The sequence below is a fragment of the Patella vulgata genome, chromosome 7 (genome assembly GCF_932274485.2).
Source record: "Patella vulgata chromosome 7, xgPatVulg1.2, whole genome shotgun sequence".
Lineage (NCBI taxonomy): Eukaryota > Metazoa > Mollusca > Gastropoda > Patellidae > Patella > Patella vulgata.
In genome coordinates this window covers 23,042,211-23,114,299 of record NC_065885.2, presented here as the reverse complement: position 1 = coordinate 23,114,299, position 72,089 = coordinate 23,042,211, and the positions used below count along the sequence as shown (strand labels likewise).

Genomic DNA, 72,089 nt, shown 5'->3' with positions numbered 1-72,089 from the left:
GTTATTTCTAATAAAAGTATGGCTTCGTTTAATAAAGTAGAAACACTCAATCTTACTAGAAAATTACTGGATTCACTGAAAAGCACCGTGGGACTAAAATGTAAGGTGTGACTAACTGGCAGTCAGTCTGCTCGAGCGGCATAAGGGCTGCTTTGTATATGTTGATCTAATGGCTAGCGATTGTGAGAACAGTGAGATACTTAAACGTCCAGTTGACTCTGCGATTAACAATGAGAAAGAAAGTTGGCAGATTATAATCCAAGAATTTACTTCGACTACGAGATTTATGGTGAAGGAACAAGAAAAATACCATAAAGTCACGTGGCAAACAAGGCTGCTTAAAATATATTGTTGCGGCATATTGTAGTTTTGTTGCGATTAAAATGTTCTGAGAGTGATCTGTAGCACACTTTTGATGTATAAATTAGATTGAATTTTCTTTTAGCCTTAATAGATTATCAAATCACACAGTTTGTTTGCGGGTAGGCATCTTTAATAAAACATTTTTTGAACTAAAATTGTTAGAAAAAGAATAATTCCGAAGAAAAAAGAATGGAAACAAATATATTTGAAAAAATGGAAAAGATTTTCTTGTCTTGCTATATAAGTTTAAAATAAAATAGCATTCAAAAGTTTTTGAAATGATTTGAAAATATTTTTAAGACTCTCTTAAAATAAAATAGCATTCAGAAGTTTTTGAAATGATTTGAAAATATTTTTAAGACGCGATAAAACTCTCATAGAATTGGAATCTTGAAAGACAACTAATAAGAAGTAAAATTACTGATCGGTGTTTATATGGTCTATCAGTTCTCTTATATTCTTTAACTTTACCTATTAAATGAATAGACTATTTAAATCAATTTGGGATTTTTAAAGGCAAGTATGGAGTTACATATTAGTAGGTCTGTCGAAACAGATCAACGTCAATAAAACAAACTTGATATCAGACCAGTGGCGGATTACCCGAATTTGTAAGCAACTGCAATCATTATATAAACTTGAGTAGAAAATAAATTTAATTAAAATATATTTAAGTAAATTTATTTATAGTATATTTTGATTTGATAATTGTATTTGTGCTTGTACGATATTATATCATTTGAAATGAATTAAATCAGCTCGGCAGGGTTGGGCATTGTTGAACATTGAAGGTGGACTGAAGTTTATTATTTGACATAAATTACTAACCATTAAGCATTCACTGATTTGAGATAGTGCTGTTCTATTATATAACGTCTATATTCAAATCAATAAATAATCAATAATATTTTCTATATGATTGAAATTCAATATAGTCTCAACTGACTTTTGGGAGAGGGTCGGTGGGCATGCAGTTGCCCCATGCGTCTTAATCCGGCACTATACAGACTATAACTCAGTTACAAATACTTCTATTTGTTTATAGGTTTATTTTATATACAAATAATTCTTCCATTCTTAATTTACATTAAATTATTGTTTCAAAACGAATTATTAAAGGAAAAATGCCCCTACATTTCTTTCATCCTGATATTTTTCTTATTATTTATCATATTTGTATTTAATGAAAATGTATAATATATTCTATATTTGTATATTATATTTGTAGATATTGGCCTATATTATTTAAAGAGTCTTGCTTGTATTATAGTGTAAATTATTACCCGCGAATGTAAATAAACCTATTCATTATAATATAATTTGTCTTGAATTTTGTGTTTTTTTTGCTCCAGAAAGGAAATGTTGTTGTAAAGCTTATGGGTATATGTACTCGGTGCCACTAATATATGTTTCAGAACACTCTCTCCCATCTCTTCTTAGTTGTATTCATAAGTAGCAAAAAGTTTTATTGATATTTTTAAAAGAGGATCAATTTACCTTAACGGTGTTCCTTGACGATCCTCGTCCTTCAAAAAAGTGGGAGCATCAAATGACACTATCTCATTAGAGGGATCCAAAATTGGTGTTTATTTGCATTCTAAATCTGCAAGTTATCGTACATATTTAATAAACCTGGAAATTTTCAACACATCTTAATTCCTGATGATCAGTTTAATAAAGAGTCTAGCTTAAAGATAATGAGCGACATGGTGTTACATGATCTGATCTGTAAGAGCCCTGCTGGTTGGTAGAATTACCGATATATCCAGAAGAAAGATCCAGCTGATTGGCTAAACCTGATTACAGTAAGAGTATCTAAATGATGTGTTAAAATGAACCCCTACTCTGTTTTAACAAAGCGATAAGAGGATTATAGATCTTGAATTAACTTCTGATGTCTAAATCAATACTTTATCTGAATATAGAATGTCATAATATCATGAATTTCTGGAACGACACCTAACAAAATGCAACTCTTTAAAGCTACAATTTCATATTTTTAAAATTTATTAAAATAAAGCCTTAAAATAGATGGTATCCATAAACCGTCCTACCTTGTTAAAGAATAATCCTATTAATCCTATAATTCACTATTGCCAGCTGAGAAATTGGCAAAAACATCATTTTCAACTTCAAATTCCAACGTTTGAAGGTAGCTAATGCATGGAGACAATAGGAAAACATGGGAGGTAATTGTGTTATTATTTCCTGTGTCGATGATTTTTAAGGGTGGGAAATAGTGCCCATGGTCGTATAATAGTGAGTTGATAACCTATTGAGCAAAAGACATAGAAATAATTATGTTTTGACTTTCTTACAAAATATGAAATTCTCGCTTTAAGTATATCATTTTCAAGCATATGGAATTGTGCGTGGTTAAATAGTTCCAAATAACAACTTTCAATTATTCGAAACGTCATAATAACCTTTTCTGGTTTGGAACTATAAGATATCAATCCAGATCAGTGACGTATAGTGAACTGCGGACTCCTGGAATTGGCATATGTAGCTTTCCCCTCTTCTTCTTAGTTATTTAACGTCTATTTCCATAAAAGTAATATCCCATTAAGATCGAAAGTTTGAATGATTTCTTTTAAATCATTTTAATAGAGAACCTAAACACAGTTGTCAAATTTGGATTATTTTATTTTTTTTATAGATTAAACAATTGTCATGAAAAGTAACCAAAATTGCTCGGATCAAAATGGCCAAACCAAGGCATCAATGGGGTATGAACTTATAGGCTTTTGTTTACCTTCATTAAAATGAACCAGATTTATATAACTTTCTCTCCGGTAATTTAAATTTTACGATTTTGGGATCATCTATGATAATTCATTATAATCATAGTTGTGAATGTTGCATGAGTCTTGCTAGCATTATAGTTGACCTTCAGATGAGATGAAATATTCCATATCAAGTTAGGTTATACTATTTATTATTCACATACCAAACGGTTTAATCAATAAACTAAATGATCTTTCTGAACACTAAAATTATTACGCTACAGTAGTTTGGTTATGACAAATCTCCTAAATACTGCTAAACAATCACGACATTACAACTGTATGATTATTATAGTATACATATATAACGTATTAATAATTACAAATATCATAGTCTGTAATAACACTTGATTAATCTCTGTTAACAATACATGTTTATCTTGATTAAAGATAATCTATAATCTTTTGTATACTTTTATTTAGGATAATATAAAATAGACAATCACAGATAAATCTAATTTTTATTATAGATAATAAGGACACGTCATTTACTTACAATTCTTGAATGCATGATTAGGAATGTTGAATCACGGGGATAAAATTTAGAAATATGTTATAATTCAGAGGACGAACCTCTGGAGCCCAACTTGGGACATGTTTAGTGGACCCTATACATTTGTCTGTCAAGTCTGTTTCAGTGAAATGAAGACTGCAGTAGATTATCTAAACCCAAGCCCTTTTGGACGCCGGACTCAATTCGGGGCAATTGGTCCATTTTGCTTACAGTGGACCCTGCTTCAAGGAGGAGCAGACATTTCAAAAGACTGTCTTTTAATGGAGCTAAACCTCTACCTCAATATTTTCCATAATATTCCAAATTAAAAACACAAATTAGGATTAAATATTGGTCCATTTAATCCATATGGATGTTGTTATGTTGGGATGCAATGTAGAATCCTAATATCCAATATTTAAGACACAATGAACATTTTAAAATCCGTACACGATTCGTGTAGTCTATCGTTTCGGGCGCAAAGGAATGAACAAAGTAAAACATATCCTACATGACAACGCGGGAGTAAATAGTAATGGCTGATTTACAAACGATAAAATAATAATAAAAAGGTGTGAAGAATGGGCAAATAGGTGTAAACGATTGGCGTTCAATTTGGACTGTTCGCGTATTTCACCGAACATAATTGATTAGAAATTACAATAATTTATTTAAAAATTGTATATAAATCACTTTATATGCACTCATATTACATTTATATGGGCTTTTAGAACCATTTATGGTTCCAAAGAATAGAGCCATACGCCCTTTAATAATTCGTTTCGTTTTAAATTCGTTTAATTTTTAATGATTTCTTCTCCCACAGTTCAGAATTTGAATAAAGACCTCGACAAACCACATAAGTGCATTAATGACTTGTCTTTTCCACACACTAGACCTAAATCCACCGACTAAATTGAGGCATTAAGCCATTTCGATCTGCTTTTGGCTGAAGATTTTGCTGAGTGACTTCCTGGTTGTCTTTGAGATTCGTTGGAGTAAGTTTCAAACATTCTAAAATTATTTTTTTACTTGTCATTCAGTTCATAATATCAACCACTGGTTTATGATACCACCATGTCAAATTTACCACTGAAACTGGCCATACCATGACATATTTCCGTTCAGGACATGGAAAGTTGCGACATTTTGTTTTCTTGTTTCCTTTTGTAGAGATTTATGATAATAATCTCACTTAATATATTATGCTCGTATTCATTTTTAATTGATCTGTTACCTCAAAATAAAACTGATAGACTCAACAAACTGTGACCTAGGGAAAAAAACAGTAAACAAAACTAAATGAAAATCACGTTTATGAATTCGATTAAAATAAACCAACACAAGGAATGTCTAAACAGCGTACGTTAATTTTGTTATTTTGTTGTTGTTGATTTGTCTTGGATCGAGGGGTGGGAGTAAATAAATAGGAAAATCGACATTATATGACACACCAATTTCAAAATTTCTGAAAACAAAACTTCAAAAACTACCGTTTCCTACTTGAACTATGTAACTTTCGAAAACATGCTAATGTTTTACAATATATCATTATTATATAATTTCTCTGTTCAAAAGAAAGAAACCCAACGATTACAGAAATTAATTGATCTCGGCTTTAACGATCCGATTTCATCATGTGTGAACATTATCTTTTAAATAAACCATTTTTCGAGGTTAAAAAAAATATCTTGTTGTGTCGATATTCTATACACAGAGACAATTTCTGGATAAAAGGGACTAAGGATCACCAAATTAAGCCGATCACAAGAGGGTCTCGCGCCAGGGAGCATCACTAACACACCTGAGAGTGAAACCGGCTAATTATTGGAGCTGGATCACCCCCGTCGCGCGGGGTCTTGCTTTATTGGCCAACAGAAAGCGCTACCTGGGGAGTAAGATCAAATACTAGGTTTTTACACCTCATAGCTTAAATACAATCAATTCATAGAGATTAGTTAAAGATCTTCTCTTATTTGTAATGAAGAAGAATTAGGAAGGGGTTGTTTCTTTTATTAATATCTGCGACTACAAGATTTGATCAGTCGAAACTTAGGAAGCGTAGGGAACAGTGTCTGTGGTGCCGACTGCTGTCAACAGTTTTAAAACAATATTCTGTTTGTGAAATTAATTGGTGTCAGGGGACTTTGCAACTTATATCAAGTGTTACACTTTTTGTCAAGACAAACTTTCTGGGTCATCGACAGTTCAGACGTTAACTAAAAGTGTTCCAAAGATTCTATGCATGATTGTCTTTTAAATATATATTTACAAACCAGTGTTGAGAACCGCGAATTACAAGAAAACATATAATTTGTTTGAGAAAAATTGTCAGAAAACAACAAAATGGGAATTTCAAACAGTTAAACTGGACAAAAATTGGAAAATACAAAGCTGTTCAATTTTGTACTAAAATTGTTGAAAAACAATTGTAATTTAATAAGAAAATGACGGAATCAAATTTAGTTATATCACGCCTGCCATCTACGTCTGATCTGGAAGCATCGAGACATTCTGATTCAGAAGAAGAAGAATTAATTGTTGATGATATCGACGAGGAGGAGGAGGAAGTCGACGGCGAGGATTACGAATCAAAATCAGAAGGTAACATTTTAAATCGAATAAAAGCACTAACTGATTAAATACGCAAAAGACCTGGGCTAATTGAACGTACATGAAAAGTTTTAAATTCATCCAAATATTGGAATTCTTTGATAGTTTTAAAATTACACTGAAGCTTTTAATAAAGAATCTAAACTAAACAATTTTAATCATTTTTAAAGTTGTTCATAATTATGATAAATAATGTAAATTAATTTCTAATAAACTTATAATAAACAATATATAAATAATGAATTATATATATTAAACAGAAGCAAAAACAATCATGTTTAAAGTTTTTCATAATAAGAATCCGATATAAGAGTAGGCCGTAGTGCCGCTGTCCGGGCAAAATTTCCCCCATGGCACACTGTATGGCGTATGCCCGTCTTCATTAGCCCAGGACGTTAAACCCCATTTCATTTCATTTCTTTTTTTCTTTTCGATTTCTCAAGATTAAAAATATTTAATTCCATTTTGTTGGTTTTGTTTGTTTATTGGGGATTATATTGATTTATCTTGGGTAATGGATGTGTGGTTATCCTATAAAGGATGAAAAGTACAATCGATAAATATTTTTGCAATTTATACATACCTCAAATTATTAATAAACATAACGGTTGTTCTTTTAGGAGCGCTGGGGAGGGTGGGGTTTAAGGATAAAATATTAAAAAATATAACTGATAAACACATAATTTGGAATTAAACATTATGCATTGTTTGTAAATATTTAAATATATTTTATTTCAGATAGTATCGGTGATTTAAGTACAAGTTTTGACAGAAATAGTAAAAAACAGAGAAGAAATCGAACGACATTTTCTGCGGATCAATTAAGAGAATTGGAGACAGTATTTCAACATACGCATTATCCAGATTGTACATTACGAGAACATATTGCAGATAAAGTTGATTTAACAGAAGCCCGAGTTCAGGTATTTTCAATTACACATTCCCTTTTTAATAATTGATAAAGAACTTAATTATTTACTAACAAATATTTAATTTTGTGACATCCATGCGTTTCCTAAAAGAACCAACGCTTTCCCCCAAAATAAAATCCATGTTAAAGAATAGTATATAAAAAAAATAATTAGTAAAATATAGTAAGTGTATATGTTTTGGAGGCATATGGTTTCTAATTCTTTCAGAAACCAATTTCCATTAGCCCAATCGGCGCAAAACAGTAGGACCTTAACCCCATTTCTTATTTCATTTTTCCAGAAATCGATATCCGTTTATGTCAACGTTTCCAAATGATTTAATACCATTACACCAATTTAGAAGATTCAGTGTAAATAAATCAATTTTAAGAAAAGAAAACATGAATTCATGATTTTTTTTTTATAAATATAGAAAAGTTCAAAAAATATCTAGAAATGTTTAAAAAATTATCCGGAAATATTTAGAAATGTTTTAGATATTTCACGAAAATTCCAATAAATATCACGAGTACTTTTTTAAAAAATCAAGAATTTTAAAGTTTAAGAATATTACTCGAATTTTGAGAAAATATAAGGAATATGAAACGGATTTGATTTGGTTCAAATGTAAATTCTTTGTATATCGAATATTCAAAATACCCCTACAAAATTCTCTTATTTGACGAGGTTTAACCCATCTGAATGAATCAACATATATTTTAATAACAGTTTTCTGTAAAATAACGCGCTTTGAATACTCCAGAAGATAAACTCAACAAAATTATAACAAATGTGTGCTCCAAATTAATTCATATCTAAATTGTTTTAGATGTATTGATAGAGCATCTCGTATGGGTCCTACTAATCACCGACAAGAGCGTTTCTTTTTTAATATCGCTCCAAGTAATACAAAAAGTGACCGACAAGGAAATATACTTTATATATGTGCATATCATATCCAAAATTTAAATGATTTTAATCATTGACGAACGAAACCCTCTTGTCGGTTCTTGGCGGTGATGAAAGTTTTCGCATCGAGACACCATTATTATCAGTATTTCAATTGCGTTTTGAAGATATACATATTTTATGGAACGCATTGTAAGTTGTTGCCAATTTTAAACTAGAACCAAATTGTTATCAGGAAAATATTGTTAGATCTCATGACCTTGAGAAATTTCAGGATCTACAGAACAATGACACTCTTGACAAATAATGTATATCCCCCTACTCTCGTTTAAAATGTTAACTTTTTAAAGAAATGAAATGAAATGGGGTTTAACGTCCTACTGTTCTGCTGACTTTTTAAAGAGAACAAGGTTATCTCGATTAAATACCGGCACATGTACGCTTTAAGAACATTTCTAATTTCATTGTAACGGAAATAAGGTGGAAACCGTATTATGTTTTGGTAGAATAATATTATTATTGTCTTCATAATAAATCGCATGCATTAAGGTCTCATAATAACTTTGGTAACGCCAACAAAGTCAAAATGTTACTCATCAACAAAGCTGATATTAAAAATGTTATTTTATCATTTGGATTTAAAACTGATCTGATAATTTTCGGGTCCCCCCAAAAAATCGATCTTCACCCACTGTGATAAACCAAAACCTGTCTATTGGGAGAGACCTGGGAGAGACCAATAGAAAAGACACTACCAGATATTAGGATATACCATAAACTACAAAATGTCTTATTATTAAATACGAATAACAAATATTAGGTAGATATGACTAGCCGTAGAAATATAGTTAATTGCTCATGGGAACATTCTATCTTAATTATAACGTGAATACCATATAAATCTAAAACATTATTATGATTTCTGTGGGTCTAATTCGTTATTATAACGGATTCCGTGGTTTCCTTATAACCAGAAGGGAACCATGGTGACTCAGCAACGAGGAGGTCCCGGGTTTGATCCCATGTCGGCTGAGAAAGTTCCTCGGGGTTTTTCTGCCCCCCCCCCCCCTTGTCAGAAGTTGTGCAGGACGGAGAGTCTTACAATGGAAAACGTCTTGTCGTTCTGACAGGAAGATAAATTAAGGTTAGATAATTAATAATCACCATTGGCAGTACGTTAAAGATCCACTGGTAGTACGAAATCCAATAAAGTAAAGCCCGTAAAGTTTAGTGTGCCATTCATTAGCCCAGTGGCGTAAAAAAAAACTGAAGAAATCAGAAATACTACAATATTGATTTTTTAATTTCAAATTTTCTATCTTTCTACTCCATCTTTTTGTAAAAGAAGAGGTCTCCCTGGATCACATATTTTAAAAATAAATGCAATATATCGTACAGAGTGACTTTATGGTCGCCGACCTTGACTCAGTAAAGAATGACATACATGATGACGGGCAACCCTACTTACAAATATACATCATTTATCGATGATGGTATTGATGACTCATTTTTAAACAATTCGAAAAATATCAACAAACAGTCTAAGATGTGCGGCGTAAAAAAGGCGGGTCGGATGTTTTGTAGATTCCTCGAATAGTTTTCTGCCCAATAAGTATACGGTGATAAATAAATTAATTGATTATAATGAGTAGGTAGACTATGAAGTAGATGATGGGTGGTAAAACTTGTTAATATACAGTCAATGTCGTAACTAGCTCATCATTAACATCAATCCCTTCAATTCATCCATCAAACAAGGTTATTTGTGAAGCTTTCTAAAACACGTTAGACTTCATTGAAGGATTAATACTCGAGTGTTCGTCTAATCCCTAATAATTAGAGAGAGAATGAGAGAGATACTTTAACCCGACAATGAACCGGGGTTTGATCTCCGCGTAGGGGTTCCGCGCTTTATAAAGGCGATCTCTTGTCAGGGGTCGCGCCAGATTAAACGCTAGGGCAATAATTACACTGAGTAATCTCTTCAAAACGAAGAAAACTTTCTAACAATTTCAACGACGCTTGAAGAGCAAATCCGCTTATTGGGGACTTTGGTTGTTGAGGGTGGATTTTCTGTGTAACACCCATTGCTAAGACCATTGATACCTCTCTTTATTATATGGCTAATAAAATAAAGAGATCGCTGTACAACAAAATGCTACATTGTCCAAATCTTGTTCTCTCTTTGTTAGTCTATTGTCTACCTCGTTCACTTGTTTGTATTTCAAAGCAATTCCGAATTTCGATAATATTGTTTGTGACCAGCCCTGAACCCATGCCTTAATGAATACGGTAATACCCTTATCTTTGGGCGGTTTTGGTCATATGGAAGTTAGAGACCAATCTCATTGAGAAGTTTGGCGGATAAAATCAAATTCTGATCCGTCGATCTCTTGAACAGGTGCGAAATTTAATTGCTGTTTAAATACAGAGAAAATCTTTAATTACTGTAGCCAATAAATCTGAACTCAGGTGGAAGAGAGTAGCAACAATTATTGTAAAAACATATGTCACGTGTACCGGTCATTCTGACATTTGAAATCTGCCATTTTGAAATGACACTCTCTTTGACAAGCCTCTTCAACTGGTTACCTAGACATGGTAATTTGAAATCGAAATGCGATTAAATAAACATGGAATTTAATTTAGTTTATGTAGTGTATGCATTGTTAAATATTCATTGGGGGGGGTGCTTTTTAACATCTATCTATATGACAACCTCTTTGACAATTCATCAATTTGACCATATTTTTTTTATCGTTGTCAACAGACATTAGCCAAAGCCCAAAGTATTAATAATACGAAAATAAAAGGCTTCGTCTTATTTTCTCGCTTAACATGAGCAGATTGAGCCATTCATATTGTGAGATGAAATTAAATTCGTGTTCGCTTCCAGATTTACCAACATGATATGATTTTTCATTTCAAATTCATTCTTAAACTCTTAACTGATTTAATTTCCAATTACAGGTCTGGTTTCAAAACAGAAGAGCCAAATGGAGAAAACAAGAAAAGCACACAGCTCGTGCTTTTGATGTAATCCGACATCGTTTCGAATATCCTGCAATGGTTCCACCCATGTATGGCATATTTCCACCACCGATGACATCACTACGATCGCCATTATTTCCATTTATACCCAGATACCCATTGCCTTTAACACCCATGTTTCCATTCCCACCTTTTCCCAGTGATTCCAGTCAACCTGCATTTAAAGGTAACTATGTTATATTTAGGATTCGAAAAATATCACTGTCCGATAAAAATCCACAAGGGACAAGTATAGTCGTTCAAGAGTGACGAAAAAGGTCCCGTGTACAAATTGGCGTGCACGTAAAAGAACCCTTGACAGCTGGAATTCGATATAAGAGTAGGCAGTAGCGCCGCTGTCCGAGCAAAATTTCCCTCGCAGCATTTTTAACTGCAATTATTGGAAAAGAATAATCTCAACAAGGGTGTGTCTACAATTGATATTAACCAAAGTTTTTGCAAGGTAGTCAAGAGTTATTTAGAGGACACAATCACACTTAAAATATTACACGTATAATATACAAAAGTATGATGCAAAATAAGATTATATCGATTGGTAATTGTGAATTATTTACAAATATATGTTCTCTTTGTTTAATTCTAATTATCTACTATTTAATATTTTTCAGTGGATCTTCAATTAACGCCAGCACGAGTTCCAATCCCAATCCAAGGAGAACAGTGTTCTAGCTTTGCTCGACAATATCTCAGCCAATTCGCTTCACAGTCCAAACACAAACTAGAAAAAGAAAGAAAATCGGAAAGTTCAGACAATTCAGATAATGAAAAATCACCGAAAAAACCTTGAAGACCTGTGTTAGTTTCAATAAATATTTAAATATGATTAATAAGTTAGTGTATATAAAATGATTTTACAGTGAACATGCATGAAAAAAAACCCGTGCAATGATTTATATTATTATTATTTTGAATATGTTTTATTTAAATGGTTTCCTGTGAATTTGCGGTCATAAAAAGTATATGACATTCCTATAGTGTAAGTGTAACACTTATGTGGAATTGTGAGAAAGAACAATACATTTTGAAAGTGACATCGTCTAGGTCGAATAATGGGTGCTGAACAATTTATTTATATGCCAACATCAAATTTGATGGGAAAAAGAAAAGACTTCAATAGAACTAATTCTAAAGAATATATTTGTTCGTGTATAGAATGTGTTTTTAAAGACAATGTAATGCGTATACAGTACAATATATTAAGTACATTGGCATACATTATGTAAATAAATTTTGTCTTACAGACCTATTGTCTCTTACAATATAATACGGTTATCACAAAGTTGTTCTTTATTTAGGAGTTCAGTTCTAAGTTCCCAGTTTCCACATGATATAATTAATAAACTATAAAACTTCTCTATTGGTTGTCCACATGGAAGCTTCTGGAGGTTGTCCACATGGAAGCTTCTGGTAAGCTGTTGGTCCCATCCCTGTTTATCATCTTGGTGTTTACCAGATTACTTTAGTGCATTTATCTTTTATGTTGCATATAATACATATGTTGCCTGGTGTTCTGAAGACAAAATGGCCAGAGGATCTGTCCAACATCACACGACAAACCGAACAATCTGTCTTGTTTATTAGATTAATATGCGGTTGACATACAAGATACGCCCACATTTTGCAAGAGATGGGTGGAGGACAGGGAAAACCAATAGAGCATATATTTTTTTATTGCCCAGTGCTTCACTTCGATTTTGAAATAAAAATCCGTTAAAAACTGTTTCAAAATTTACCTTTATAATTCGGTATGTCATATACAAGCTACTGACAAAGGCTCGGTTTTAAAAATTGTGTCCTTATTCGTCAAGATTAGTGCATATTCTTATGGAACTTGCTTATATTGTTTAATATCTTGATTATAACATCAATATTCTCAAGTCTGCTGTATATTACTAAATACATTCACAAATAACTCATATTGAATATACATGATATAAGCATCATGTTGTAACAGGCGATATTCAACAAGAAGTTGAGTTTTGATCCTTAACATATATGTTAATTTTCATCTGAATCTGACGCGGGTCCACAAACTTTGTACAAATTTCACATTTTGGATAAAAAGCAGGGGTTATAACTCTAGAATGGGAGTTCCGATGCGTACCAAAGTCAAACATGTAAATGTTAAGTCTCATCTAAATCTAACAAAAATTGTGGACTCTGCCATACTCCTCGCATTGTTTCGTTTGATTAGAGCTAATCCCACTTAACACTGCTGTAGTGGAAGCAAATGCCTGTTTCAAGTTATGACTGGTCAATAGTCCGATTAACAACCAATAGTTAACTGCGTAACAATATCACTACGCTTTAAACAGAGCTCCAAATTGGACCAAATGTTTACATAACGTTACGTCATGACTCACGATTTTACTATGCCCAATAATTAACCAGTGCATAGCAGAATATTGCAGAAAAACTAATTGCGTGACAAACGAGGCTATCAACATGGATACAACGTGAACAATACTGTTTGGAGACGAACAATACTTTCACCGTTTTTAATACCTTAAATCACTGTCCAAAGTTTTAGGGAAGACACGCGATTAAACGAAGGGCTGTCATTGGGATAGATTTGATTGAACGGGAAGAATAGACATACTCGCTCAAAAGCTCAAGTATCAGAAGCCAATCCAGCAATGGCCAGCAAGATAATGAAAATTTTAATGTCATGGGCTTTTCTGAAACGTTTTTACATTCTGAAATTGACGATAAATTTATTAATATCTTTGGTTATGATCTGATCAGAAAAGATCGACTGAGCAAAAGTGGCGGAGGCCTTATCTTATATGTAAATTCAGATCTAAAATATTCAAGAAAACTTGATTATGAACATCAAAATATCGAATCCATTTGGATTGAACTCCATCCAGAATATGAAAAATCATTTTTATTATGTCTTGTATATAGACCACCTTCTTCGTGTACAGGTTGGTTTGATGATTTTGAAACTAGTTTAAATTCCATAAATACTGGTCAATCTATTTATGTAATAGGAAATTTTAATATAGATTATTCAACTACTGTTCCAAAACGTTGGGAAAACATAATCAATATGCAGGGATTACATCAATTAATTACTGCCCCTACACGCTGTTTTAAAAATTCTTCTACTGTCATTGACCATCTATATACAAACACACCGGATAATATTGTTGAAATTAAAGTTCCTCAATATGGTATTAGTGACCATTTTCCGATTATTTTTATCATTGGAAACTGCAAGAGAAAAATCACAAAACACAACCACTTGGAAATTCTATACAGAAATTACAAAAACTTTGATGATTCTAATTTTATTAATGATCTTGCTAAAATTCCATTTGAACTAGTCGAGTCAATTGATGACCCAAATTCTGCCCTTGATACTTGGTATAACCTTTTTATAGGTGTTTTAGACTGCCATGCTCCGCAAAAGCGAAAAAGAGTAAAAAGATACTATCAACCGAAGTGGTTTAATGAGGAAATAAATAAAGCCCGAAAGTTCAGGGACTTCTTTAAAGCCTCCAAGAGGTGTGACGACTATAGAATATGGAGAAATAAAACCAAAAATCTCATTAATAAAGCCAAAAAAAACTTTATCAAGGACTCTATCGAAAATGAAGAGCAATCTAAAAACATATGGAGATATTTTAGTGACATACAAAATAAACCCAATAATTGCCCTTATCCCAATAGTATTAAATATGGAAAAACAACAGTTAATGATCTAAATGCTATTGCTAATGTGATGAATGATTACTTCACTAATTTAACTGATGACATTAAGCCCCCCTATACACCACTTTCTCAAGAGTGCAAACGAAAGATATCAGATTACGTAAATGATAAGATTCCCCCAAATAACAACTTTTCTATTAATTGTATTACTACCACAGAGGTATTAAAACATTTATTGAGTTTAAATAGTAACAAAGCCATTGGGTGTGATGGTATTGGACCCAAAATTTTAAAATTGTCTGCGTATACAATTTGTAGCAGTTTGACATATATCATTAATCTTTGTATTTCTCAAAACATGTTCCCCAGTGCCCTTAAACTGGCTAAAATTATTCCTATACATAAGAAGGGAGCTAAAGATGATCCGGACAATTATAGGCCAATCTCAATTCTCCCCACAATTTCAAAAATATTCGAAAGGCACTTGAGCACTCAAATTCAAACTTATTTGGAAACCTTCAATGTTCTTTATGCTTACCAATCTGGATTTAGATCAAATCATTCATGTGCTACTGCACTGATCCGAATGACAGATAATTGGCTTGATGCTATCGATAATGGTGCGATGAGTGGTATAGTGTATCTTGATTTTAGCAAAGCATTTGATCTCATTGATCATAAGCTTATTATTGAAAAACTACATCTTTATCGATTTGATAATAATTCACAAATTTTGATTGAATCATATCTTGACTCACGGAAGCAAAAAGTATGTTTAGGATCAATTACCTCCTCAATTACTACAGTCAAATGCGGGGTTCCACAAGGTTCGATCCTGGGTCCTCTCCTATTCCTAATTTTTATAAATGATCTCCCACTCAATATTGAATCAAGTCAGATAGATTTGTTTGCTGATGACAGTACCCTGCATTGTTCACACAAAGATATTTTATCGATCGCCAAAAATCTCCAAAATGATCTCTATTTGGTTGCTGAATGGTGTGAAAACAATGGGATGGTAATCAATCCTTCGAAAACAAAATCAATGCTGATTTCAACAAAACACAAAAGAAATCAGAAAAACCTAACTTTATCACTCCATGGTGAGAAAATTGAGACGGTTACTACCGCAAAATTACTTGGAATTCAAATTGACCAAGACCTTAATTGGGAAGCACAGATAGCAGATATGTCTAAAAAACTTGCATCAAAAATATTTCTCCTAAATAAGATAAAAGATTATTTACCTTACGAGACAAGAATTTTGTTTTATAACAGTTACATACTACCAATATTTGATTATTGCTCTATTATTTGGGGAAATGCTACCAAAAGTAGATTAGACATTCTTTTAAAATTACAAAAGAGGGCAGCAAGAGCTATTCTTGATGCACCGATTGAAACTCCGTCCACCTCTTTATTTACTAAACTCGGTTGGCTTACCCTTACACAGAGGATTCTTTACAATAAAATTGTCTTATCATTCAAAATTATTACATTTAATACTCCACTTTATCTAAATTTCCATTTTATTGAAAAATCTCTTGTTTCCAAAACGGATATCTTGCTCCGTTCACAGACCAGTAAATCTCTTTTTCTTCAAAAATGCAAAACGGAATCCATGAAACGTACTTTTCATTATTCTGCATGTCTTTTATGGAACAATCTGCCTTTTGATATAAAGATGTGTAAAAATGTTGAAAATTTTAAGATTAAACTGAAAACTCATCTATTTTGCACACTGTAGGAACCATAATATTCAACTGATGACATACTTATTATTTTTAACTTGCAACTGCATTCTATTTTATTTTGTGCGTAATTATAGTGTTCTTCCTATATTCTACTTGTATAATGTATATGTTTTGTAGTTTGGGAGTGACTTATCAAACTTCCCACTTTAAAATGCTATTGCATTTCTAATGATTTTAAATTTATCCTGATATTACATGTATATATGTCTTTGTAGTTTAGGAGGGACCTATGGAAGATTAGTTTTTTTTTGCAAACTAAATACGTTGCCTCATTAAATAAAGTTTTTATTATTATTATTATTATTATTATTTCTAGGGCCATTGCTTCAGGAATGTGGGCCTCTGCAAGTTCCAGAAACTTGCGTAAAAGTCAAGTGGCATAACTCCCGAGCGGAGGTCCGATGTGCACCAAAATCGAACTCTTCCAAGATATTTTGATCCTTAACATATATATTTAAAATATTGGTATATTATGCCTTGCTACGTTTGCGTAAAGGGGAACGGTCATTTTCACGAAATGCGAACCCAACCATGATTGTGGTTTCACGAACATATATTGCGACATCGCGATGTTTCGTACAATCAGCTGCAATAATTTAAGGTTCAACATGTGCCAACATTGAAAGGAATCGAGATCGTTGGCGTCAAAATCGGAGAAAATTGTGACCTCTAATGTGAACGGCCGTCCGGACAGGACAGGGGCGACGACATAAAATGTGCTACTGTGGGAAATTTTGTTTAGACGCGGCGCGAAGGTCTGTTCTTATTCCAAATTCCCACTGTCAACTGTCTACATTTCAGGAAAATTACTGGATCCAAACGAGTGGAATTACATTCCATTTTAGCTATGATCAAAAATCACGTCCCCCACTTCTCGACCAGTGGGTGGATGGCCGAATGGTTAGCACGTCCGCGCTGTATCATAAGGCCATTGCTTCAAATGGCGTGGTTTCAATTCCCCTGTTGTACGTGACAAGGAGTAGGGTTGAATGTCCAACCTCGTGGGGTTTTTTTTCGGGTCCTCCGGTTTCCTCCCACTGCTAAAGACCCCCCCCCCGCCTCTCTCCCTCTCTCTCTCTCACTTCTCGACCCCCGCGGTCCCAGAAAATTTAAACTTTATTTTTTGTATAAATGTGCATAATGTATAATAAACTACTATTTATATAACGGTAGACCTATTACCCCGGGTAATTAATGAATTAATTAATCATTTAGCGCGTCATTGATATACCAATCAAGTGAAACGCCCTGAAGTTATTTGTATTCTCTGTGGACTGTACATCACACCTAGTGGATGTTCTTTGCTATAATATCTTAATAACATTTTATCTATAAAAAAAATGAACAACGTTTCGTGCTGTATATTAGGTAAGTTTGAATAGAGTTTTGTTATATTTCATTTATCTATAGTTTATACAATGACAATGTCCCAACACCATCGCGGATTTTTTAATAGCTTGACCGGTATTCTATTGCGCGGATTGAATATTTAATGTCCTCTCCCGCCCTGCTGCGCGGATTGAATATTTACTGTCGGCCCCGCCCTCCTAATTTTAAATTTCACCATACTCTATTGAGTTTATACTTTGTCTCGTATCCATCAAGTTGCTATGATATTTTATGGACTATTATATTATGTATAGCTAACACAATGATGTAATTGATGTCATAATGTAATTGATTTAAGTATCATAATATATTGAATTTGGTTTGAAAGCGAAATTCTGAACATAAAAAGTATGCTAGTACCTGTATATAAAATATTTGAATTTAGATTGTCTTTGGATAATCACAATACTTTTTTTTCCATCGATTTACCCTAATGGTCTTCCATAATTATCTTCTTTGTCTAATTTATTTTTCTTAAACGCCATCGTTTTCAAAAGGGAAAAGGTTAAGCCCAAATAAAAGGAAACTAACGTTAATCACTTTGTGTGGTCATACATCAACTATAAAAAACTATAGGTATGAAATGTGATGTTGAAGCTAAACAGTATATTCCAATACCCCATAAAATGTTTACCATAATTATACGTACAGAAAATACCTTCAAATTAAGAATCTTTATTAAAGCCCTAACATGCCAGAAAAAAGGTAAAATATAAAGATTATGGCAATCAACGTACTTTTCTTACATAAAAATCAAATCGGTCGATTCTTCACAAACCAAGATAAAGGTAAATATTGCCTTGGTAGTGGCACTCTTATTTTGATTTACTACTGTCAGGTAAATGTTAATGTGCTGAATGGTTGGTTATACACCTTTGCGTCGTGTAACACTGACAACGGCGAATGAGGCTTGAAAATCCCGAGGATCATTGTAGGGCCGCTTTAAGGAGAAACACCAAATGCCCATAATGTAAAGAATACGATGGTTACCCCTTTTTCTCTCTAAAATAACGTCGTTTAGACAGTAATTATCTTCTCGTCAACATTAAAAATTCTCGTTACCACTACTTAAAGAAAATGGAGAAACAGAAATAAACTTTTATATTTTCTCTAAAAAAAAAGAAAAAAAAATCTTTTTAAATTGTCATCGGTAAAAATGACAGTATGATTGATGAGTATATAAGTAATACGATTTATATTAAACATCTATATACAGCCTTAAGATATAATTGACTACGTTAAGATTTATATATATATATAATGAGAATGCACACCACTCATCGGTTAAAAATATTGATTTAAAACAAGTTTGTGTAAGCGTGAAGGCTGTGTAATATACAAAAGATACCAATACCTCACATCTATTTAATAATAAATAAGTATTGTGAATAAATATTGAAGGATTTGCCAAGAATAAATAAATATTAAGAAAATAAATATTTAAGAATTTACCAAGAATAATTAACTAGATCAAGCTAATATAGTTTGTTTTCTGTATTTTACCAATGGTTAATTTACAAAACATGCAATTAATCATAAGGTCGTATTCTGCATGGGCTGGATGATTTATACCATAACCACTTTACTCACACTTTACTCAAAAATAGTACTTTCAAATAATCATGTTTTTAATGTTTCAAGTTTTAGCCTGTTTATTGTGCATCAAATACACAAGCTGTCAATCAACTGCCACACAATGTCAGTCAAAATTCCTGACAAACCTGTACCAATGTATGCAGAATAATGGCATCAATCCAACAAATCTCTTCTGGTTGACAAGAAATGGAACCATGGGTGTTAAACCCGACAACATCACAGCCTTTTCCATTCAAGCCTGCAGGTAAAACGGACTTTATATACGGTCCACGCTTCTATGTAGATCAATTGACTGTATACTTTTTCAGCAGTCTTGACAAGTTCGTAAATGACCACCAAACTGTTTATCACAGAGCGCCCGTCTCAAATATTTCACCGAGTCGTTTGATAAACGTGAGTCGCGTATTCCATAACTTTTTTAAAAGTTTGCCAATTCTGATAATCGAGATAATCGATGATTCAATTTTTGTTTAAGTACTTATTTAGTACCATTTGATTGACGATGGGTCAAATAAGAAATTATTGTACAGTAATAGTCGTGTATTTCTTTAAAGGGGCATTATGAAAGATTACATAAAGGGGTGACAGTTCTCACTATTATAGTTAAAAACTAAATAATGTAAAGGGGATATGATGAAATTTTTTGTCAAATTGCTCCACTCTGAACCGAGATATTAGCGATTGAATTTTAGGCCAAGTCATTATCCATTTTTGCATTTAATCATCAATAAGCGTTGAGCAGCAGACCGCATTTAAATCCAGTGAAAATCGAACACATAAGATGGCATCGAGAGTTGGTTGCGGTCTTTCCATGTTAATAAATGTCTAATTAATAGTTTATATAACATTTCAGGCCCAAAGAAAGAAATGCATTAGGCAGATTTAGCTCTTGCATAAATGTATGTTTAATAAAAATATGTATAAAAAATCAAACAGTATATTTAATGATATTATAACTAAATTGTATTCAGTCAATGGGTGATAAGGGGAGATAACAACATTCTGACCAATTGAGTTTTCGACGTCGACGCTGTTTTTATTAGTGTTCTGTTTATGTTTATGTACAGAGCCTATTTTAACGTGTCTGCAAAAAAATCCGTGCTTTGAAAATCTAAAATCCGTCGTGAATGTAGCCTTGTGAATTTGGCAAGATTATATGGGCAAACTTAGTTATGATTATTATCATCGACCACTTTCGATTTCTGTCTCAAAAGTTTTGTATTATTGACATATTCCCACCACCACCTAAAGCAGAAAATTACATCGCAAAACATCGTCAGGGGCAGGTGACAGTGAAGGTTCGTTTGCCTTTGGAATATGTATGATACTGACACACGGTTATAAATATAAATAGGTTAATTCTGTTATATTTTGGGTATAAAAGTGTAAGCGTCATATTGTGTTAAATTCTGGACATTTTCACGGAACACCAAAACACCAATAAAACCTTAAAATAGGCTATGTTTATGTATATTTGTGTATTTATGTGTTCTTGTTTCAGTGTAGAGAATGCTATGTTTAACTGTAGTTTGACCTTCATGAAAACCTTAGAAAACGACGCTACATGTCCTGACGTAGAAAAAACCGCCATTGAACAATTTTTCCGTAGCATGTTTATAAGTTATGATAATCAATGTGCTCATCGTAAGTGTATTTATGTAACATTTAATTAAAGAATTCATTAGGGGTTTTCATTATGTAGCGTTGCATAAACTTGAATCTTCCTTTAAAATAAGGAAGCCAGGGTGACTCAGTGAGTAAGATGTTGGCTCGCTAACCAGTTCGATCCAAGTATTGACCGAGAAAGTTCATTTGGATTTTCCGGCGTGGTTGCAACTTGCAAAGGACACAGTGTAGTAGCTCAGGTGGGACGAAAAACCGAGGGCCCGTGTACACATTGGCATGTGCGTAAAAGAACCCTTGACAGTTGGAATTCGACATAAGAGTAGGTCGTAGCGCCAATGTCCGGGCAAAATAACCCTTACAGCACACTTAATGGCGTATGCACGTATTCATTAGCCCAGTGGGTGCAGAAAAGTAATACGTTAAACCCCATTTCATTTCATTTTCCTTTACCATAAATTATTGAAATGGGTTAATCTTATGTGTTATATATATCATTTCATTTTCCTTTACAATAAATTATTGAGTTGGGTTAATGCTATGTGTTATATCGATTACTGATAGGGCAATCTCCCACGATTAGATTACATTTCTTTTAATCTCGAAAGATAGAAAGAAATTTAATATATAAAATCCAATAGAATAGATATCTTAAACAAAGTCTAGTCTTTTTATGGTAGCTGATTACATTTTCTATAAGGATGTGGTATGTATTTGGCAACACGACAGGCCCTTTGGAAATATGTTACCAATATCAAATTCGACATCAGGAGATCGTAATTATTTGATTTTATTTCGAATTCAATTTGACGACTTGAAATGTATGAGTACTGGGTTTAATTACAGCATGCCGAGAATATTTAATGACTAATCTTAGAAAGTGCTACACAGATTCTGGACTCGATGCAAAACTTTTCCTGTCCAACGCAACCATGGAAAGGGGAACGATCATTGGAACAACTGTTTCAGAAGTCAAACTGTTCTGTGAGTAAGTATTAACTATGGTTTGCTAGTATATATCAATTCCCGTTGTTGTTGGGGTTTGGGGTTTTTTTAAAAAAAAAAGAAACAACACTAAAATATAGCAGCTATTGCCGCTTTGGAGATCTCCGCCCATCATATAATGTTAAGTGCTTTTTACGGATATTAGTGGCGCCCAAGTGCTCGGTTACTTTACATATGATATTCATCAATAGTAATTAAATTTATTTTCTTGGCAAGAGAGTTAGCCCTTCTTTAAATTTAATCCGATAAATAATCAGTATACATCTAATTTGAATATATTTCCTGTCTCAAAATTTCCAGACTATTAATTTTTCATTTTCAATAAAAATTAGTGCTCACTCTTTAACTTAAGCTTTGTATATTTCAGTAATCGTCAACCGTTAGTGAGGTGTATGAGAAAAGAAAGAGATTTGTGTCCAGAAGCTCCTTTATTAATGAGTAAAATAGGCTTAGATATAGAATCTCTGGAAAGTACTGTTGATGTACTTTGTGAACATCCTAAAGGTATGTTTAATATACTGTATAGTCCGAGAACCGCGGTGGCTAAGTGAGTAAGACCTTGGCTCACTATATGGCGTATGTCCGTCTTCATTAGCCCTGTCGGAGCAGAACAGTAGGGCGTTAAACTTCATTTTATTTCATTTATGTTTCTATATTCTGTATAGTCCACTTCAGAAACATATACCCGATTCGCCATTTCGAAGGATTGGGAAGATGAATTAGCCCGTAAAACGTCATGGCCATTAAATGGATGTCACGTCATGTTTTCTGGATTTCAAACGTCGATATCAAACGTCCACTGTCGTAGATTATTCAGTGATTAGCCAGGTTATAGGAAAATATTATCCAATCCTGAAGTGTTCTAGATTAACCTTCAAAAATTAAAAGGGATTGCGGAACATGTATGCCATAATTGACCTCTCTTGAATGAGTTCTGTGACTATCTAAATGATCAAAATAATATAAGGAATGCTGAATGATAGGAAGCTTTTAACACAAACTTCCCTGGTAAATCAAACCGCGAGTAATATTTACAGTTCACTATCAGGTGTTGGGGCTGCTGTTTTATAATAGTCTATTCGTATTCGCACTATGTCGAAAAAGCCCAATAAAAATCCCTATGACGAACTTATCCCGAATATTTATTTTAACCATAAGTAACTCCTCTCCCGAATGACCAATTCCCGTTTACAATGGCGTTGAACAGGGCTGTGTGTTATACCCAACCTGTTTCGCCACTTTCAGCATGATATACACTGTGGAGTATTGGCGATTGTTAAATTAGCGTTAAGGGAATAAAGGTTGTGCATCACCGCTATGTCGATCTCTAGGATATGTTTGATGTTTAGCAATAAATTTGTAAATTACAGTGTATCTGGATGCTACAGAGTGTTTCTCACATCCTAGTATAGGTGTTATAGAATGTCAAAATAATCAATCTACGGAACTTATACAACTTGGTGTGGAAACTAAAGAACAAAACTTACAAGAGGACATCTTTATAGACAAGTTTTGCCAGTAAGTATGCATAATCCATGCAATTTTTATAAACCCGTTGAAAATATTTATTTTATTATTCACAATATTTGTTAGCATAATAAGAAGTGGGGCAACTTCCACAGAAAACAATGGCCCACCGATGTGCCAACAAAAATATAAAAGCAGTGGGATAGTACAAATTAAGTCAAGTGAAGATCAAAGCACATGACGCTCACATCCCAAAACTCAGCAAAGGTAGGTCGAAATTCAAAAATGTTCTCGTGTCCCGGGAGACACCCTCCCTACACCACACCCACCCCACTCCTCCTCTATGCACCAGTGATTCAGATTCTGGAATAAATGTATTAATTATGGCGAAAAACCGAGGTCCCGTGTACACATTGGCGTGCACGTAAAAGATCCCTTGGCAGTTGGAATTCGATATAAGAGTAGGCCGTAGTGCCGCTGTCCGGGCAAAATTTCCCTCATAGCACACTGTATGGCGTATGCCCGTCTTCATTAGCCCAGTTCGGAGCAAAACAGTAGGACGTTAAACCCCATTTCATTTCATTTTTTTTATTAATTATGGGAATGAATTTTGGAATATTGCGCGTTGATTTGCATCGGGACCATAATCAGTTCTTGATAAATCAGCCCTGATCTTTTTCCATTTACAGCAAATTAATTATGTATTATAAATCTTATCTTCCATAGAATACGTATAAAGCACGTTGATTGTGATTTGAAGGCGTGGTCAAAAATAGATACACAGTCATGCGGAACGTCGGTGATAGGATTAAGAACAGAATTAGAATGTAAACTCTTACCGGATTATTGTACTTCAAATTACCAAAAACAGGTTGATGTCATATGTCACACTGAAAACTTCAACAAGAAGGAAGACATAAAGAATGATGACAGTGGTGCAGCTTTCGTTACTGGTTCCATTACTTCAAGATTTGTTCTTTGCTTTTGTATTTTATCTATTTTCTGGATGGACTAATGTCCACTGTATTAAGAGCTAGTTCACCCTTAATTAGTAAATTTAACTTATAATTCTTTATATATTTTTGTATATTTATATTCTCATGTTTAACAATTATCATTTATTGTCCCCCACCTTTCGACTATTAAGCTGGATCTGTCTGTCTGTCTGTCATTGTCTGCGATATCACCTCGGTGGAAGCGGACGTAAAATACAACTAACTCACACACACTCTGTCTGTCTGTCCGTCACACTTTTTGGGACACAATAACTCTGCTTCTAATTGAGCTAGAATGTCCAAACTGGGTGTAGGTGTTTATTAGGTGAATACCTTGATGGAGTTAAAAGATGAACACTTTCTACTTAGGGTAAGCAGTTTCACTACCACGTACCACGTGCTTACATAGACTAAGTATAATCAGTTTGATTGCTTAATACTTTTGAATAAGATAAATGTTCAATTAATCAATATGTGTCATCTATTTATTTATGGATTTTCGCGGGGGACATCAGCCACACTGTTGGCTTATCTTATCTCCTTTTTTTATGTTGTTTGATATTCACAGATCATTTATTGTTACAATTTTTTCATTCAAATTTTGTATGTGTTAATTCTAATATAATCGAGTGTTTCCATAATCCCATAAACTGTATTCTTGTATATATATGTACCATTAGAATAATAAAATCCTTGAATAGACAATTATTATATTTTAAGAGCCATAGCCATACACTGTATAATCATGAGGGTTCTCCCTTCTTAGTAAATATTGGCAAGGGGGGAATGGGGGGGGGGGGGTGTAACCTTTGAATGGAAGGTCGCGGAACTCTGAATATCAATAGGGTTCGTCCTCCTATGACCCCAAGACTTAATCACATCCAATTTTTACTAAATTTGATAAGGGTTTGTAACTCTGAAGGTTGCGCAACGCTGAATATCATAGGGTCCGTCCAATAATTCACAACAAATCGGTTAAGAACATTATCCTCTTTCGCGAACAGGTTTTCTTCTGAAAGCGAGTTAGGGTGGGGCCAACAGATCGGTTAAAGTCTGGTCTCTATCGTGCTGTCAAGCATTACAAGGGGTGAAATTAAATGGGGTTTAACGTCCTACTGTTTTGCTCCGAACTGGGCTAATGAAGACGGGCATTACAAGGGGTGTGCGCGATGTATCATAAGGCCTGTCATTGAGTCAACTAGCGTGGTTTCGATTCCCAGGTTCACGTGACAAGGTGTAGGGTTGGCTGTCCAACCTCGTGTTCTTTCTCTGGGTCCTCCGCCCCCCCCCCCCCTCCGCTGCTAAAGACCCCTACGAGCAAGCGATTTATAGAAATAAAATTGAAATATGTTAGTCCCGAAATGACCTAGTTTGTGTCGAGTAGACGTTAAACCCCATCTCTCTCCTTCTCTCTGTTGTACCTGAATTCTCAGGTTTATACGTGACCAGGTTTAGGGTTACCAGTCCAACCACGTACGTGTTCTTTCTCTGAGTCCCCGGGTTTCTTCCCACTGCTAAAGACCCCTACAGGCAAGCGATTTAAAGAAATAAAATTGAAATATGTTAGTCCCGAAATGACCTAGTTTGTGTCGAGTGGACGTTAAACCCCATCTCTCTCCTTCTCTCTGTTGTACCTGTGGCTGGGTACGCTCTCTCTCTCTCTCTCTCTCTCTCGTTAAACGCATCACCATTTAGACAATATGTATTTTGAAAAGTTACATGTTTAGTCAGCTGGAGATTAAAAAATTTCGAGGCTCTAGGCCAGACACTCTCTCTCTTTCTCTCTTTCTAGCCCCAATTCCCCATTGTCACTCGATTGCCACTATTTTTGGGTTTGACAGAATTCAGTTCCGGAACGCTCCATTGATTTGAAAGGGGGATTGCAGGCAACCGCATATGCGTCGTCGAATGCATAAGAAAATATCTCACCCAACCATTACAGCTAAAACATATTCGTTAGGTTTAATTACGTCATGATTCTACTCATACCACCTACGTTGTCGGGACTGATAGAACTGAGACAGGAATGAATTCCGCGCCACTCGATTTCAATTCTGTCAGTTCGAAACGTTCTGGACTGACAATCGAGAATCCCCGCAGAGTGGGCAGATTTCGGCCAAAAAGGGGCATAACTCCAAAGAATTTAATCCGATTTTGACGAAAACAAATAGTGATCCTCGTCTTGTCATAATACAAGCTTCCCAAAAGCCTCTATTACGCTGACAAGATAGTGTGGGTGAACAGACGGACAAGGCGGGCGATTACAATATATGTCCACTTAAAAACTCAAAGGGCAATAACTCTTCAAGTGAATACTACACGACTGGTTTGAAAATCTGGAACGTAGAATGGTTACATAATGACAAGGCAAAAAATCGATGCATGACAAAACACATTCCAATGTTACTTCCGTATTACTAGTTAATTTTTTTTTTCAAATTTGAAAAGTCAATCTCAAAAGTCAATCTTCATCACACTGATCAGCTATGAATATTCGCTAGCCGCTATACAGTCACTGATAAGGATGACATCGATGCAACTCAATGAGCCCCAAATATCAAAGATACATTCCCGTGTACAAACTGGGAGATTTGATGATATATTTGGCCTAAAAACATATTTAAACTAATTAATTTATCATAAATTTGCTTCAAATCCTTAACAAAACATTGTAATTGTCAAGGAATACCCTTGCTGTAAAAAATTAATCAAAAGAGGTCATGTTTGTGTCACGTGACTTACGAGTGCGAAGTCGGGGGAGAATTCATTGCATACACAAGACGATGTTGTCTTTAATCGCTGACTATTTATTACAAGTATGGAATCCTAATTAAATTCTCGAATTATCCACTGCCCGCGTCTTTTTCCGTGATTTTTTTTATCTTTTCATAAAGTTTATCAACATGTACATCAAGCGCTCAATCTCCGCGTGCATCCTTTGATGTCACGCGTGCAGATATTCCTAATCGTCGGGCTGTCGATTAGGGGAACCCTGACATTTTTGTCCTGTATACACTCCATGGGTGTTTTTCAGGGAATCCAGTATTTTTCTAGTAAGATTGGATATCTCTACTTTCCATATATACCAAATTTGCCATACTTTTATTGGAAATAACCACTAGATAAATACTTTTCTGGGAACCTATCTTTAACTTTTTTCCTACTGCAAATTAAATTCTAGAACATCCTTTTAAAGCATTAGAAAAATAAATAAAGATGTTTGAAGTATATGCAGGAAAACAATATTTCCTATTTAGTGTAGATGGGTATGTAAAATGAGTAAAAGGCACTTTTCTGTCCGAGCTAGTAGCGTCTTATGTAAATAATGCACGCGCCATTAAGCAAATGATTGACGCCGCCTGATGTGACGTCACATGATAAAGCAGTCATCTTTTACAGAGTTATTAGCCTTCGCAATCAGGACCGTAACTAGCTCAGAGCAACGAGGGGGCGGGAAGTGTTCTCAGGGGTACTGTAAAATTGACGGACATGGTATATCTATTTTTTTATGGTCGAAAATTCTTTCACGGGGGGGGCGGGGGGAGGGGTCTTTGTCCATCTCTGCGCCTAGTTACGGGCCTGTTCGCAATACCTCTATGAAACAGATTGGGTCATTATTATCACCAGGGGCGGATCGAGGGAGCCGCCCCACCCCACTGCGAAGCTACATTAAAAATAAAATTGTAATTTGGAGACGATGATGGCATCATTTAGGGGCCCCCCACAATTCTGAGTCATACTAATATTTTATCCCGGACGGAGCCAACCAGTACTTGAGCTGAGGGGGTGAGGATTGGGGCTCTAGGCAGTAAGGGATATTGGGGGCCCCGGGACTGGTAGGTACCAACAGATTTTCGGGGACCCAGAGATTGGTTAGGCCCCAAAATTAACTAAATTACATAACTTAGAGGTTCTACCAATCAATAGGTCCTAACCAGTTCCGGGACCCCATCCCGCGATGTGATTGCTGGGGCCCAACTAGTCCAGGGAAAATAACGTTATCATAGTATAGTAGTTCAATAAAATGTATAATCTGAACATGTCTCCAGCTTTACTGACATTCATTGCTGATCGGAGTTTAACGTTTTATGTCACCTAAAATAATTTCACTAAAATAAAGTAAATGAAATCATCACAAGAGAAAGAGTCTGTTTAAAATATACTATTCAAAAAAAGTAGGGGATATTTGATTTTAAAGTGTTATTAAAGTCACCTAATGAAACTGACGAAGAAACAAATGACAAAATGAAATGAAGTTCACATTTATCGATTTATTCCAAATGATCGTTAGACTAAGTAAGGCACAGACTGACCATTATAAGGGTAAAATGATACCCGGGGTCAAACAGCAAAGTTACCACAGCATCACAACCAAGTCAGTAACGGGTAAATCCTCCTCTGTTTGCCAAACAAGCATTGATCCGACGTGGCATACTCCTAATGGTCCAGATTGTCCCATTCCTGTTGCAACGCAGCAGCAAGTTCTTGGACATTGGCAGGACGTTGTTGACGTTGACGTAACCTCTGTCCAAGCATGTCCCAGACATGCTCGATGGGGGAGAGGTCGGGACTCAGTGCTGGCCAAGGTAATGTGGTGATGTTCTGTTGTTGGAGGTAACCTGTAACGATCCTGGCCCTGTGACATCTTGCGTTGTCATCCTGGAAGATGAAACGGCGGCCATGACGTCGTGCGAACGGCACAACATGGACTGCCAAGATGTTGTCCCGGTAGTACTGGCCTGTAACACGCCCTGCAACAACATGTAAAGCCGTTCTTCCAGCAACAGTGATGCCTCCCACACCATAACAGAACCACCAACAAATCGATCATGTCTGATGACGTTAACGTCTTGGAAGCGCTCGTTTCGACGACGCCACACCCTCCTACGTCTGTCCAAAAAATCAACAGTGAACCTTGACTCATCTGAAAACATCACATTGCTCCAGCGTCGATTATCCCAGTGTTGACGATCCCTACACCAACGACGTCTTACCTGAATGTGATGATCTCTCAAACAAGGGATCACGCGAGGACGTCGGGCGCGAAGGTGACCCCTATGCAGTCGATTCCGAATCGTCTGGCCACTCACTCTCACACCAGTGTCTGTTTGAAGACGAGCGCTGATCTGATTTGCTGTGATGACACGATTTCTCAAGGCCAAGGTACGGATAAATCGATCCTGGGCTTGAGTTGTCGCCCTTGGTCGACCTGAGCGTGGTCTGTCCTGTACAGATTGTGTATCACGGTATCTGGACCATAGCCTGCTTATGACAGACTGAGAAACATTCATCGTCCGCGCCACAACCGCCTGTGTTGTGCCGATCTGTAGCATGCCAAGAGCACGTAACCTTTCATTTTGGGTAAGCCGACGCATATCAAAATTTGTTTTCTGGTCACTAAAACAATTAAACTGATGTTTCCACCCTGGAATTCAATGCCACAATGACTGTAACATTCAAAGTCAGAGTCGTGCAAATCTTGGGTTGGACCCCCATGATGATCCCAAGCATCACCTGCATTCCATGCGGTAGCTATTGGTGCGTTTGGGCGTCACATGTAACTGGAAATGTTTCTTCTGTTAGGTTCTATAGTGACTTTTTTTCGTAGTCATTTGCATATTTTAGTATTATGCCCCCAAAATCAAATATCCCCTACCTTTTTTGAATAGTATACTAATTCTAAACGTCAATGAAATCGGTGCCTTAATTGTCTCAGATGCACTGAAATTAATCCTACTCAAGGGGGCGGAGTACATACTAGTATGATCCGCGGTCAGTACGAACAATTTGAACAAACAACAATGGGACCCCCGCACAGTTGGTATGACCCGGGCCCCCACAAGGTTAATCCGGCACTGATTACTGAGAAAGGGATAAAATCGGTGCGAGTGAATTAGCTTACAATATTAACTTTTTTCCTTCTGCAAATTAAATTCTAAACATTTTTTTAAGTATTAGAAAAATAAATAAAGATGTTTGAGGTATATATGGATTTAAAATATTTCCTATTTAGTGTAAATGGGTACATAAAATAGTATTCTGCCCGGACCACTTTACGTTACTGATCGACGCCGTCTGAGGTGATGTCAGACGTAGAATGCATTGGAACTTATAAAGGTCCGTCTTCTGGCACATAGTTAGAAGAAGGCTTTCACATTAACTCTACAGAAACAGATTGGGACAGCGTGTGTGTAAACACCGACTAATTTGAGAACGTGGTCCAAAGCGTTGATCATAGAAATCTTGACTCCCAATATGATCGGCGAAAGGGGCATCATTGAAATATTCACTGCATAAACTATTTCTATCTTGAAATGAAATGGGGTTTAACGTCCTACTCTTCTGCACCTAACCTGGGCTAATTGAAGACGGGCATACGCCATACAGTGTGCTATGAGGGAAATTTTGCCCGGGCAGCGGCGCTACGCCCTACTCTTATATCGAATTCCAACTGCCAAGGGATCTTTTACGTGCACGCCAATGTGTACACGGGACCTCGGTTTTTCGTCCCATCCGAACGACTAGGCAGCTGTCCTTGTCAGGCCCTCCGTTCTGCATCACTGACAAGGGGAAACCACGCCGGAAAATCGAGATGAACTTTCTCGGCCAATGCAGGGATTACCCACTTAGCCACGTGATCCCCCTATTTCTATCTTGAACAATTTGCACCGTAAAAGATCGGATCGCGGACACACTGTATTATTTTAGAGAATGTTTCACTTTTTTTCTTACAACTCGATCAATCAAAGCTAATTGATATGGGATCTAAATATACTTATATAATTCAAGACATCAAATCCACCAAAATATGAGAACGTTTACTCCAGAGTTTAACATCAAACGATTAATCAAAATTAATGAATTTATCGGCGTTTTTAATTGAATTATATAACTTACTATGTATATACAGATCTTATCCTTTGTACCCGAGGCGTCCTTCCCGGTTGCTGCCCCTCCTTAGCAACTTTTATATCATCAATCAATCATAACTAATCGAATGCCATCAAGATTTACTCACGACTCGGTCAAATATACTGATCATGTGACTACTTTATGTTGACAACGTCATCATACTTGTGTTAAACGTATACAGGTGATAAATAAAGCCCGGGCCAAATAATATCCTATTCATTATTCTAAAATTTACGGAAAAGAGAGTTCTCGCTGCAACGGATACATTAATTTGGTGACAATAAATACACCAACAATGAAGGGGATGTTAATAGGTTAGTATCTTTTATATCTTATTTTGATATAAAAATTAAAACAAATCATTCTAGTTAGTCAAATCAATTTAAAGTAGCTAAGTATATAAATCAATATCATCCGAAATCTTCGTCATTGAAAACGCGAATTATTTGTCAATTTAAATCAACATTGATGTTGTGATCTTACCTGGAAAAGATGGCCTTCTGGTATCCAATATTTAAGACAAAATAAACATTTTACCATTGGTACGCGAATCGTGTACCATAACGCGTTTCAACGCCATTTGTAACAAGGGACTCGAAGAACAAGGCTAGACATATTCCACAAGTTATGTCAAACGGTGACTCATATTCTTATCTAGAGAGCATGCTCAAAAAGTACTATCGATGTAGACTGGAATAACCAGACGCTAGAGATTGCCATTCGATTGAGACTTCTGGCGTATTTCGCCGAACATAACTTAATAGAAATTATAATAAAAACAGAAACGATTGAATGTAAATCAGTTTATATACATTCATATTACATTATTATATGCGTTGCGACCCATTTGTGTTAATTTTCAGGTCTCAAATATTAGCGATTTAGCTCCTTTAATCTAATATCCTTCCATACATTTTGTTTTTGTGTCTGTGTAATTTATTTGGTTTACTCCAAATAATAAAGCAGTGATGATAATGACAATGTAAGCGTGAGCCTTGTAGGAGAGTACCTCAAACTTCTACTGAAATTGCTTTTGACAGTAAAGGGGATTTAATGTTTATAAAATGGTTTTTCATAAGTACACATTTAAAGATACATTATGGGAGATTAGATAACGAGTTGGCAGCTTTCACTATATTAGTTAAAAACTACGTAATGTAAAGGCAATTTGCTGAAAATTTCATTCAAATTGATCCACTATGAACCGAGAATTAAGCGATTGAAATTTCCGCCTAGCCTCGATCATCATTACTGAAGTCGGTATGATAAACAGCATAATCTCGATTATCCACTTTATCGTTAAATCGTGAAGGAAAGTTCACTAAAGATCGCAGGCTAGGGATGCCATCGAGAGTTGATTATGATCTGGATAGGTTAATTAATGTCTAATTAATAATTTAGATAACATTTCAGGCCTAAAGAAAGACTTGCAATAGACAGATTTAGCTCTTGCATAATGTATGTTTAACTGCCAGTTATCTCCCCAATTTACCGTTAAGTTAAACATAAATTTAAATTCAAGTGACGAGTCTGGACTACTTTTGTTTTTGAACGCAATTGAAGATTAAACTTCGAGTGTTGTCTTTTAGTTATAATAATACGTATCTCGGGTTTGGATTGATAGATGAACCTCAGTGATGCATTATGTAAGATTTTAACAAAGAGCTAGACACTGAGAAATAATAATATTATTAAAATTTCAGTCAAATCACTTTATTCTAAGCGAAGTTATGAGTGTTTTGACAATACAGTATCGATTTCAAGTACCATTGCTGTGATAATAAACAAAATCTCGATTATGGCAAGAGGGTTCTAATCTCTTTAATATTTAAGCCATCCGATGGTCTAACTTGTTTTGTGAATAAATGTCTAAATAATGATTTATATAGCATTTAAAGCTAGAAAAAGACCTGCAATGTATAGATTTAGCTCTCACATAATCCGTCTTTAAGTTTTTAAAATTATTATTTTTTTATTTTTTTTAAAGGCTGTTATATTTGTCTAGTGATGGTTATATATTTAGGATGGCGACTGTTGAGGAAATAAATTATCTTTAAATTATAGAAAAATAAGTAATGAAAGAGCAATGTGTTACATAATGTCATCACGTGGATATAAGTCAAATACATTCCAAACCAAAGAAATATCAAAAACATGATGACGTGAAATCGATAGAAGCTAATGTAAACTTCAAGTGGTCGTAATGTACGTTAGGAAGGATGACCACCATATCGGGGATGGGGAGTTAACGGGCGCTCGTTAGATCATAAGCTCTCGCATTGAGTCAAGTGGTGTTGTTTCCACCCCCTTTGTTTGATAAGGGTTACCTGTCCAACCTCGTGGGGTTTTTCTGGATCCTCTTATTTTATTGAAATAAAATTGAACTGAATTGACCTAGTTTGTGTCGAGGGGACGTTAAACCCAACTTCTCTCCCTTCCTAACACATCTGACTTTAGTACTACGTTGTATCCCATGAATTAATGAGATTTATAATCAATACAATCGTTATAATATTGAGTACTTGACTAACATATTTGATAATTTTTTTATATGCAATATATCAAGGTGAGTATAAAAAAAACCGATTTCACTTGTATTTACTGACCTGTGACCCGAGGCAATCGGATATTAAAACTTGGTGAAACGAAGTGATTACTTCTATAGCCAATAAGTGTCATCAACGTCACGTAAAATGTGTAATTAGTTATTAATTAATAACTAATCGTGTTAAAATAAACCCCGGGAAATATACACATCCTTTTTCCTGGGTACATTTTGACGTTTATGACTTTGGTAATCAATGCTCCTAGATGAATTTGAATAAATTTGAATTTAATTGATAATGAATCGCGTAAATCTCCTACGAGAATTATCTGTACCAAGTATATATTTAGATATTTAAAAAAAACAACTAATGTGATAATAATATTAGTAAATTTTTTCCATCAGGGATTTTGCTTCAACAGGGATAACGAAGATTAACATACGTGCGCAGTCCCCGGCTCGAACTGCGCTTATGTACTCCAAATTTCAGCCGGGGCAGTCTCAGACAGACAAACAACAGGCAAACGGCAATCATTTATACACATACTTGACTTCGGAAATGTACGTGAACGATTTGGTTTGTTATAATATTTTTGTAAAACATTATACCTTTCGTCTTACAGCAGTGGTGGCGATTGCCGTAATAGGAATTACTGTAGCCCAGTTGCAAACAGGGACCGGTCAACAACTACCGGCAGGGACCGGTCAACAACAGGAACAAGTTTGTATGTCCCAGTTCGATACAAATTTGGGTCCAAGATGTTTTGAATCATTTAATGTCAGCTTTGAAGGTGTGCTCTTCATAATTAGCCAGGGTCAGAATGGTCAGTTGCCAGCTGGTACCACCGCTGAAGCATTAAGAGATCTTACTTGCCAGTGAGTATTATCAAACGTGTGAACTTCTAAACACAGAAGTGGTATCAGTTGTTCTGTAGGGAAAGTCTGTCTTTATTACGAAGACAATTTTATGTAGACGGTGTTTATATTATCAACGTATCAGTGGGCTCATGGCACGGTTATATTAGAATGACTTTTCATATGCCCATATTTTCATGTGGACATATATTGTCAACGCCCCTGTCCGCCCGGACGTCCATCCTAGCATGTCTGTGGAAACTCTACAGGTCACAATTTTTATTAGATTTTAACGAAACTTGTAATATCAGTTTTTTTTTCTTTTTCCAAAAGATCTCGGTTCACTTCGATATTGCCAGGTATCGGACCGTAACTTCATGGATTATGGCCCCTGATTGTACGAAAAATCACGTTTTTAGTTTGTGGACACTCTAGAGCTTACAATTTTTATCCGATTTTAATGAAACTTGAAATGTTTGTTTATATCCCAAAGAGCTCGGTTTCTGTCGATATTCGCGCATATCGGACCGTAACTTCCAGGATTATACCCCCTGATTGTACGAAAAATGGCGTTTTTAACTATTTAAAAATACGTTACAGTACACCATAATAATGGTTTTGTTCGAATTTCGTAAAAATCGAACCGAAACTGCCAGACAAAATGGCCGCTTCCTGTACGCAAATAGTGTTAAAGTATGTAATATCAAGGTTGTGGACTCTCTAAAGGTCACAATATTGAGCCGCTTTTGATGAAACGTGGCACATTTGCTTATATCCCAATGATCTCGGTTCAGGTTTTTTTTATAGCTTGTTCTCTGTCTATCTCTCGCAAATGTGGGCGTATCTTGCATGGCACCCGCTTGTTAACTTTAAAAACCAGAAAGGGTCAGTGGCTTGGGTGGTTGTCAGTATTATTTATTTTTCGATTTACAGTGTATTACTACCTGTATCAGTATAGACCAAAGGTACTTGATATAACTAACTGCCCTCTTCTTTTTCAAAATTAAAGACAAATTGGATTTGCATAAATAGTGTTCACGATATACGAAATGCATACCATTTCCATAATATTGTAATGATTTATTATTGCAGGCATGCCAGACTAGATTTAATTATTCCCTGCGTTCTTCAGCTCATGAATTTTTTTACAAACCAAACATCGTGTGCTCAACAGGAACGGGAAATGATTGATGGTAGCGCCAAACGACTTCTCACCATCATGGATCAACTCTGTATCCAACGTAAGTAAATGTACCCTCGATACGCTCTGTTGTTTTCTTGGCAATAAAATGAAGTTATAGTATAAAAATCTGTAATGCAGACACTTGCATGCACCCTGTGGAGATCAGGGAGTGTAAAAAGCGAGCCATTCGGTTTCTGGTTTGCTGGAGCCACGGTGGGTAAGACTAGAGATCGCGTGTTCGATCCCTGTAGTGGCCGAGAAAGTTCATTGGGATTTTCCGACGTGGGTTTTCCTTTTCAGTGGTGCAGGAATTAGGGCCTGACAAGGACAGTTGTCTAGTCGTTCCAATGGGACGAAATACCGAGGTCCCGTGTATACATTGGCGTGCATGTAAAAGATCCCTTGGCAGTTGGAATTCGATATAAGAGTAGGCGTATGCCCGTCTTCATTATCCCAGTCGGAGCAGAACAGTAGGACGTTAAACCCCATTTCATTTCATTTCTGGTTAGCTATCTGAGGCCAGGGTGCCTTAGTTGCGGCTCCATCATATTGCCAGTTGCGATTTTATCCAAGGTGCGATCCCGATTTCTGCGATTGTACTGATTTACTATATTTGACTCACCAGGGCAAGTGTATTAGTTATTATATCCTCGCTAATCCTTTTTCTAGTCTTAGTTGAATAGGGTATGTGTATATGTAGCAATAACATGTTTACTGGGGTTTGACAGGTCGCCCATATATTTGTATTATATGAAACCAATGATTATACTTAAAAAACAATCGCACTCCGAACCCTTTTCCCAAACTTTAAATCCTCTTTTATTTGCAGCCTGTGAGATTGAGACTAGCCAGAGAGCCATGCAATGTTTTGCTTCAGCCCAAATTGACCCTAACAGAGCTATGAATTCATCCATGGTTGCTGATAAATTCGCTATTCTAGGTAATACAACAGCTGAAATACAACGATTTTGCAGGTTAGTGCTGGCGATTTTATTCTGTCACAGTTAAAGTAGGACCACTTAATTCTTGAAATATTTTATTCTTTTAAAGACTACACTGGGGCTTCGCTACTAACACAGTTTCATATATAGAAACTGTCCGACGTGACTATCAGATAAGCATCTTGTTAAAAGAAAAAGTAAGAGTCTTAATATTCTGTTTATGAGTAATCATAATATGGACATAGAAATTCAATAGTGGAATCCGAATTTTATTTCTTTAAAATGTATTATTTTATCTCTTCAGTAACCATAATACACTGTTTACCTGTTTGGACACGGAAAAAGCGAAATGTCCTGCCTTTGAGAACAGAATGTATGAAATGGGTATAGATTTTACATCAATGAAGCTAGCTACTGCTGTTCTTTGTCAGCGACAACAAGGTAAGCTTGACTTATAAATATCTTAATGTAACGATGAAAGATAGTTACAGAATATCTTGTCCGTAGCGAAGTACGCACATTATGTTGTCTGGATTTTTTTTGTCAAGATTCAATTTACTGACCTTCAGGTTTTTTTTCTGGACATTTTTATGCTTCCGATAAAAGAATCGATGTAACAGTGGGACAGGGATGATTCGTAACTCGATTAGGAATAGAACGCGAGAAATTAGTAAAGGGTAGACATTGTGTTGAGTTTTCACCATAGATCTTCTAACGTCGCCATTAATTTCCCCATTGATTTTAATGTTAGATCTCGTCTTTCTGACCGGGTCTAACTTATAACTCAAAAGCATGTATGAGGTTCACCATGGAAATCTTGGGATACACAGGGCAGACGGCCTGACAAGGGACAATGTATAGTCGCTCGGATGGGACAAAAAAACTCGGGTCACGTGTACACAATGGTGTGCATGTAAACATCCCTTGGCAGTTGGAATTTGATATAAGAGTAGACCGTAGTGCCGCTGTCCGAGCAAAATGTATGGCATATGCCCCTCTTCATTAGCCCAGTTTGGAGCAGAACACCAGGACGTTAAACTTCATTTCATTTCATTTAATTTAATTCTCCTATTTGATATATGTTCTGTTTTTCCACTGTCCGGGGAAAATTTCCCTCACATCACACTGTATGGCGTATGCATGTCTCCATTAGCCCAGTCGGAGCAGAGCAGTAGGGCGTTAAACCCCATTTCATTTCAGTTCATTATTTTTAGATACACAAACATGAAGTAGCATACAAATAAACATGCAGCTGTCTGTCCAACATTTCAACGTAACCAACATCTTAACTCTTTTATCCTTCCGCCGCATTTCATTTCAGTTCATTTTTTGAAATACACAAACATGAAGTAGCATACAAATAAGTAGTGGCTATTGTTACGACGAGTCTGGGCCAAGTTTAGAACGAATTCCAAAATGGCTGCCAATCTCCCCAACACCAGCTTTGAGAAAGGAGCAGTATTTTCAACGTTTTCAGAACTGAAGGCAGCAATTAAGATATGGGAAGGGTTAGGTTTAGGGTTAGGACTATTTTTACGACTATTCAGTTTTTAACTTCGCCGATGAAGGGCTGTGAAACCATCGTCGTAACAATAGCCTGAGGACTATTTTTACGACTTGTAACAATAGCCACTGCCTACAAATAAACATGCAGCTGCCTGTCCAACATTTCAATGTAACCAACATCTTAACTCTCTTTTCCTTCCGCCTCAAAATCATGAATATTCACCAAAACCGGACAGAAAATGTATATTCAAACCCTTTCCTTTATTCTACTCTAAAATGTCAACAAAATTCGCCATTGAGAAAGGGGAAGGGAGAGAAAGACGAAACATATCTTTGACACTAACATTGCTGTTTGTTTTTATTACAGAATATGTGAACGGCCTCCAGTGTTTCTCCCAATACATGGCATCAACGCAACAATGCCTGATGACAACTGGCAGGGGTGTACAAGAATTGATGTTAGGTCGATTTCAGACCGGTGCTGTCAGGCCCTCTGAAATGACCGACAGATTTTGTGCGTAAGTATACCTTGCACTTCCTTGCTTTCTATTTGTCTCTCACATCCGATAGCTTATTATACACAGGGGGTCGTGCAACATATTTATTTCGAATCACATTATGCTTCATCTCAAAACACATTTATAAAAAGCGCGACACTCATAAAAATCGTTTCACTATAGTGTAGAGTTTTTGTTTTGAATGTTGATTTATCTTCTTTTTTTTTTGAATACAGATTAAGACTTCAGAAAGTGCCATGTGAACTACAGGTATACAGTCAATCCTGTGCAGAAAACCTCAACACTTTAAGAAACCAATTTGAGTGTAATATACTTGCCGCTCCGTGTAGGAACAATCCGAATTTTAAACAAATCGTTGACAGTATGTGTCAATCTAGCGCACCACAGGCAGGGCAGGGTATCATCCCCCAACCAGCTGTTCCGGTCATCAACACCAACATTAACGATTTTGCCAAGCCCCAAAACAATATAAATATGAACACCAATGTTGGTAATTCAGTTATGCAAGGAGCAAGTCCCGATAGTGGTGCTAGAAGCTTTTCTGGTTGTATTTTTACCACTTCTGTGCTTTTATTTGGCGCGATTTTGTTATTTTAAATCTTTTTGAATAATAAAAGCGATACATACGGTATAATGAACTTTTTTTTGAATTTGTTGAAATAGTTATCTTCTGATAAGATCGCCATATACAATGTAACACTGATAGACTAAAATAATTTCGCGAATCGTCTCTTGTTAATGATCCAGTAAAATTGTATGGCTTGATGACTCCATTGAGTTACATTTAAATCAACATGACATACAATATAGTAGATATTGAAGATGCTAAGCCATTGGTGATATTGGGGGATATCTGTAACGACACCTTATGGATAAGTTCGACATAGCATATATACCTAGATCAAATTACGCCCTCATGTAAAGACTGTGTAGCTGAATATTACATTTCCACATTAAAGGAATTGAGTTATTATATCTTTTGTTGGCAAATCCTACAAGATACAAGGATTAACTTATCGGTCTGTTAAGCTGGGGATAATCTTCAAAGTAGACATTATCATGTAGTAAATCTTTCACAGTCTATATATATCCATTACAATTTTCTTCATTTGTATATTTGTATATATTTTAAATTCATATGTATATTTATGTAAATAAACTTATCACATAAACGGCCAATGTAGTATCTGAATATTAGGGGTTTGTTAGTTCAAGGCTCAAACTATTCAGCAGTGAATATATTGGTTTGGCCGCTATGATCACTAAAATGAATGACTATTGACATCCGTGCGTGTTAATTAGCTCTCAAAATTATCTGTTTCTATACGCCCACATTATATTGTCGCACCTGTCCGTCAACAATTTGTTAGTGGACACTCTACAGGTCACAATTTCTATCCGATTTTGACGAAACATTAGAACACCTGTAATTTGCTTTTACTATATTTTTCATTATTACAAAATATTAGAGGTATATTGTAGTTTTTAGTTCATACAAATATCGTTTGGTAGACAGGTAATGAAACATACGCCACAGCAGCAAATCGCCCGTTATAAATAGCATTCTTCCTTTCATGAAGATAAACATTGAATAAATCTTAAACGTTATTACTGGGAATCGATAGGTTTCTTCATCTTGATAATATAAACACTATGGGTACATTTCAAATGAAATGAAATGGGATTTAACGTCCTACTGTTCTGCACCGACGGATGCATACAGTTTAAGGCAATGGGGTGATATTACATTAGTCTCAGGAGCTTCCGTGGAAAATTGTTTATCGATGGGTAGAGGGACAGGAGTCAGGGCAATATACAACAACGTTTCAATGTCGACGTTTAAAAACAAGTTAAAAAATTACATTAAAAATCACTCTAGGCAGAATATGACATTTGGCAAATAAATTTAAAATAAACGAGCTCGATTCTGAACTTGTGGTGTTCTTAATAGTAAAAGAAACAACAATATTGTACAATTGCATAATTTTACATTTCTATGTATAATTCCGGTAGAAGATGTCATAAACTGTCAGATTAAAAGCTGTTTTGTTTGGGTTTTTTTTGCATTTCCGGCTCCTTTAGGAGAAACGTAAATCATGATCAAATAAATTAGTAATGCCACTCCAGTTGGATTGACTTCAGAATCACAGAATAAATCATTATAAAAAAGTATTATTGACTAATTATATACTTTTTAATGTAAATACCCTCTATAAGGTATTGGAATACAGTCTAAAAGACCCATGTCCTCTAGAACGGATTTACTGAATAATTTGGCGTAGTATCTTTGACCAGTGTCGCACAAACAGGTAACAATTGTATGACCCGGTCCCATTATCTTGGCAACTTGAGCGGCAGCGGCAACATTTAACCCAGTGGAAGCCCCAACGAAAAATCCTTCTTCGTGTAACAGTCTAAATGTCATCTCAACAGCGTCGGTATCTTTAATGGCAAGAGCATCATCAATTGGGGCTCCTTCCAGGTTTTTTGTAACTCGACCTTGTCCAATGCCCTCTGTTATGGAACTTCCTTCAGTCCTTTCTAGTTTTCCATGTTTGATATAATTATATAATACGCTTCCTTGGGGGTCCGCTAAAAACACCTGCACTTTTGGATTCTTTTCTTTTAAAAAAGTCCCAACTCCTGCTAAAGTCCCACCGGTTCCTGTGCCAAAAACAACTGCATTGACTTTGCCTCGGGTTTCTTCCCATATTTCTGGACCCGTGGTTTCCATGTGGGCTTTTCTGTTAGCAGTATTATCAAACTGGTTTGTCCAAACAGCGTTGTCCAAACTCTCTGCAAATCTACTTGCTTGGTGGTTGTAATTTTCAGGATTGTCCCAAGCAACAACTGGAACGGGTCGCACAATCGCTCCCAGGGTTGTCAGCATGTCTATCTTCTCCTGTGATTGATTGTTCGGCATGTAAATAACACATTTATAGCCAAGAGCAAGACACATATGAGCTAAGCCGATGCCAGTGTTTCCCGCGGTTCCCTCTACAACCGTCCCACCAGGTCGTAGCAGACCCTTTTCCTGTGCATCTTTGATTAAATATAATGCCGCTCTATCCTTGACAGATCCTCCCCCATTACAAAACTCGGCCTTTGCCAGTATCTCACAACCAGTTTCATCACTAAGTTTGTTTATTCGAACTAGCGGAGTTCTACCGACCATTCCGATGAGACCCTGTCGAATGGCATCGTTTGATAAATATCTGGTTCCACCTGTCAACTGGAAACAGATTCGACTTGCAAACAACATTACTGTTGATAAACTTGTCATGTGCAATTTCAATAACATACGGATCAGGCTTGGACTTATAGTCGCATTTACAAAAACGAAATGGTGTTTAACTCGCGAGGCCGTCTTAACAGCAGTGCACTACCAAAACAATATGGGCACATCTCGCGATTACAAAATTGTCATGATTATATTGCCCTCGCCTACTTATTTGTTAATTCTGTATACACTTGCAATCCCTATCCCTCCTTTATGTATCTACCTTAAACTTTAAAAGCTAAAGGTTCTCGCTTTAATTTTTGTCTATCCGAATAGTAGGAATTTTGTCTGTTCGGGCGTGTTTGGGTGTGTGGTAGAAATGGTTCCACTACTGATATCTTCCGCCTTGCTCCAGCCCTAAGGCCTTCCTTTGAGCGCGTACGTTTTGTGGTCATTTGACTACAAAAAAGTAACTCCCTTAATTTCCAATTACACTGACCCTCAACTGTACTGTACATAGCTTAACATATAATAAACCAATTCCCATTGAAATAAATTTAAGGTGAAACCTTACTGCATAAGCGTGAATATAAGCGTGAATATGATAGTGCTGATATAGTATAAGAAAACAGAGGAATTGAAGAATGATGTTATAACGGAATGTTTTGTGGTTGTTTGTTTACCTCATTAATTCATTTAGTCTGAGACCGACTGCGGTGAGTACATTTTTTGAGACCGACTATTTTTTTGCCATGGGGGGAAAACATTTCATAGAACAACATACTCACAATAGAATAAGAGTGACAAACATTTTTTCAAACATGACAAGCAGACATGGTTATTTTATACTATAGTTTTGTGTGACGTATGCAATTTACGCTCACGGATTCACGCAAATACATTGGAATTTATTGTGGCATTGTTTGTTTACCTCATAATTTTGAGACCGACTGCAGTGACTGCACTTATTTTGAGACCGACTATTTTTCTCCCTGGGGGAAATTTTGTTCATAGACCAACATACGCACAACAGAATAAGAGTGAAGCACAACATTTTTTCAAACATGATAAGTTGACAAGGTTATTTTATACTAAAGTGTTGCGTGAGTAGCGTGACGTATACAGTGAGCATGCACTTATTTTGATACCGACTGCTCTTATTTTGCGACCGACTGCACTGATTTTGCGTGTGGCTCTATTCTTTGGAACCTCAAAATGGACGAGAATGCGTCCAAAAGCACATATTAATGTAATGCGAATGTATATATTCAATTTGTTAAAAATATTTTTGTAATTTCTAATCAATTATGTTCGGTGAAATATTTAAACAGTCCAACTTGAACGAAAGTCGTTTACGCCTACATAGTCCATTCTACACGGTTTTTTTTTTAAAAATAATTTTTTCGTCGTTTTTGAATCAGCCATTATTAATTACTTCAGTATTGTCTTATACGTTATGTTTTCTTTGTTCAATACAAGTGGTGCCTGTACCATTATGGAAAATATTGAGTTAGAAGATATAGCTCAATAAATCTCTTTGTCGAAAATCATAGGCGTTTGTTCCCTTCGGTGAGAATTTTACGCCACTGACACCAACCAGACAATATTGTACGAAATAAGATATGGAACATAGGCGTACGGGCTCGATGACATTTAGGGGGGCAGAACCTGAAATGCCCGAAAAAATTTCGGGTGTACAGACAGCGGCGCCGATCTTCCTCGAGAGGCGAAGAAGCAGAGCTCCCCATGTATTGTACCCACCGCCCCTCCCCCCCCCCCCAAGAAAATTGTTGAATATTTGACGGCAGCAAACATAATTTCCTGCTATTTCAGCTCGTGAACAAAGCAACTTCAAAGTGGTCTAATATAGCCTAATTAAGATGGCTGATTCGAATTCCAATCAAAAGATCAATTGTTTACAGTCCACGGAGACGGAACCGTTTGGAAAAACTTTTGAAAATTTAACAGTCGCATACGCGTTCTCCTGCTATTCCAGTCTGTGAATACAGCAACTTCAATTTGGTCCAATATAGCCTACCTGGCTGACCCGAATTCCATACAACCAATCAATCGTCGAGGGGTATGGGGGGCCTCACCCTGGGGGCCTCACTCTCCCGGAGAAAGTTTTGAAAATCTAACCACCGCAAATGCGTTTTCTGCTATTCTAGCCCGTGTAAGCAACTCCAAAAGTATCGAATGGTTTTGTAACAGAAATCCCATTCTGAATTCCAACCATCCAATCAGACCGTTGCAGCTGCATTCACAAATAATAATCGATGATCGAAAAATGTCGCACAAAGTAGAGTGGCTCCACACAAAATGTTTTAATCCATTGTCAACTCAGTACAAATTTGTGGTATTCAATTAAAAGAAAAGTAAAATTAGTGTTTTATTAGGGCTCAATGACAGTTAGGGAAGAAAAACTAGAAATGCCCGAAAAAATTTCAGGTTTTCTTCGAGAGGTGAAGAAGCAGAACTGACCTTGTATGGACGCCCATTCCAGCCCGTAAAATTAGATTTCGGGCACTTTATTTTGCCAAGTAGATGAAATAAAAATTTTTTTTTCACTTTACCCTTCTTCCCGAAAAGTCAGCTTGCCCGGAAGTTAGGGGGGCAGCTGCCCCCCCCCCCTGGCTCGTACGCCTATGTATGGAAAGGGAACTTGAAAGACCGGATAGTCCATGAAGTAAATAAGCACTCAAAAATCCATATCTTCACATTCAGATTCTATGCAAATTTTGCGATTTAAACTCAATCGAAAACGAGCAACATTTTTTGCTATACTGTAGCAAGTATGAAGAAATACGCCAAGCTCATTTATATCCAGCCTTCTCGGCAAATCCTAAGATTTCCTACAATTTTCTTAATCTCTTTACACCACCAAAATTGATTGCCAAGGCAGTGACTTTATATGTGTTTTTGGCTTTTGTGAGAGAGCTAAATCACATTTGGTGGCAACTACATGTAACTGAAACCCCTTTGATATACATGTAGTATACTGTCTGTATGAATGTATTGAGTTGTCTATGTAATATGTACATGTATTATTAAATGTATATGACTATGTCCAAGTGTGTATATATGTATGCATGCTGTCCTTAATGGACGTTTTGATGCAATAAATATCTTATTTTATCTTATCATTCCATTCAGTTTAATGCATTAAGCATGGAATCTGGACAAAGCTATTTCATTTTTCCTTCTTTTGTTTAATTCTAGCCTATTGCCTTTGTCGAGTGCTTAAGGCAACACTGAAAAGCAAGAAATTATTCCAAGGATTTTCTCACATTTCTTTCCCCAATCCAAAGACTATCCGTATATTTACACTACAGGACGGATTGTTATTTTCTTTTTTAGAGAGCATGTCTTTTAAGCCAATCAGGGTTCTGTGGGTAAATCCATGCAAGTAGAGGCAGGTTCGAGTTGAATGAATTTTTGAAGTGTTATTTTGATGTGAAATTATACCGTTATCTATTTAAATGGAATTTATTTTATGTGATTTAGTACCATAAGGTTTGTATACTAATACACGTCCTAATACACATTGCGCTGCTATTCAGTTCAATTTCGTGAATTCTACAGCAGAGATCACAGTTAGGCTAGATAACAAACCTAAAAGTACCGTAGCTAAGACATTAAGTCTCTAACTCAATATCATCCAAAATCTTCAACATTGAAAACACAAATTATTTGTCAATTTAAATCAACATTCATGCTGTGATCTTACCTGAAAAAGATGGGCTTCTGATATCCAATATTTAAGACAAAATAAACATTTTGACAAAATAATCATGCGTTTCAGCCTCAGTTCTCTAGCAAGAGACTCGAGGAACGAGACTAGACATATTGCACTAAACCAAACGGCGTATGTAGACTGGAATAACCAGGCGCTAGAAATTTGCATTCGATTGAGACTGCAGGCTTATTTCGCGGAACATAACTGATTTGAAATTAGAGTAAAAACGGAAACCATTGAATGTATATCAGTTTATATACATTCATATTACAGTATTATATCATATGAGTTGCGACCCACTTGTGTCAATTTCTAGGTCCCAAATGTTATCGATTTAGCTCCTTTAATCTCTCAACCCTCCGTGTTTCGAGATAAGAGATGAGGCCATTGCCTTCAACGTAGCACATTCGGGAGCGATTCGCACGCGGCATTCGTAAACAAAATTGACAATATTTTTAATCAAAACGACGATTGGTTATTGTTATTTATAATATTTCTGCCACACCCAACTACAATTAAGCATATAATCCTACCTGAAATGGGTACAAATCCCCTCTTTATAAATCAAAGCAACAGTAGATCGCTTTTCCCGACATTTTAAATTTACGTCTGTACACACATAAAGGCAGGGCCTCGTGTGCAATAGCCAATCAAAGTACCCATCTGATCAGAGTTGCGCAGTAGGTATTACGGCGTAATTATGAACGTCTGAATCAATTATGATAAAAACAACGATGGATTTACTTTATTGTCAATATTTGCAGATAAATGAATGTTGTTTCAGTAGATTGGACTGCGTATGTGTAATAAGTACTAATAGTATAAAATTAACTTATTTTTAAGATGGTACATACATTAATAAAGAAATTGAGTTTGCCACTTGGAACTAAAGGCATCCAATCGTAGCTAAAAACAAGCACATCAGTATATCTCAGCGTCTTTTTAGTTATGTTCTCGTAGCTAAGATCACAGTTTGCAATGTCTAAAAAATATTCATCGATAAGCCTACAAATTAGTACAAATCTGAGTAGAAGTAGTGAGAGAGAAATGGAGTTTAACGTCCGCTCGACACAAACTAGGTCATTTCGGGACTAACACGTGGTTCAATTTTATTTCAATAATTCGCTTGCGCGTAGGGGTCTTTAGCAGTGGGGGGAAACCGGAGGATCCGGAGAAAACCCAAGAGGTTGGACAGGCGACCCTACTCCTTGTCATGTATAACAGGGGAATTGAAACCACGCCAGTTGACTCAATGACAGACCATATGATACAGCGTGCACACGCTAACTATTCGGCCATCCAACCCCCCCCAGTAGAAGGGTAGTACTTCATTTCTGTTCCGCGTCATTTCGGACTCAACACTAGATTATCGTTAAAAAATTCTAGGGGCTTGTAAAAACAGTGCATGTCGAGTAAATATTTACTTTGGTTTTTTGTGTAGGTCATTTTGAAATAAATTCTACAGATTATTCTTTTTTAATAAAATAATTTTTTTTACGGGAAACGATGATAAAGAACTGTAAGTACAACTATGTTTTATCGCTTGGTAGAGTCTTTTAATAACCATGTGGTTCATGTTAATATTTTCTTTCGTGTTTTGAATTGGACTATTTCTAATAAATTCATCTGCTACTTTTTATAAACATATTACAGATAAACATTCAACATTGAAAATTTTGCAGTTCCTTGAGAGATCTACATGTATACGGTGCGTGATCCACGATTCCACGTGCTGTACTTGATTGCGAGCAGTAAATTTTACCTGCATGTTATTTTTGATAAAATCGCTATTGGTTTATTATAGATTGATTTGACAGTTGTGTTCAACCTTACCTTTCAACTTGTTCCCGAGTCCGAAACGTCACCTACCCGAGTACGAAATGTCGAAGCCATATTTTTTTAAATCCGAAATGACACGTAATCAGTAGAAGTAGTACACTAGCAGTAGGCTAAGGTACAGTACCATTGTTTACTACAATATTAGAAGTATGAGTACTTAGTAGACTTTGTAGTACACTTTCTGTTCAATTACTGGGAAAGGTACCATTCAGTCATATTTCTTCACAAAACTTCTAGCTTAGTTGGGCTCCATATTTGGGGGATCACGGTGGCTAAGTGGGTTAGACGCTGGCTCGCTAGCCTGGAGATCGGGTGTTCGATCCCTGCATTGGCCGAGAAAGTTCATCCAGATTTTCTGGCTTGGTTCTCCCTTGTCAGTGATGCAGGACGGAGTGCCTGACAAGGACAGCAGTCTAGTCGTTCGGATGGTACGAAAAACCGAGGTCCCGTGTACACACTGGCGTGCACATAAAAGATCCCTTGACAGTTGGAATTCGATATAAGAGTAGGCCGTAGTGGCGCTATCCGGGCAAAATTTTCCTCATAGCACACTGTATGTATGGCATATGCCTGTCTTTATTAGCCCAGTCCGAAGCAGAACAGTAGGACGTTAAACCCCATTTCATTTCATTTTGGCTCCATATTTTTCAACTATTTTTCATTTTGTAATTTTTGATATAATATTATCCAACAACATCAACAAGCAGAATTGGGTTTGATATTAATGCTGTTTGATTTAAATATTTCATTAGCAGATTTAATTGGAAGTGATATGAAGTTATTTGAGATTATTTGACAAAATGGATAGCTCATTTACAGAGAGCAGCATACTTAAAATGTCACGGCCAGTGATACCCCCATCAGCACCGCCTTCACCTAGTCACCAAACTGTGCAGGTTCTGGAGGGAAGACTCCATGCTGCGGAAAAAGACACACAACAATTAATAGATACACTGAATGACCTTGGTTTTACTCAGTCAAAAAATTCTGATTCCGATGGAAGATTATCACCATTCAAAGCCAGGCTTGCAGATACTGAAATTCTTCAGAATAATTATGAGACACTTGTTTCTCGAGTTTGTAGGACAGAAAGTGCTATACAGACAATGAAACTAGGTTTACTTAATCTACAAGGTAATAAAGATTTACAGAGAAAGATTCAAGCTGAAGTGGAAGAAAAGTTACAAGTGACACGACAGAATTATGAATCTGAAATATCCAAACTAACCAGAAAACTCAAAACATTAAAAGATGATCTAGTCCAAGAAATTGAGCTTAAAAACACAGCAAAAGAAGAAATTAAACAACTAAGAACTGATTTAGAAGAGGCTGTAAAATCAAAGGTAATAATACATTTCAATATAGCTGTACATTTAATGGAACTGTAAAAAGCACAGAACTTAAATTTTAGGGAATGCGAGACCTCTTGGCTAGATTTGTCCTTGGCAAAGTTTGTAATCTCCTTGTGGCTGTTCTGGGATCCTGTTTCAGAAAGCAACTTTACGTATGGACGAAGTGAGTCATTGCACCTACAAACATTCAAACAACACCCTTTTTTATAATCCCAAAGCTAGTCAGTGAAACCACTCTGTTTTCAAGGATCAGTATCCTCTATCAAATTGCATTACTGAAATTTTAATGGTGCTGTGCCTGGTCCTTACTGAGATTTGACAGTCTGTTTAGAATTGTAGTATTCGGTTGGTTTTTTTTTGGTTTTTTAAATTAGTATTTCACTGAACTCTCCAAAAATCATATTAATTTTGTTTCTATTCAATAATATGTTTTTAGACTGAAGCAACTATGTCAATGGATGATTATGTTACCAGTAAACAGAAGCTAAGCCGACGTGTGTCAGAATTAAAAGAAGAATTAGTGATGGAAAAAAGTCTTCGATCCAGCTTAGAGCATTCCCATAATACACTACTGTCCAGGGTTCGTGACATGGAAACGGTTGTGGAATCAGAAAGGGAAGAGGTTGGTTTGTAAAAGAAATAATAATCTTATTATATTTACTAGACGGTTGGAATTGATAAAAATACATATAGCCACTAGACAAAACTTGAATTGACTATGTACATGTAGTATAAATGCATGTACATGTGGGCCTACAATGTAGTTCTCTATCAACTCTAAGTGACTGGTCATCTTTTACCATATGAAATCAAGTTTATCTACATATATATATATATATATATCAAGCGCTCACTAATGCTTAAAGTTCATACAATCTGTGTGTACAACCTTTGACGTCACTCGAGTAGATATCCCTAATCATCGGGTTGCCGGTTAGGGAAACCCTTACATGTTTGTCTTGTATGCGCTCCATGGGTGTTTTTTCAGGGAATCCAGTATTTTTCTAGTAAGACTGGATGTTTCTACTTTCCATATATACCAAAAATTGCCATACTTTTATTGGAAATAACCACCTGATAAATACTTTTGTGGGAAAGTAACTTTAAGGTGACAGGCCAGATAGAGCTTGCAGCACAACACTCTAGGACATCCCAACCCCCCTACAGGACACTTTTGCTACTTCTTTATATATGAGTTATCTGTTCTCTTTGAGGGATGATTTGATTTGTGATTGGTTAGTACCAATCAGCTTTTCATTGGCTAGATAAGAGGTCAGGTCTGGTCATTTAAAAATAAACTTTTTAAAGATGTTGTCAGACTACAGTGTAACTGTGCTGTAGACTGTAATGTAAATGTAATGTAAAACCGCCAATATAAGCGAAAAAAAAAACCCAGTTTAATTTTGATTAGACTGAACTGTGGTTAATGTTTAACAGCATGTACATATACAACCAGTAAACCAGTTTTCTCTTATTTTGTTTATACACATTTAGGTTGGTAATATAAACAGTGTTTGTTCAGCACTAAAAGCAGAAGTGAACCAGTTGAAAACTGATTTATCTCAGGAACAGATACTACGTCAACAAACTGAAGAATCATATAACAAATTAAATACTGATACAGGTATAGTTATCTACCATAAATACTGTGCATTTAAATACATGTATGCAGTGTTCAAATTTTGCCCATTAATCCTACACGTAACTATATGTATAAGCTTATAGCTTTATAGATCTATTTATTGTTGGATCAATATATCCATAGTACACTTTTAACACCTGATTCCTGTGTTCTATTAAGATGTTTAGAATAACACATGTTGCTTTAAGCATGTGGCCAGTCAAGCGCCCTTAAATTACTTTTATAACATGAAATATAACATTTTACAGGCTTCTAGTACATGTATATTAGTTTAAAAAGTTAATTATATGCAAATATTTATTTTTCATATTGTCTAAATTAATTCCCCATTGTGGGACCAAATCCTTTCATAAAAGTGTTAATTGAGAGTGCTGTTATTGTTGCAGTACTAGACACTGTTATCAGAATTTCCCTTCTTCATTAACCCAGTCAGAGCAGAACAGTAGGACATTAAACCCCATTTCATTTCATTTATAGCCATTTGAGTTAAATATTGCTATATATTTAAGATCAGGACACTTTGTAAATTCTAGATCATTTTGGAATAACCTTTTTTTATTTTAAACAGACCATTTAAAACAAGGTTTACATTGTACTGAAACAGAAAAACAACTGATTACAACAGAACTGGATCGACTAAGACTACAATATGATGAACTGATTAGCCAGTTAGAAGAAGCCAAATTATTAATGGATCAACACAAAGTAAGTAAAATAAATTATAAGATTTAGACATTCAAAATTTGATACCTTTTTTTTCTATCCACTCATGCATGTTTTTATTCATTGATTTCATATTTTTGCCATACTCATTGTATTTTAACTTACCAAGTTACAATTTGATAATTGCATTGACCATAGCCATATTCACTTATTCACAGACAATGTATTTCCCAGCACATAAATGTATAGTGTTAAAAATTTGTTCCTGAATAGATAAGTAATGATTCCACATTTTTCAATTAATAGGAAAAAACAACAGCATTAGAAAAGGAAAATAAAGATCTGAAAGAATGTTTATTGAAAGTTACAGAAGACAAAGATAAATATAAACAACAACATAAGAAAGATGTTGAGGTAATTACAGGCTGGTCCATGGTTAAACATTACAGCTGTGTTTAACAATCTAATTCACCATTCAGACAGAAACTAACATTAGTTGTCAATGCCCCAAATGTAGTACATCAAAACATGTTATTTATAAATTTTTTATCTTGATTCCCTACCAGTATTTTGACCCGTTGTTAGTTTAAATTTTTAATCAATGTAACTTGATAACTATATGACATGCATAAACATAATCCTGATTATCGATTCAGTATTTTGAAACCTAAATTACAGGGTAAAGAGATAAAGTGTATATTATAGTATTATTATTTTCATTGTACTGTGGGGGTTGGATGGCTGAATGGTTAGCACATGTACGCTGTATCATGAGGTCTGTCATTGAGTCAACTTTCGTGGTTTCAATTTCCCGGTTGTACATGACAAGGAGTAGGGTCGCCTGTCCAACCTCGTGGGTTTTCTCTGGGTCCTCTGGTTTCCTCCCACTGCTAAAGACCCCTACGCGCAAGCAAATTATTGAAATAAAATTGAACCATGTGTTAGTAGCGAAATGACCTAGTTCGTGTCGAGTGGACGTTAAATCCCATCTCTCTCTCTCTCTCTCTCTCTCTCTCTCTCTCTCTCATTGCACTGTAATTGTTGTAACTTGTAATTAGTACATGCTTGGCATGATATTTGAAACATTGAAATCTATTTTTAATCCAAGATTAATTCATAATTAATGTTATTTTTATGGCAGAATGAAAAGGCAAGATTATCGGAGAAAATAAATTTAGAAGAAGAGTCGGTCGATCTTAGAACTAAAGTTAAAGATCTTGGGGAAGAAAATCTCGATTTGATAAAAAAGATGTAAGGAAGTCTAAGCATACATGTTTATAACTTTTACATGCCATCCTTCAACTTTAACTGAGGTGGATAGATGGACAAACTTGAAATGTACCTTAATTATCAGTTATTTGACACATACTGCAATCTATTTTGGTGGATTCTTGTGACTGAATGTTGATAATCTTCAAATATACTGCAATTTTCTCAGTCAATTCTTAGAGGGAGCCACGGTGGCTAGGTGGTTAAGATGCTGGCTCGCTAGCCTGGAGGTTGGGTGTTCGATCCCTGCTTTGGCCAAGAAAGTTCATCCTGATTTTCCGACGTGGTTTCCCCTTGTCAGCGGTGCAGAACGGGGGGCCTGACAAGAACAGCTGTCTAGTCCTTCGGATGAGACAAAAAACAGAGGTCCCGTGTATACATTAAGATGCACGTAAAAGATCCCTTGGCAGTTGGAATTCGATATAAGAGTAGGCGATAGTGCCGCTGCCCAGGCAAAATTTCCCTCGTAGCACACTGTATGGCGCATGCCCGTCTTAATTAGCCCAGTATAGGAGCAGAACAGTAGGACGTTAAACCCCATTTCATTTCATTTCAATTCTTATAAATGAGATAATGCAAGGATGTTTTTCTAATAACATATCTACCGTAACCAAAATGCCATCTGCACACACAATTAACTTACTGTAATCTGGTTGGTTGATCAATAGAAATGCAATTTATACCACATTAAATGACATTTGGAGAGAATACACTAAATGAAAATTATTATGATTGCTTTTCTAGTGCTAAATGTGAAACTGAGTTGTTTGAAGCAAGAGATCACATCACTTGTAAAGAAAAAGGATTTACCTCAGCTGCCAGTGCTTTAGAAAATGAATTGTTATCATTAAGAGATCAACTTCAAAAAAATCAATCTGAGAAGGAAGCTCTGATAAAAGATAAAGAGAGTTTATTAGAAGAGGTTTGTTATTTAAAATTGACGTATGATCTTTCTTAAAATATTAATAAAGTTGCCAGCTATTGAAGGTAAAACTAAAATGTTTTAAATTCTGACATTTCTTGTACTGGTAGTAGAAATCTGAATATGGGAATCCAGTTGAACAACATTTTTTGAAGAAAACATTATTCATCATTTATTACTGCCATTTTCCACATTATTTTTGATAGGTAAATCATACTGTAGACTCAATGATGGAAGAAAGAAAGAAATTACAGAATGATTTAGAAGATACCAAATTAGAATTAAATACACTTTATACCACTCAGGCTCAATTGGAACGAGAAAATGCTGATTTAATAGAGAGATTGGGTAGTGTTACAGAGCAACAGGTACTTAACTAGGCAATATTGGTATTTCAATTCTTTCTTTGTGGACATATCAGTACTCGATTTCAGATGAAATTGTAGCTACTCGTACTCAAATGCTAACTACAGAATAATTCCATCTTATTTTGGTTACGTTTAATAAAATTTGTTAGCTACTGTATGTAAACTCTAAATATTAATGGAAATCTGGATAAGTTGAGATTTTACAAAAAGCTAGATCTGTGCATCTAATTATTCTTGCTTCAAAAGAAATTATATCTACTCAACCACTAGCTTTCGTATAGTCTTAGACCATCTTAATTCAGTAATAACTCGCTGGAGTTTAACATACCTTGGGCTGTCCCAAAAGATGAGATTTCTACCTTTATCTATTCCTGAAAGTTCCGGATGACTGTGGTCAAGTATATTAAATCATTGATAATTGATGTGTAGTAGTTTAAAATATACAATCACTGGATCACTTTGTTTATACCAAAAGATGTGATCTCTACATCTATATGTTCCTAAAGGTTATGGAACAGCCTTTAGGGATTATTTTCTTCTCCTGCATCCAAGAGTTTAGAGTAATGCAAATTGCTTCAGATATATGTTACTATTATAGTTTTAAAGTAAAGTAAGTTACATCTAATATTTATTGTAGTCCTCACAGAAGAAAATAGAAGAAACACTGAAGGACATGTTAGATCAAAAAAATAAACTGGCCTATGAAAATGGTAAATTACAAAGTCAAGTGACACAGATGCGTTCCGAATTACAATCAGCACAGAAGGATCTCTCTGATGTTCCACAACTTCGTAAACTAAGTAAAGGTTTACAAGATAAATACAGCAAGGTTTGTTATAGTTGAATCTAGATAAGCTTAGGTTGCTCAAATGAATATTTGAGCTAATGTGGTGATAAATGTTGCTCAGATGAATTTTTGAGCTAATGCGATAAATGTTGGAAAGGCATTGAGAAAATTATAGACATTTATTTTAAAGGAGATAAGATCTATTTGGTTTAGGTTAAAATAAAGCATTTAAATGAAATAAAATGAAATGGGGTTTAACGTCCTACTGTTCTGCTGCTAACCTGGGCTTATGAAGATGGGCATATGCCATACAGTGTGATATGAGGGTAATTTTGCCCGAGCAGCGGCACTAAGGCCTACTCTTATATGGAATTCCAACTGCCAAGGGATCTTTTACGTGCATGCCAATGTTTACACGGGACCTCGGTTTTTGTCCCATCCGAACGACTGCACAGCTGTCCTTGTCGGGCCCTCCATCCTGCATTTAAAGTATTGATCTGGTGTGTTATTTCGATTAGTGATGGGACAAGATCTATTTTAATATAAATTTTTGTTTCAAAAGTTTATAAGCGGAAGTTAATTTTTTGTTTAAATCCAATTATATCCCAGTATTGGCTTTATGATGTGTAGTATAAACATTTTGAATGAAAGACCAACAAAAATCAACACATGAAGTAGTGGCAATTTAAACTTTTGGCATTTTGATATTTAACTTTCAGGCACATAAAGATATGAGTGAAACAAAAATACTGGTAAAAAGATTAGAGCACCAGTTAAAACAATCCCAGTCAGCCGTGCAACTTAAAGAAGAAGAATTACAACAGGTTATAGAAACAGAGAAACAACTAGAAAAACAAATTAAAGAATTACTCAGTCATATAGAAATGATTGAAGGCAGAGAAAAACATAAAGTAAGTATCATAAAATGAACTTGACGTAAGCAGTGTAACTAGATTTACTTATTTTAATGGATAGAATAACAACTTATGGTGAAATACATATAGAATTAAAACACAGGATGAAAGTCGAAAAACAGAACATATATCAAATAGGAGAATAACATGAAATGAATTGAAATGGAGTTTAACGTCCTGCTGTTCTAATCCAAACTGGGCTAATGAAGACTGGCATACGCCATGCAGTGTGCTATGAGGGAAATTTTGCTCGGACAGCGGCACTACAGCCTACTCTTATATCAAATTCTGTCAATAGATCTTTTACATGCACGTTAGTGTGTACACAGGACCGCAGTTTTTCGTGCCATCCGAATGACTAGACAGCTTTCCATGTCAGGTTCTCCGTCCTGCATCACTGACAAGGGGGAACCACGCTTGAAAGTCAGTATGAACTTTCTCGGCCAATGCAGGGATCGAACACCCGACCTCCAGGCTACCGAGCCAGCGTCTTACCCCCTTGGCCAATAACATAAATCAAATAGAATGATAACATACAATGTAATAGAATAACAGAACATACAATGTAAATGAAGTAGGATAACAGAATATTATGATAAAATAAAATAATAGAACATATAATAAAATACTATAGCAACTTATGATGATGAAGAGTTATAGAATATGTAATGAAATATAATAACATAACATTATGATGAATTAGAATAGCAGAACATGTTTAATGAAATAGAATAACAAAACATGCAATGAACTCATAAGAATGTATATATAATGAAGTAGAATATGAAAATGTATGATGAATGAAATACAATATCATAACATATAATAAATCTATTGGCATGTATTATATTTGTGCGTATTTAGGTATCTCATACCCAGAAACATATGGAGGATGCTCGAGCCGTCAATCGTGAAATAGCAGGAACATTAGAAGCTGTAATGACATCTCATTCCCAGTTACAGACAGTAGTAGAAAATCTTCAAGTAGAACTTGGAAAAAAGGATACTTTAATATCACAACTTAAAAATCAAAAGTAAGATGATTAGATATTTGTTGTTTGTGTATTAATGTTAAATATATCGGGACAAAATTTGTAATTTTAACCACCAAGGACCTGTTTCACGAAATTTTAACTAAGATAAAATCCAAATTTTAGTAATTTGATTGGATAATATTAGATTGATTTTAGTGCTTAGCCAATCAAAATTGAAGTATCTACTAAAAGTAAAATTTGGATTTTATCTTTAGTTAAGATTTTGAGAAACAGGGCCCTGATAGAATAATCAAATCAACAGAACTGTCTCAGATTTCACAGGTTGATACAAATGGGTGTAAAGAAATAGCGTATTCACCTTTCTGAACAGTTTCACCTCCACAGATTGAGCTATTGGAAAATTATGTAACAGTGTTAGGTAAAATATAGATAAAGAATTATGGCCAACTATAGACAAGGTTATCCTGACACTACACACAGCTGTCTGTTTAATAACTTATTCCCTATCAATATTCAAAATATTTTGTCACAAAATTGACATACCTGTACAGAACAATGATTAATGATAAATATTTACCTATTTTGTTCATTAAATATACTGAGCTCCATGGAAAACGCATCACTTTTTTTTCCCAAATATTTTATTACTAGGTGGTTTTGTATGTATAATATTATACAATACTATGAACTATTGTTTCACACAATGCTCCCAAATGCAAAAAATATCGGCCCGTGTGCCCCAAAAAAAAATTGCACAAGATGCACATGAAAAACCCAATATTCACGTGCAGCATTGTGTGTTAGCCCTTTAAAAGCATGTTTTCAGCTTAATGTGCAGTACGTGAACTGTGAAACGTCAATCTGTCGTAATTTGTTGTTGGACATGTGAAAGAATCGAGCTAGAGATGCCGAGACTTACTGAAAATCAACAGAATGAAGTCATGGGAATGTCCAGGGCTGGCATGTCTACACGTGCTATTGCCAGACACTTCAATTGTCATCAGTCCACTATTGTAAGGTTGGTGGAACGTGTTCGAGTTACTGGATCAACACGTGACCGTCAACGTCCTGGTCCACAACGTGTTACAACCCAGGCTCAAGACCGCTACATGCTGTAGCCTACTGTGATGATGTCTTGCAACCAATTGTTGTTCCGGTGTTTCGAGCGCACCCACAACTTCAGCACTTCCAACAGGATAATGCACGTCCGCATATCGCCCGTTTTAGTATGGACTACCTGGCTGCTAACAACATCAAAGTCTTGGACTGGCCAGCCATGTCTCCGGACATGGCACCGACAGAACATGTCTGGGATGATATTGGACGCCGGCCTTCTTTCAAACATTGGTAAAGTCCATGCGGCGTCGCTGCGCAGCGTGCGTAAAGGCCCGTGGAGGGCACACGCGCTACTGACATCTGTGTCATACTTTTGGTTTTGACCCCTCTGACTTTGTACCGTTGATTACAGATAAAACATCCATAAGTGTACAAATATGTTGTTATTGATGTGTTCCCATATGAATATTGTTCACAATAAGAACCAAAATAAATAAGATATGTTTACAGGATCATTTTGTTATACGAAAAACTAAGTGATGCGTTTTCCATGGCGCTCAGTATATATGTTTCACCTTTCCTTCAGATGCATATATTATTATCAGGTCATTCTCGGTATAACCAGTGGCATCGTTCCGTTCTACTCCACTGGGTCCATTAACGGGGTTTTCACGAATTCAAATTATCTGCACTTGGTGATTTCATTGGCATGTAGATTGATTCTATGAATCAATCAAAAAACAGTTTACATACCCCTCTTAGCGTCATTGTTGACGTTCACCACAATAAAGCAGTTTGTGTGCTCAATTTAGTTGCAATAAAATGTGAGTTAGTTCCCTTTGAATTTTTTGATTGGTCAATAAAAATAGCACATTTTTTATCAAGGGCAGATAATTTGACTATATGCATATGGAGTAGAACGGAACAATACTGCTGGGAATACCGAAGATGATATCAGGTGTATATTGTTATTGTATGATTGATTCCAATTCTGTGTGTTTACCTATATTATTTGCAATCATAACATGATTTAACAATGTTTTCAACTACATTCCTATCTTTTAGAAATAGAGAACATGATGAAATGAAACATGAAATTAAAGAATTTGAAAGTAGAATGGAGAAAGTAAGAGAAGAATTGAAGAAAGAAAGAGAAAAATCTATGAAAAAGACAAGCCGAGATATATCAGAGGTAACCTTTGATTTGAATGGTTGAAATTTCATGTAACAAGACAACTGGCACAGTGTAGAAAAGGACTGCGTATTGCAGCCCCAACTCGTATTGCAATATGTAGTGATGCAACCAGGTCTATTGCAATGCAATGTATAGTTATTGCAATATATTTCAAACAATTTTGCATTATTTATAAAATTTTGGAATTAGGATTTTGAATGGTGTCATTAAATAAGAAATTTAGATTTCAATACAGTATAAAAAAGAAAAAGATGTCTAAAATCATCAATTTATTGTACAAAAATCCTTTTATTATGCCATTGTTTACATGAATTTTTATTAAGTAAACGGAAGTGTGTTTTCATACAATTAAATTATTTTATAAAATCTCAAACAAAGTGAAAATAGTGATACACCAAATTTCTTAGTTTGGAAATCCTGTATTGCATCCCCAGTGTATACTATTATATTTAGAGACCATGTTGAATAACATTTAGTGGTAATATCTGTATAAAATTTGTACAGATATTATCACAAATGCTGCCATTAAAGCCATACTCTCCTATGTTTCTTGCCTTTACCTTGCAGCTGTGAATTTCAATTAAAGAAATCATGATCAAAAATATATTTGAGGTGTTTTTTTTATTGATGTTTCAGATGAAGAAACAGAATGATAGCTTAGCTTCTCGAAATTCAGAATTGGTTAAAACAAATACTGAACTTCGACACAAAATGTCAGATAAAGAAAAGTCAATAACTGAATTACAGACAAAAGTTACTGACCAAAAACACAAAATGGCATATTTACACAAAGCTAAGAAGCATCTGGAGGAGAATCTTGTGAAAATGAAGGTAATATTTGTCTTGTGTCTGGTCAGCAAGTGTTTTACCTCTTAGGATGTGGTTGAGTTATCTGCTCTTTCCTGAAGAAGAATACTATGTGATTGGCATCTGGTAACATTGTTTTCAATCCCACCCGAAAAAGACTATGGACCTCATCTGGTTTTCAGGTTATCGATGTTAGATCGCATCCCTTCTTTATAATTGTGTTCAGTAATATAAAATTATTTTGGTTTACAAAAATTTGTTTTGTTACATGACTATTGTCTGGCTACATTGATGACCATGTGTCTTTTATTTCAGGCAGTGAAAGAAGATATGAATGAGCTAGAATCAATGAGAGATGAATATATATCTAAAAATAAAGAACAGGTATGATAGCATGAAGTATATCTGCTGAAGAATGAAAATGCTAAATAATGATTAATTTACATCAGATATATATATAAATCTACCAGATACTTATCAATTCATTAACTATTTAAATTTTGTTGGTATATATATCTTGACATTAACTTATTTTGTTTCTTTAAAAAAACCTTATTATACAGTAGTTCAATGAAATATCATAGTTGCGCATGGGAAGTTATACCAAATATTTTTGTTATGCAACTCAGGCAGATACCATTAAGACCTTTATGAAGCAGATCAGTGGTCTACAGTCAGAATTAAAACAGTTAGCAGAAGCCCAAGCTAACACTAATCAGTTACTACAGCAGAAAGAAAATGCACTGGAGAAAGAGCGGAAATTAAGAGAAGAGATGAAGAAAAAATATAGTGTATGTTGCCCACTTAATTAAACAGTTTTGTTTTCACATTAGAGCTATTGATAAGACTGGCAGATTTTACTGTGAAATGTTAGTCAGGCAATAACCCTGAGGAAAAAGGTTTTTAAACTTTATGTAATTTCAATTAAGATGTTGAATACGAATATGTCTCTACAAAAAGGTTTCAAAGAACAGTCAGAACTTATATATAATGATAGTTATATGATTATAATAGATGGTTATTTTTGCTTAAACCCTTTCAGCTTACCAAAAAACGTGAAGAAGAATTATACACTCAGAAAGAAAGTGCAGAAGATCGTTTAAAAGAAGCTCACAATGAATCATTAGAGGTAGGAAGTTTGTTTTGGTATAATAGAATTGTTAAAGTAATTTGCTTCACGCTTGAAAATATGATTAGTTACATTGTACTCTAGTTTCAAATTTATATACAGATGTACTTAACTTTATATGACAGTTATATTATGTCTTTATGTATTAATAGTTTGCATCATCCATTTCTAATAAAAGGATGGAAAATATATACTGTAATAGCCTTTGTTAAAAATTTGTTGTTGGTAACATCAACTTTGTCTAATTACATTGTCCTACACCTCACTAGATCATCTTATTGATAAACTGTTTCAATGGGATTTATTAACTCGATTACATTCTATGGAATACAATTATGGTTTATTACTGAGCAATGTTTCAACTCAGATTCTTTAATGACTTAATATCAAGCAATGATATGAATGACATACTCTGGCAAAGAACAGTGTCTGTTTAGTCATTCAGATGGGAAGAAATCCTGAAAGGAACAGTGTACACATTTGGTGTGCACATAAAAGAACCATTTGGAATTCAAACTGACATGTCTGTAGCACTGCTGTCTGTGCAAAATTTCCCTCATAGAACCCTATATGGCATACACCCATCTTCTTTAGCCCAGTAGGTTCAGAAAAATAAAATGTTAAACCCCATTTCATTCCATGTCCAGTCTTTATAAAGTAATATTGATAAAGACTAGAGAATACACAGTAATGGATTCCATGTGTATTATCTTATTGAAAGGACCCTAATGATACAATATTTCTCTAATCTAGCCTTTGTGCTTAAAATACATAAATATTACTGATGTTTATAACAAAACTTATCTTTTCAAATGAATTTTTGTAGATATCTCAGCATTTACAAGATGCTCATCAGTGGTTTAAAGGACGGTTTGATAAACTTCAAAAAGAAATTGTGAGATCCAGGTAAATTATTCCATTTAATTTTAACTTGAAAAGGAACGTTTTATTACCACAAATCACTATGGTTCTGGATGGAATAAACTTTGAAAAATATTTGAAATTTTAAAATATGATTTCAATTTAAAAATTGATATGTATTATTTTTTAAGGCAAACTCAAGCTAAATTAGAAGAAGATAATGCTGTACAAACGTCTCATCTTGAATCAGAGAAACGAAAAGCTCAAAGAGTTGCTGATAAAGCCAAGGACATGATCAAGGTAATGTTTCTTTAAAACAATTTTAATTTACCTTAGGTTCTTCTTCTTGGTCCTTTTATTTCTGTTGCTATAACCTGCCATAACCTGCAGGTCTTTTGTTTGATCTCTGTGTTGGCCGACAAAGTTAATAAGGAATTTCCGGTGTGGTTCCCCCTTATCAGTGATGCAGGACAGAAGGCCTGGCAAGGGACAATGTATAGGTCCCGTGTACACATTGATGTGTATGTAAAAGATCCCTTGGAAGTTGGAATTTGATATAAGAGTAGGCCCAGACAAAATTTCCCTCATAGCACACTGTATGGCATATGCCCATCTTCATTAGCCCAGTCGTAGCAGAACAGTAGGATGTTAAACCTCATTTCATTTCAACTCTAAATTGTATTGTTGGAAGTTGCAAGTATTCTATAAATTAAATGTGCCCAGTTTTACATTTATCATGAAACATACATTATGCAAGAGCTAAATCTGCTTACTGCAGTTCTTTCTTTAGGCCTTAAATGTTTTCTAAATTATTAATTAGACATTAATTAACTGATCCAGGCCATAATCAACTCTTGATGGCATCAGATTTCTCCGATATTAAATAGATTAGAAAGGTTCAGCCATATTTTGATTTAATTTCGAACAACCAGTATGATGGTTGAAATTATTGGACACGTCTTGTCAAACCTTCAAAGCCTAATATCTTCACTCAAAATAGAGTAATTTGAATGCAGTTTTCAAATTATTCATTTTGCATTACCTATTTTCGAACTATACTCAGCCAAATTAAAAACTTGACACTCAGGATTTTTGGGACTAGATTTTTAATATTTGGTTTAAGGCAACTATTTTAGTGTTATGTTGTGCACAGACGACCTTGACATCAACAGAAAGCAAGAATACGTCTCGCCGAAAGTCCTTGACATTGATAACGTTCGTGATGTCACAGTACCCCCCAAAATGAAATTCACAGACTTGGAGAACAATCGGAATAAATTGTTTAGTAACGGTTGTGGCCTCCTCTAGCGTCTCGTACTGCCACATGGATCTCAGAACATTAGTAAACACTACCCGAGGAAGACGTCGCCACTGCTCAGCAAGAGCATGTTGAAGGTCCTGCAACGTCAGTGGTGGATTCACTTGCTGACGAACACGTCGACCCAGTTCGTCCCAGATGTGTTCAATAGGATTAAGATCGGGGATAAGCGACGGCCAATCCAGGACTTGGACACCGGCATTTCTTAAAAAATTCTGGGTAGCAATTACTGTATGGGGTCGAACATTGTCTTGTTGAAACGTTAGTCCAGGCCCATGTCTCTGCATAAACGGAAGAAGAACAGGTTGCAAAATCTGATCCCTGTACTGGACAGCATTTAAGTTCCCTTGGACAACAACAAGAGTAGAACGTCCATGTGCACAAAAAGAACCCCAAACCATGACGCTGCCGCCACCAAATCGGTCAACTTCTCTGACGCATACTTGAGCGTAACGTTCACCTCGTCTGCGGTACACTTGGACCCTGCCATCGTCAAATCTCAAAGTGAATCGAGATTCGTCACTAAAGACAACCGAATTCCACTGTCTTTGAGTAAATCTTATGTGTCTTGTGGCCCACACAAGTCGGTTACGGCAATGAAGAGGTGTCAATATTGGTCCATTATAGGGCCTCCGGGCTCGAAGACCAGCAGTCTGCAAGCGATTTCGAACAGTTTGTGCAGTTACCCTTCCACCAAACATCTCTCTACTTGTGGAGGTTGGAGTGACAAATCTGTTTCTAAAATGACGTAATCGTATTGCTTGATCTTCCTGGAGTGACGTCACACGTGGCGCTCCCGCTCTTGGGCGGTCGGCAATAGTTCCAGTTTGAAGCACTCTCATTCTAAGATTAATTATTGTCTGGCGTGAACAATTAAAGGCTCTTGCAACAGTGACCACAGACTGACCAGCTTGATCTTCCTGGAGTGACGTCACACGTGGCGCTCCCGCCCTTGGGCGGTCGGCAATAGTTCCAGTTTGAAGCACTCTCATTCTAAGATTAATTATTGTCTGGCGTGAACAATTAAAGGCTCTTGCAACAGTGACCACAGACTGACCAGCATAGAGCCTACCTACAGCACGTAGACATGTTACATTTGAAAGGCGCTGCATTTTCTAAAAAAGATGAAAATAACAATTTTAATTTGTTTTTCCAGTTCAAGTTACGTGTGCGTGTTCAGTTTAAGCAAACTTGCATCGATTGACCTCACGAGTTTGTGTTTGCACGTGTTTTTCAGGTTTTTCATCTTTATATGCTCAAAAGTCACGTGATCCATGTGACTTTACAATTTTATGAAATTAAAGGCTTCTTACTACTTACTATCGTTAGAAACACTTTAAAATTTATTTGACTTACCAGAAAAAAAAATTTGTTGAAATTCATCAGTGTCAAGTTTTTAATTTGGCTGAGTATATTATAGCAAGAATGGCTAGCTCTTTATCTAAATCTTACATAATGTATCTTTAAGCCTTTGAATACCAGTTTTAGTAAGTATTGGTTTTCGTCCATGTCACTGACCTACAAATTAATACAGAATTGACATTCGAGTTGAGCAACTGGAGTTTGGCTTTCAATTAAATGTTGTTTCTCCACTCTGGTTGTAATAATATGGTGAATGTAGAAATCCTGACTGACATTTCCCCCATTTTTATCAACAATTACATAGTTAATAATGATAAAGGTTTTTGATCACATGAAAAAATTCAAGGTCCGTAGATTCTTAAATTTAAATAACTCATTTTTTGAGTCGCAGGTTTCCATAACACATGAAACAATTGATTATGTATTACTGACTCAGTGTCAGAATTTTCAGGAAAACTTTAGATTAAATAAGTTTAAAGACCCTTTTTTTCTTTCTTTTTTTTAACAGGAGAGTAGAGAAACAATTAGTCGTTTAGCAACTTATGCTGATTTTGCTGAACATGAAAATAAAAATCAGATGAGACATTTAGAGAATGAACTGGAATTTGAAAGAGAATCCACCAAATATACTGAAATGAAACATCAAAATTATAAGGTGAGCAATACAATACTGTTTACTTATTGATATTTATATTTCAGTTTTCTCAATCTCTGTAAACCTGTTACATCTTGAGGAATATCTTAGTGTCATCAAATTCAATCTATAATGATCTATTAAATTTGATGTGGATGACTCAGTTACTTGTCATTTTGTTTCTGTTATAAAGTAGGGTTTGATGTGGAAAATTAAGAATATTTCAATTGAAAATAAGTGTTGGTGCTACTGAATGCATTTGTCAAGTTATTTTTCCGTCCACATTGTGAATGCTTTACACTACAAAGCTATTTATGAAATTTTAAAACTTGGGTGCATTATTTAAAACTTGCTAAGCAGGATTTTAGAGTTACCACAGATGACTTCACTGCTGGTGGGTGTATTGTGCCTCACAAGCCCCTGTCTATGTTTGATGTTTGAGATATAGGTGAATGATCTGGCTTGGTGTGCTTTTGAGCTTTGGTAAAATAAATAAGTAATTTTTAGTAATAATTCTAATTTTATTTACAGGCTGCCAACTCAAGACATTTAGATCAAATGATACGCAGATTAGAAAATCAGTTACATATTGATGACCTGTAAAATATTTTAAAAATTGCTTTCACATCTCCCAACTTCAGCTTGCAAACAGCATTAAATTTCCCAACATCAGCTTGCAAACAGCATTTAAATTTCCCATCACAATAAATCTTTCACATCTTAGGTAAACAAAGTATTTGTATGTAAACAGCATTTATTAGTAATCGGTGCAGAAAATTTCTAATTTGTAGATTATATAGAGTATATGGAATATTTCATTCATCATTTTAGTCACTAATATCCAATGTAGCACTTAGTTTAATATAGCAGGGATACTCTCTCACTTTTATCATATATTTACATGTATACATTAGTAATGGTCTAATTTTGATTAAGTATTGAATTGATATAGATTTATAATGATTTACTATACTTTCTTCATTATTGTCCAGTGTCTTTTATTACTTTATCTCACTCAGAGATAATTTGTGTATTCTGTATCTTAAATATATGAAGAAGATATTTTTCTAATTTTTCATGGTATAGCTGCTGGTTATTTTACTCTTCCATGCCTCATTTTCAATTTAAGGACATATTGTATATGTATATGTAAATACTGTGTATATATAATTATATAGTAAATGTATGTAAATAAGTAATATTTTGTGCAAGCGATGTGGATGAAGACTGCTAAATACTTCTTTGCATTTTTAAACTGTGATATTATTTATTTTATATGACAATGGCATAAATGATGTGGAAAAACTATAAAAAATATATTAAATATACATTATTTTCTTTCATCATTATTTCAGATATTGTTGATCCTTAATTGTACCATTCTATCTTTATAAACTTGCTTTTGTCAGCTAACCATGAAAACTGTATAGGGGCATTGGTCATTCCAAATGGCATATGTTTATTTTGCCACCAGTGGTCAGTGCCTTTAAACTTCTATGAATCTCATACTTTTTACCACAGTTTCAATATAAGAAATTGATTGTTAACTAATTCTGATATTACCGGATCTGAGCAGAAATTAACATGAAATTATTTGCAATTTTCTTATTTAAAGATACTTTCCCGCATACAAACTAAGTGATTTGATGATATATTTGAACTAAAAACCTATTCAAACTAATTAATTTATCAACAATTTGCTTCAAATCCCTCTCAAAAATGTTTTTTCGTGGGGAGATACCACAATCTATAAATAAACTGTTGTTAGACGCCATGTCTGTCAGCTCAATTCATTGTGGGAGGGTCCATTTTTCAGAACATATTTTTCAGTACTTACTGTCCATTTATCTCATACATATTGAGGCCTAAAGTAAATTCTTTTTTCGCCGTTTAACTACAGAGTCTTTTGTACGTTGACACCCCTCAATGTTCCCCAAACTGTATGACTATTTGCCCAGTGCTTGTCCCATGGGTATTTTTTGGGTAATCCAGTATTTTTCTAGTAAGATTGGGTGTCTATACTTTCCATATACATGTATACCAAATTTGCCATACTTTTATTGGAAATAACCACTTGATAAATACTTTTGGGACAATGTATATTTAAATGTGTATTTTGATTTAAAAAAAGAAACAATTTTTATGTCACATGTAGTGACTGGTCCCAGTTATTTTGATAGTTCACATCGGTAGTTTTTGCAATACATTTATTGTATTTAAACACTTTTCATTTCTTTAAAAGGTTAGAAAATGTATAAGGGCACCAATTCATTGAAGTGGTAAAGGGTTTCCAAAAAAGATCATGTTAAAGTTAGTAGTTTACATGTTTTGCTTGGGAGTTTATTAAACCTTCAAACCATCTCTTTCTGTGAGTTCACTTTAAAGAAAAAAATCGTTAAAACATTGTAGCCTCTATAGCATTCACAATCCAAACATTGACAGGTGGACTGACATGGGTGACAACATAATACGCCCACACTAAAATGCAGGGTTTAAAAATATAGTGTGTATATTAAATACATGTAAAAACAATGCATAGTTATTGATGCCCAGACATACCACTAATACTACACAGGTATCTCTGCATCACATTAAGAAAGTAAGATTGGCAAATGCATGTACATCTCTGTTTGAATATAGTGCAAGTGTTTGATCAGATATATTAGCTTTTTTATGTTTTGGCAGGTATTCGATCTTCCTTGACTGCCTCAAGGAAACGTTGAACCAGAAATGAAGACACAAACTCTCAATATCTGGTGTAACTTCCTCCTCATTGATTGAATGAGACGTTGGATCCCAGTCTGCGTTAGTATTCCATTCCTGCCTAATGCCTGATCCAAATGGTCAAGATTTTGCACTGGTGGGGGTCCCTCTGATCCTAGCTAGATCAGCTCAATGGGATTCAGGTCACGGCACGTGCACGTTATCGTCCATAAAGATTGACCTTGTGAGAAACAGATGATTGTCAATGTGAGTTACTACAAACCTGTCCAGGAGTTCTCTTTGGTACTGTTGGCCATTGAGATTGCCGCTAACTGTTACAAGTGGAAACTACAGTCATACGAAAGGCAGCCCCATACCCATCCCAAACTTAGGCTGCCTGTCTACAGCTAGCTCCGCCTGAGAACATGACGTATGACGTAGATGGGTCGCTGCGTGCAGTTTGCCCCATACCATGATAGAACCGTCGCCGGGGGTGTTGCTCTGGGCATACATGTATGTATGCCATGTTCCTACGTCGCCGTATCCATGCTCTACCATCTGTAATAAACAAGAGAAAGCGACTCTCATCCGACCAGTGAATTTTTCCTCTTGACCCTATGTTCAACCGAGCAGCCTTGTTGTCATGGGGCGGAGGTCGTAAGATAGATACCTTAGCGCCATATCCAGCGATTATAAACATTTCTGTAGGATAGTGAGGTAACCATTCCCTTTTTTCAACCTCGTACTAGTGATTGGCGCAAAGGGATGACGTCGCTCGATTCTCAAAAGAGCTGCAGCATCTTCTCGTGAAGACATGCTGATAGGTTTACCAGAACGTTTGCTGATGTTTTCGCAATAATCGACTTGTGGAATTGAGTGATAAATCTTTCTTGTTAGGAGAAATTGATTGAAAGAGACTAAATTGCGCAGTAGGTCTATATCACAGCTGAACAAAATGCTTGGTTTTTTATTGCAGCCAGGATTTTAACAAAATGTGGATAGAATGTTGTTCACCATCCTTATTAGAATAATAATATTGGGCGGTACGAGATCACACTAGATAAATAATGACGCTTTGAATCCTAATTCTCTTCACAGATATATTGTCTATTCGGGTTAAAATAACGAGTTTTATTTATGTTGACCCTGTCTTCTAATTTGGTACATAAATGTCTTGAATAGAGATGATGTTCGGGGGCCTGGTTTCCAAAACTCAGTTATTTATTTTAAAGATCCGTTTAACGGATCGTTATCTTGCTAACGTGTGGTTTGTTAACTGTCCGTCAAATTTCTGTTGCTGGAAATAGTCAATTTTTGATTATGCGTTAGCTAACGGTACTGATTAAAGTTAATCCAAGGGAAGACTGTTAGGTCATTGGCTGAATTTTAAATTTTTAAATTCAATGTACATGTAGAAGTTTATTAACTAGAAACCAATGAAAGTGGGACAACCTGTGCAGTTTGTTCACAAATCTTGATTAAAGACAGAAAACATATCACTATAAATCTGTAGGGAGTAGGCAAAATTACAGAATTTGCACTACTTATACTATTGTGGCTAATTAAATTTACAAAGAGGCCAATGTAGTGGCACAACTATCGCCGAACTCCAAATAATCACGTTTAAATTAATGAAGCGTTGTTTTTATCCGACATACATCGTCATACATCTCTCGTTTAAAAATGGCGTTCCTGGTAACGGCTTAACGCCTCGATTTTAAATATGATGATTTATATCCGTTTCAGGTAGAATTACATGCTTAATTGTAGTTTGATGTGGCAGAATATTATAAATAACAATAATCAATCGTCATTTTGATGGACAGTAGGCCTATTGTCAATTTTGCTTACTGTGGCCCGGTGTGATTTGCGTTGGGCTTTGCTACGTGGAACTATATAGCTCCATATCTTATCTCGAAACACGGAGGGCTGAGAGATGAGGTTTGTTATCTACAGAAACTGTACAGTATTTTAGCCGTTATTTCTTACAGACACCCCAAATTCTGTGGAATACTATAGAATTTCGTCCTCTAGAAAATGGGATATTCACCCCCCCCCCCCATCACAAACCCTCAAGAATGTTTTATATAATTTTATAGAATACTACACTGTTATTCTACAGAATACTGATAATCAAAAGCTAACTTTTGTGGTGCAATTTGTTTTAGATGCTTTTCTATACATGTATACGTTTACTTTTTGTAAGGGTTTACTTCGACTGACAAACGGCTAATTTCATCGTTAAACAGATAACGGAGCTCGACACCTTCGTTAAATATAACGCAAGTTAACGGGGCTTTCATCAACAGGACTTCTCCCCGTTAAAGTTAACGGAGCTTCGAACAACCAGCACCTGGACACAACTCAGCCAAGAACAATAAATGAAAACTAAACGACAATTATTTGATATTTTAACTTCGATATTTTAACATCGTATATATGAGTCGACTCATAAACTTTGTAGGTTATGTGGAGAGTGTAGATTATAACTAACAAAAAATGCAAAATAGGGTTTAGGTAAAATGGAATATTATCTTGTTAAAATACCGATTGATAAAGTGAAATATAAAAATAATTGAAAAGTGTAATATTTCACATCCTATATATTAACAAAATGTCCAGTGGCGCTTTGTGGCTGAAGTATGATATTACCACTCTAGGTATACAATCTCCAATTTCAAGGTACACATGAACCAGTAAATTTTAATATTTTAACTATGGACTATTAAAATCGCTACAAATACAGTCCATAGTAAAAATATTTTTAATTTCCAAAACAATTTTTACAAATAAAAGCAAAATACATATTAATCCATATTTTCTTAATATTTTCTATTGTCAGTTTCACAGATTGTTAATTCATTAAAAAAAACATACAAAAATGTAACAGATTATTTTAATCTGCAGAAGTTTTCAAGAGCGGTTTTCACTTTCCCGGGTTAAAGTCTTTATCCAAGAAGATTGTGTCTAAAGTCGTGCAGATGCTACAAAAAAGCCCCAAAAAACTGTGGTCCATTCGTGTGCACATTGCCTGCCCTTGACATTAAATTGCAAATTCAAGAAGGGTAGTCGGAAAACGCGCCTTCCTGGTTAAATACTCGTCCATCACGTGCTATATAATCTTTTCACAAAAAAAAATCAACTGAATGTCGCTGTGGTGGGACAAAAACTGTGGTCCGCCTGTATACACATTTTTTTTGCATATGAAAGAACTCTTAAAGGACAATATTGGTGCCAGTCATTATCACATATGTGTTAGAGCTGGTTAAACACATTCCAAATATACTTTTAACACAGAGATCATTGCTACGATAGCTGAGTAATACAGGTTTCCCGTATCGGAAGTGACGAACGCCAAAGGAAAACACGAGTCACGGCTCTATATAACTGACTGAAGCGACGAGTGATAACAGATACACGGCCGAATTTCTGCTCACTAATAATTCCTTTGAAGACCAGGGACCACGTGGCTAAGTGGGTAAGGCGCTGGCTCGCTAGCCTGGGCTAGAGGTCGGGTGTTCGATCCCTGCATTGGCTGAGAAAGTTCATCCAGAATTTCCGGCGTGGTTCCCCCTTGTCAGTGATGCAGGATGGAGGGCCTGACAATGACAGCTGTCTAGTCCTTCGGATGAGACGAAAAACCAATGTATACATTGGAATGCACGTAAAAGATCCCTTGGCAGTTGGAATTCGATATAATAGTAGGCGATAGCGCCGCTGCCCGGGCAAAATTTCCCTCATAGCACACTGTATGGACGTATGCCCGTCTTCATTAGCCCAGGTTAGGAGCAGAACAGTAGGACGTTAAACCCCATTTCATTTCATTTCCTTTGAAGACCAACAGTTGTTGTATGAGACTGTGAGAGGATATCTGACAATTCATAAAAAGAATTGACTGCCACTAGATAAGAGAACACGAAAGAAAAACAGAAAAAGTCCGTGCATTACCATGTTTTTATAAGGTATAGAATGAATATAAACAAGGGAATGTACGGACTATTTCTATTTTTCTCGTGTTCTCTTATCTAATGACATTCAATTACTTTATCGAATTGTCAGATATCCTCTTACAGTCCCATATACTAATTCTGGTCATCGAAGGAATTATTAGTGAGTAGAAATTCGGCCGATTATCTGTTATCACTCGTCGCATCAGTCAGTATCGAGCGGCGACTCGTGTTTTCCTTTGGCGTTCGTCACTTCCGATACGGGAAACCTGTATTACTCAGCTATCGTAGCAATGAT

At 35.5% G+C, this 72,089-nt stretch overlaps 5 protein-coding genes across 8 annotated transcripts in view; 4 read left to right on the top strand and 1 right to left on the bottom strand.

Annotated features, from left to right (window-relative positions):
- The window catches only part of LOC126827992 (receptor-type tyrosine-protein phosphatase alpha), a 15,595-nt gene extending 14,011 nt beyond the window's left edge, over window positions 1-1,584 (top strand). The window contains exon 26 of the mRNA XM_050557574.2: window positions 1-1,584. This exon is cut by the window's left edge and continues 170 nt beyond it. The gene's annotated coding sequence lies outside the window, so the exon portion shown is untranslated.
- Window positions 1,585-6,089: 4,505 nt separating this feature from the next.
- On the top strand, window positions 6,090-8,004 carry LOC126828040 (paired mesoderm homeobox protein 1-like). The gene is made up of 3 exons (XM_050557622.1): window positions 6,090-6,246; window positions 6,994-7,178; window positions 7,996-8,004. Exons 1-3 carry the CDS (start codon window positions 6,090-6,092, stop codon window positions 8,002-8,004), a joined length of 351 nt encoding a protein of 116 aa, XP_050413579.1.
- A 26,363-nt stretch (window positions 8,005-34,367) lies between these two features.
- On the top strand, window positions 34,368-40,441 carry LOC126827649 (uncharacterized). The gene is made up of 7 exons (XM_050557087.2): window positions 34,368-34,407; window positions 34,693-34,945; window positions 36,017-36,165; window positions 36,937-37,081; window positions 37,353-37,489; window positions 38,922-39,072; window positions 39,288-40,441. Exons 1-7 carry the CDS (start codon window positions 34,368-34,370, stop codon window positions 39,667-39,669), a joined length of 1,257 nt encoding a protein of 418 aa, XP_050413044.2. The 3' UTR covers window positions 39,670-40,441.
- Window positions 40,442-40,995: 554 nt separating this feature from the next.
- Window positions 40,996-42,369, bottom strand: LOC126827650 (uncharacterized). Its single transcript, XM_050557089.1, has one exon. The coding sequence runs from the start codon at window positions 42,353-42,355 to the stop codon at window positions 41,267-41,269; it is 1,089 nt and encodes a 362-aa protein (XP_050413046.1). The 5' UTR covers window positions 42,356-42,369; the 3' UTR covers window positions 40,996-41,266.
- A 3,313-nt stretch (window positions 42,370-45,682) lies between these two features.
- On the top strand, window positions 45,683-67,638 carry LOC126827680 (coiled-coil domain-containing protein 150). 4 transcript variants are annotated; one of them, XM_050557131.2, is made up of 22 exons: window positions 45,689-45,805; window positions 47,833-47,982; window positions 48,623-49,210; window positions 49,656-49,841; window positions 50,714-50,843; window positions 51,430-51,566; window positions 51,831-51,938; window positions 52,666-52,775; window positions 53,538-53,715; window positions 53,922-54,083; window positions 54,721-54,912; window positions 55,590-55,781; window positions 56,649-56,818; window positions 58,901-59,027; window positions 59,667-59,861; window positions 60,153-60,221; window positions 60,467-60,628; window positions 60,880-60,966; window positions 61,793-61,872; window positions 62,019-62,127; window positions 65,016-65,162; window positions 65,673-67,638. In XM_050557131.2, the coding sequence occupies exons 3-22, from the start codon at window positions 48,668-48,670 to the stop codon at window positions 65,742-65,744; spliced, it is 3,156 nt and encodes a 1,051-aa protein (XP_050413088.1). In that variant the 5' UTR covers window positions 45,689-45,805; window positions 47,833-47,982; window positions 48,623-48,667; the 3' UTR covers window positions 65,745-67,638. The 4 variants fall into 4 exon arrangements, with proteins under 4 accessions (XP_050413089.1, XP_050413088.1, XP_050413086.1 ...); XM_050557129.2 differs by having other exon boundaries at window positions 48,620-49,210; XM_050557132.2 differs by lacking the exon at window positions 47,833-47,982 and having other exon boundaries at window positions 45,683-45,805.
- The last annotated feature ends 4,451 nt before the right edge of the window (window positions 67,639-72,089 follow it).

Coding starts and splice junctions, on each gene's coding strand:
- LOC126827650 (XM_050557089.1), bottom strand. CDS start 42,355: ATGACAAGTTTATCAACAGTAATGTTGTTTGCAAGTCGAATCTGTTTC.
- LOC126828040 (XM_050557622.1), top strand. CDS start 6,090: ATGACGGAATCAAATTTAGTTATATCACGCCTGCCATCTACGTCTGAT. Junction 6,247..6,993: donor TTACGAATCAAAATCAGAAG/GTAACATTTTAA, acceptor ATTTTATTTCAG/ATAGTATCGGTGATTTAAGT.
- LOC126827680 (XM_050557132.2), top strand. CDS start 48,668: ATGGATAGCTCATTTACAGAGAGCAGCATACTTAAAATGTCACGGCCA. Junction 53,716..53,921: donor AAGAGAGTTTATTAGAAGAG/GTTTGTTATTTA, acceptor TATTTTTGATAG/GTAAATCATACTGTAGACTC. Junction 60,967..61,792: donor CTCACAATGAATCATTAGAG/GTAGGAAGTTTG, acceptor GAATTTTTGTAG/ATATCTCAGCATTTACAAGA.
- LOC126827649 (XM_050557087.2), top strand. CDS start 34,368: ATGAATCGCGTAAATCTCCTACGAGAATTATCTGTACCAA. Junction 37,082..37,352: donor GAAATACAACGATTTTGCAG/GTTAGTGCTGGC, acceptor TTATCTCTTCAG/TAACCATAATACACTGTTTA. Junction 39,073..39,287: donor ATGACCGACAGATTTTGTGC/GTAAGTATACCT, acceptor TTTTGAATACAG/ATTAAGACTTCAGAAAGTGC.